Source organism: Aedes aegypti, chromosome 3 (genome assembly GCF_002204515.2).
Source record: "Aedes aegypti strain LVP_AGWG chromosome 3, AaegL5.0 Primary Assembly, whole genome shotgun sequence".
In the NCBI taxonomy this organism is placed as follows: domain Eukaryota; kingdom Metazoa; phylum Arthropoda; class Insecta; order Diptera; family Culicidae; genus Aedes; species Aedes aegypti.
Genome location: NC_035109.1, coordinates 122,288,538 through 122,360,626, shown reverse-complemented (window position 1 = coordinate 122,360,626; position 72,089 = coordinate 122,288,538). Strand labels below are relative to the sequence as shown.

Sequence of the window (72,089 nt, the reverse complement as noted above, 5' to 3'; positions counted from 1 at the left end):
GCTTTGCTTTGTTGCCGCGGACTTTAACCACTCGGCTAAGGAAAGCCCGCGTGGCGTTATAAATGTCAATAATGTTTCAGCAAGAAATACTAGCTACCCAGCATAATCCCCATCATAAAGATGCTAAAAACTGCAAAATGCGCTGCAAATTTGGTATTTATGATATGACATACTTCTGTAAGTAAATGTTTGAAAAATATATCTCCATCGGATCCATCGATCACGGGGCGATTTTGTCGGCGTTTCGCTATAAATGGCACCCGTGCGTAAATCATATGTCCAATATTTGTAATTTATTTAACAAGATCGTTTGCCGTATCCCGTATCGCGAGATGAACGTGCGGCTGTATATCATATCACACCCATTTATGTTTCCAGTAGATAGTGACTGACGGGATGGCTAAATCGCTTCTTATCACAAGGCTGACGTCATCGGTGGTGGTAAGCTTACTTTTCACGCCTACCTGTTTTCCATGTACCTACTTAGGTATGGTGCCATCTAACATAGTCACTCTCTAAGCAATTAGTTGGAACGTCTCTAAGCAGCGCCAAGTCATCTCAAATGTCTAACAAGCGAAGAAAATTATCGCTTTTCAAAAATTTCTCCACCACCAATCGGCAACTGCTCACGTGTAGGGTGAACCGTGAATCTAATTCTTGTTTCCATTGCACCACGTACAATTCATTATTCCAGATATTACAACCTATTAGATACTAAATTCGCCGTAAAGTTCAAAGAGCTTGTCGTCCATACCACGCCTCCACGCATCTTTCCTCAGCATACCACAAAATATGGTCATGAAAACACGACGTTGCACAATCCTACGTATTTGCATCGTCCAAGCCAGTTGCCATGCAATCAAAAACTAATTTCAAGTTTTGTGGTACTTTCGATAATGGGTACGAAAACACATGAAAATCCACAATTAGAATACCTATTGATTGAAATATATTTGACATGATTAGAAAGTGCTTCTGAAGGATGTTGTTGAAATTGCATGCAACAAAATAAAACGTTTTTTAGAAAAAAAAAAGTCTTATGAATGTTTTTTGTTGAAGACGGTTTCATATGGAATAAAAGTTTAAAAGGTAAATCAACTTATTTCTAAGAAAATAAAAAAGAAGAATTGAAGACAATAGTGGAGACTGATTCTCTTTTCTTAATGTGGCTGCAACTCTGCAGGAAAATCATAATTTGACGAGTTTTCTCTCAGGCTCTCGATTAAACATGTTTTGCAGAATCATACAATACGAAATTTTTGTAATTTTCAAAATCTATTTTTTCTTCCAATGGCATGTCTTATGAACACATGTAACATTTAACTCCACTAGAGTTTGCATCCTTTAACAGATACGCGTATTTCAACCTCATTTGTAAGGCCGTCTTTAGTGTTGTGTATACTAGACTCGAAGTCGAGTCCAATTCACAACACTGAAGACGGCCTTTTACTAAATCCTAAAAATTCATAAATCCTTAAAGATGGCGAACTACTTTTTTGCTTTTTTCCATACTCCGTTGTGAGTTACAGGCAAATTTCGAGTTTTATAAGGAGTTTTCGAAGGAAATTTTCTTATTTCAAATAAATGTCCTCGTAATTTTTGACTTTGCGAAGCATTCGAAACAGAAAGAAAACTGTATTGAATATCAAAATATTATATTCTTCACCAAATATTTTCCAATACCTACAACCAGAACCAGATATGAAAGAGCATTCAAAAGAGGTAAAATACCACAAATAATATATCATACAAACCAGGCATTGCAATCTCGTCTGATGAACGAGATCATCTTTGGATAACGGAAAGATATTATCTGTAATCCAACAGCGCTCTGACATGATATGATCTCTCAATCTTTAGCATTCAAAGATAAGCTGACAGCTTTTTGGTGGTTTGGACTGGTTTGGACCAATTTACCTTATTAACTAATTATTGTTATTATGCTTCATTTTTCTATGTTGCTCTACAGAATTAAATACAATGTATGGTTGGAAAGCAATTTACTACCGCATTTTTGGAAACAAAAGAAGCGAAAATTAATTTTGGAATATTGGTTAACTGTGGTCAGCCTTTAAACTTTCCAGCAATCAATACTTCTTCTTCTTTCTGGCGTTACGTCCCAACTGGGACAAAGCCTGCTTCTCAGATTAGTGTTCTTATGATCACTTCTACAGCTATTAACTGACTGATTTCTTTACCGATTGGCCATTTTTGCATGTGTATATCGTGTGGCAGGTACGAAGATACTCTATGCCCTGGGAATCGAGAAAATTTCCTTTACGAAAAGATCCTCGACCAGCGGGATTCGAACCCACGACCCTCAGCATGGTCATGCTGAATAGCTGCGCGTTTACCGCTACGGCTATCTGGGCCCCTCGAGCAATCAATACTATTATTGCTGGACAACACGAGCACTTTCCTTGTACCACAATGTCGGATTCATGTCATTTATCTAATAAATATTACGCGTTGCAAGAAAAAAATTGAATCCTGGAAAATTGAAACACTCAGGCTGCTAAATTTTCCAGGCTGAAAACATCAAAGTCAGCCTTGCTCGTCATTGAGTGTGATTGTTTTAATGGATCATTGAAGGTAGTTTTTGCAAGTGCTCACCGCATCAAAACAAAGGCGCCACTGTGACAGCATTGCTGTTCTGTCAAACACACAAGGCTACGGTGGCGCTATCTATGCTTTCCATAGCGGCCGTTTTGGTTATTTTAATGATCCATTGGCGTGACAATCCGGAACAAATTTTAAGATCACCGCTGTGAAGTATGAACACATGATGCATTATTGCAACTTGCAATTTGCAAGTTCACATCCAATCGCCAAACAAAAATGTATTACATTTATCACGAACATCTAAGATCTAAGATTCCGCTGTAAAGTGCAGTTCTGCCAGTATAGATTCACCTACGCTACTCTTTAAAGTTTTTGATTGAATACACAATCGAACCGCGTAGATGGAAATAGGATTTGAACCTATTTGTTCTATGTGTATGTGTGTGTGTGTAAAATGTGACGTACAATTTGATTCGGTATTTATGTTTTACGCACTTTAACAGGAAAGCTGCTATCTATCCCAGGTATCAGGTATCAGGTATCAGAAGGCCGGCTCCAAAGGCACGTTCCCCACCAGTTGGGAGATTTGTGCCATCGCCATATTTGAGCCTATTTCATCATCTACCCGATGAGAGAGGAAAGGGAAGGGAAAGATGGGAGGAAATAGGAGTGGGGTCCCTTGAAGAGGGAAAATCGCATAAGCGAGTTAAGAGCATGTAGCTCCATACCACAATGGGTTCGAACAGCGCCCTAAAAAGGACACTGCAAAACGCAAGAGCGTAAAGAGAGCCTATAGCTCATTACCACAGCGGGTTAGGGATGGTACACAAATTATGTCACGCTAAATTTCAACTTTTTCGACCCCCTCCACCCCCCTTTGTCACACTTTTTGTATCAGTCCTCTGAAAATTTTGTAAGGCTTGTCACGCTTGGCTCGACCCCCCCCCGAGTCACAACTATCACACACAAATGAGTCAGCACGCTGAATATTTGCCATGTGATAGTTGAGTCGGCAGTGGCCTGTCAACGCTCTGACCAAGAGACTGCAATTCTGCTTTGACAGATTTGTTAAATACTTCGCCACCCTTGGAGATGGCTCAGTAATGTACAATTCTGTTTGACGACATGACTCCAAACTATTCCAATATTGCTTGTGCTGAGTTGCCGCCCAAGAATTTATCTGAAGCTTCACCCAGCACTTCGAAATTGGAATAGCCGGCTCAGGGCCAATGAAGTCATGCGATGCTCCATCGCGAGCTAGCTCATCAGCCAATTCATTTCCAACGATGGAAGAATGGCCAAGTACCCATACAAGAGTTACAGAGTTGACTGAATTCAGTTCCTCAATTTGAGTTCGACATGCGATAACAAGCTTCGACCTTGAGTTGGCCGAAGCGAGAGCTTTTATAGCAGCTTGACTATCTGAACAGAAGTATATGTCTTTATCCATTACGCGCTGTTGAAGTGCTGATTGCACTCCACACATAAGGGCAAATATTTCCGCCTGCAAAACGGTGCAGTTTCTACCAAGTGAGTAAAACTGATTCAGCCTTAGCTCACGAGAATATACTCCTGCACCAGCTCTACCTTCAAGAAGGGAGCCATCAGTGTAACATACTATATTGTTTGATATACTTCTTTCCAAATAGCCAGACGTCCACTCTTCCCGTGAAGGGAATTGTGTGATAAATGTCCTGTAAGGAAAGTGACAAGCAATTGTGAGATCACTTGGAGCAAGGACAATTTTGTCCCAATTCACCAAAAGTTTAAACAACGAAGTGTGTGTAGATCTACGATTCACTGGATTTTTCTCCAGTAGATCCAGTACCCATAAACGGTAAGAGCAAGAAAGTGCTTCTTGTTTAAGATATATGTGTAGTGGCGCAACGTCGAAAAGGGCCTCGAGCGCTGCTGTGGGAGTTGTAGAGAACGCACCAGACATCGCCATCAAGCACATCCTTTGGAGATGGCCCAATTTTGATTGGATTGTTCTCACTTCGCCCTTTTGCCACCACACAATCCATATGCCAATATTGGTCGAACAACTGTTGTGTAAATCTATTTGATATATTTGGGTTTGAGGCCCCAAGTTTTACCAAAGGTTCGCCGGCATTGACCGAAGGCCATGCAAGCTTTTTTGACTCTGAAATCAATGTGAGGTGTCCATGAAAGTTTGGAATCTAAAATGACTCCGACATACTTTACTTGATCAGTCACATTAATCTCAGTGCCAAAAAGACGTAAAGGTCGAATTCCATCGCGGTTTCGTCTTTCCGTAAACAGAACAATAGATGTTTTATTCGGGTTAACCGAAAGGCCATATTGGCGACACCAACTCTCGACTACCTGAAGAGCACTTTGAATCAGGTCGAATAGGGTGCTTATGCACATACCAATTATCAGAGCTAGATAGTTGTCGGCAAATCCATATGTTGGAAAACCGCTATTATTGAGTTGCCTCAATAGCGTATCTGCTACGAGATTCCACAAAAGTGGTGACAAGACTCCCCCTTGGGGGCATCCGAAAATAGTCAATTTTCGAATCGCTGCTTGACGCAATGTCGAGAAGAGATGTCGGTTTTTGAGCATTTGATGAATCCAATTGGTAATCATTGTAGGTAGCCCATGGTTTCGTGCTGCTTCCAATATGGCATCGAAAGACACGTTATCAAAGGCACCCTCAATATCCAAGAAAACACCCAAGCAGGATTGCTTCTGAGCGAATGCTTTCTCGATATCGTATACAACTTTGTGTAAAAGAGTCACCGTGGACTTTCCAGATTGGTAAGCATGTTGATTCACATGAAGAGGCATGTTTGCCAAATAAACATCACGAATGTGATGATCGATAATGCGTTCCAGACATTTCAGAAGAAAAGAGGTCAGACTGATTGGTCTAAAACTCTTCACTTCTTCATACGACGCACGTCCTCCTTTCGGGATAAACTTTACAGTAATATCACGCCAGGATTTGGGAATATACCCGGTAGCAAAACTGCTTACAAGTAGCTTTTTCAAAACATGTTTGATAAACTCAAACCCCTTTTGGAGCAGAACAGGATAAATCCCATCCGCTCCTGGAGATTTGAAAGGAGCAAAACTATTAAGTGCCCATTGAATCGATTCAGTAGTTACGATACTGCGAGCCGAGGCCAGAGACTCGTAACTACATGAAAAGACATTTGGTTCATCCGTAGATGCTATGTCCACACATCCGGGGAAGTGTGTATTGAATAAACATTCTAAAACTTCTTCATCGGAAGAAGTAAAATCACCATTAGGTAAGCGAATTTCGTTCACTTGGAAATCCTTAGATTTTGCAAGGATTTTGTTCAGCCGACTGACTTCACTCAAACTGGAAACATTTGTACAAAGGTTTTTCCAGCCGGATCGTTCAGCAGAACGAAGAGCCTTCTTGTAAGCCTTGCGAGCCGACTTGAACGACACTGATCCAGCTGAACGGCGTCTGTTCCAACTCCTTCTACATTGTTTCCTGAGTCTAGTCAGATCGGAATTCCACCATGGGGTCCCTCTTGTAGTCTTTACAGACCGCAGAGGACATGCTTCTTCAAAAGCTTCCATAATGTAGGATGTTGTAGTATCAACGGCATCATCCAGATCACTCGGATTTTCAATGGACGGAGAATATCCATGAAATTTGGTCGCAACCAATTCAATATAGAGTTCCCAGTTTGTTGATCGGGGGTTACTAAAACGCAAAATCTGCGCAGTTACATTTGAATGTTCAAAGAAGATGTAGCGATGATCAGATAATGATTCCTCATCTGATACATGCCAATTCGTCAACTCGTGACTGATTCTATTCGAGCAGAGCGTTATGTCTAACACTTCTTCTCTATTAGAAACCATGAAGGTTGGGCGATTGCCTATGTTAAGTAATCCAAGGTCTGTACTACTTAAGTATTCCATCAGACTGGAGCCTCTCAAATTGATATCCGAGCTGCCCCAGACGATGTGATGAGCATTGGCATCACTGCCTACAATCAGCGGAAGGCCTTTTGTTACGCAGTGTACGACAATCAGTGTGTTTGAAGTCATCCGTTGGGGATGGTTCATCATGTGGTAAATATACCGAACAATAGACGTATTTCCTGTTGAGGTCACCAACAGAAACATCAATTGTGACAGCACATACATCTCTGGTCGTCAACTCAGAAATGAGTGTAGCAACGATTGCTTTATTTACGATCACGCATGCGCGGGGCATGGAGCGCGAGTTTGCCATTTCAAGTTTGCTGAAAGTAGCAAAAACTGGGTCCACAAGGTTACCTAGATAGAAGTTTCCTCTACGAAAGTAGGGTTCTTGAACTAGCGCCACTTGGGCTGCACCATTTTGCATGAGTCTGCAAAGATTGATCATTGCTGTTCTTTTATGCTGAAGATTGATCTGAGCTAACCTAACCGTAGCCACTACCCAAACTAGGCAGGATTAAGCTTTTTGCAATCTCAGCACGAAAAAGACCAGCAACGAAAAAACCAGATCGGTATCTATTTAAAGTTGCCAAAGGCGAAAGAGCACAGAATACACTGTGTAAAACGCATAATGCGAATCCATATAGGTGATAATTTAAATTAAATGTCAACATATTCATAATCCCACCCTTATTAAGCCTCAGGATAGAGACTGAAGAAGGGCAGCCGATTATCTCGGAGAAACACAAGGTCACCTGCACCATTGCTCCGGGTAGCACAGGAAGGACTCAATACTGTGGAGGGCGCCCTGGTACCCCACAGGCTCCGTTTGCGGTTAGGTTTTATTTAGACCCCCCTAACCATTCATTCCTAGGCACGGTACGCATCACACCATAAATTAGGGGTCACCTGTGAGGTGGACTTTTACCACCGGAACAGGCAGTCCGTAGTGTTAATTCTTAGCCAGTTGAAACAACCGCTACCGACACTACGCGGCTATCTAGGCTGCTCGGGAAAAGAAGTTAATATTGATGATTAACTCCTGACGCAGCCTAAGCAGCCATTACGCGATTCCAATTAGCATTCTCATGGAGGGATTGGTGTCTAAGAGCATTGGAATTAATTATAAAGTTCAAATTTCAAGTTTTCTCCTAGGACATGATAGGTAAACCAACGATGTGAAAAGTAGTGATTGATTGATGTTTTTTTTCAATCAGCCTTCAACGCACACTATGTGATTTTTGTTCTGTGCGGAGATAGCCCACTGCGCGTTATTTGCGAGAGCCTGTCAAAAATTTTTAATTTTCCCGCAATAACAGTATTTCCAAGAACAAAACGCATAATGTTTTTGACATAAAGTGACCGGGAAGTTACTTTGCGGAGTGCTTTGCGGAGGCCCAAGCAGTTCGATTCATTTTCGCGCGCACGGAGTGTTTTTTTTTTCAGTTAACACTTTATTCGCACGCCATCGGAGTTATTTTATATTCCTACTTATCCCAGACAACCAAAATGTACGCATAACGAAATCACCTGGAGGCTTTGTACGTGCAAAATTTCACTTATAAAATGTCGCGAAAAGGCCTTCTACGTACAAAAGTGGAGGCGATATGCGTGCATATATTATGTGATGATTAATAACATACAATGCGAGTGTATAAATATTCTCCCGAACTAACCTGTTATCTTATGCGACTTAACTTATGATAACAAATGTTGATTTGACAGCTGCTACGAATTGATTCGACTTACTTTGTACAAGTGTACGTTACGAAACAAAATGTACAAATGAACTCAGAAAAAAAGTGTTTCATGCGAGGAAACTCATCAATTTGACGAGTTTATCCACGGTGCTTTGCGGGTTTGATGTAATTAGTATGAATAAACGAGTTTTAACGTGAACTTTCATGCGATTTCTGGTTGTCTGGGATACGTGTTGACGCTGCGATTGTAACTGTTCAGTCGAGGATGGATTACCAATTGGTGAGCTCGTTTCATGCTTGTAATAACACATTTGTATCATAACATGTATTTTTTTATGAATTTGTTGAACAAACTATGAATGGTTCGTCACTTTAAGTGTTGACATAAGCGCTTATTCATGTTTTACAAAATTTCGAAAATCAAACCTTTAGTTCGATGTTTAAGATGTCGACGCATTGATAGATAACTTTTTAAACAGAGGTTACATGAATCGCATCACTTACCAAGGTGAATCCTGATCATGTAGCTTTGAAGCCCTCCCACTAACAAACATTTTTTGAATTATTGAAAATCTCTCAATTTGCGAAAAATTGGATAATTTTATTTTGAAAATATTTTGAAAACAATCAGTTTTACCGAAAAATGATGTTCTGTAAACTTGTGTGTCTTATCAAATTGCATTTTTTTTGCGAAAGGACATATTGCTCTAAATATTTTAATTTAAAAATTCTTTCTAATAATTTGGTCATTTTAATCAAAATTTGAGATTTGCTATAACTTAAAAGTTTGTTAATGAAAAACTATGAATTTCTAGCCTAGCAAATTTGAGGTTACTAGCTGCGGTGACAATTTCAGGTCAATCGGACATCTAGAAATCGAGATACAGGTCGGACTCGATTATCCGGAGTATCGATTTTTTTTTCACTCCGGTTAATCGAATCCTCCGGATAATCGAATCACTAAGAAAAAAATTAAAACCTTCGATAAAAGAATATAATAACATCCTTTTTTTGTTATTTTATTTATATGACGCGGTGGCGTAGCCAGAAATTATTTCTAGGAACAGTTGGGGTCTTTACAAGAAAAAAAAATTTTGACCTGCATTCAAAAAAAAACACTTTTTTAAACCCTCCTTTTCTCAAATGAGGGATTCCACAGAGGCATGCAAGTCGATTCTGATCGACCATTTCAAAAATATCTGAAACTTTGCACAGTTTTTCAGTTCCATCTAAATCGTCATTTTCCGATATCAAATCTTCAAGTTGAGTCACGACTAACTTTTCAAAAGGGTGTATGTGAAAATGGTTCAAAAATATTCAAAAAGCTGCACAGCAAAAACGGTTCGTTCGATTGTTAAACAACTAAAGAAACAAAGTTAGACAACTAAATAAAGATTCCAAAAAAAATACACACAGTAAAAAAAATTTTTTTTTGCTTTAAAAAACATCATTTTTGTCACAAAAACTCAAATATCTCAAAACCCTATCGGAATACCAACGTAATTTTTTGAGGGAAAACGGTCCATTATATTAGCTATCTACCATAAAAATTTGGTGATGGTAAGCCAATAAACAAAAAAGTTATGACATTTCAAATATTTCACAAATTTGACACTTAGTGAAAAAAAAATTTTTTTTTCATTGTTAATTTTTTTTAGGACCGCAGTTTGTTGCTGAATTTTTTGTTAAGGGTACCACATGAGGTTAACAAGTTGTTTTCATGATATTTTATTTAATTATTCATAACTATTATACTGCCCATAACTGCATAACAGTCACATTCGACATTTTTGACAAATTGGAGTTAATAGCATGGAGAGTCATCAAATGATAAATACTTTCGATCAACTTACTAAAATCTGTGAGATTGTTCTAGAAAACTCGTAAAAAATACCAAGTTGTTTTGTCACATTGGCAATTGTAACCGCATAACAGTCACATTGAGATTATACATGAGCCTCATAATGTAGTAGCAACGAAATTTCTATCAGAATTATTTTCTGACTATTCACCCAATATGCGATATGAGTTGTACAAAATTTCAGCCTCGAATAAGCTCTTTTGAATTCTTAATGATTTTTTGAAATTGTAGTTTCCTCCCGTACTGCAGTAAAATGCAAACTTGGTATCCCATTTACTCAATGCCTACTTTTGTCGAATGTTACAAATATGCAGTTATGGGCAGTATAGCATCTATTAGAAAGTTAGACGCGATCCAGTGTTGTGATCTAAAGTCTTGATAGTGTCATATTTTTTATTGTACGTAACTGAAGAAAAATTCTCTCAATAGTGTTGAAACCTTTTTATAAAAGAAAACTATAAGAAATCTAATATTGAAGACAAAAGCTACAAAAAAAGTTTTCTATACAGGTATACGACTAGTTTACCTGCAAAAAGTTTACCTCGTAGAGAACAAGGCGGGTCTATACCCAGGTGATCTAGCAGGTCGGTTTTCTCGGCGCTGGTTTCCTCCACAAAGTTAAAATCTGATTACACCTGGGTATAGACCCGCCTTGGTAGAGAATAGACTTTGTTAATCATATTTGAGAGAAAGCAAGTAACTTCAACAACATCAAAAACATGATAGGTACATACCATGAACATACTCACGAAAAAGCTAAAAATATAATACCACTATGGTTATAAAAGATTTAATTGTAAAATTTTTCTTCAGTCAAGCAAACGACACCAAACTAGTCAGTAAAAACTTAAAAGTGATTTTGTTTATTAAAATCTAACGAGCAACATGAGTAGTCGCTTTCTCAACTGTTGCAGGCCGTTTGCAGAAAAAAAGTGTTCGAAAGAGCTACGAAATCTCACCGAAAGCACCATAGATAAACTGAAAGCGGCTGGTTATGCTCCAATGTCTACATTGAATACAAATTTACGCATTTGTACGTCCTGCCGTTTAAACGTTGACAAACGGGCAATCTGTACATCATCGGTGGATCAGGTTACAGGAAGTTCGAAAACAACAACAACTGAGGAATTACTAGATGCACCGACAACAACTGAGGGGTTACCAGAAGTACCAAGTGCAGATAGTCTTGCCACGGTACCATCAGCGACATCTGTTTCAACAAATCAATCAGAAGATGAGTGCATCCAGAAGGTCAACATCGAACGCTTCAACGAAGGGATAGCTGGAATAAAAGTGACTCCGATTAAATGGACGAAGATGGGTTACGTCAATTATCCCGAGAAAAAATACCGTGAAATCAACGAAGCTGTACGAAGAAACCTCTTCATATTAGGACCTGAGGATGTGGAAAATACAGACTACGATGAGGTAATTATGAATATGAAGGAAAGGTTCTCGAATCTAGCCACGACAAGGAAAGAAAAATTATTGATTTTGTCGATGCTGCCAAGCTCGTGGTCTATTCAAAACCAATAGAAATACAGCAAAAGAGGCAAAACAATTCAAAAATAACTGTCTTGCAACCAAAAATGCTAGGTCGAGTCCTTCATTAACAGATGAGACAAAAGAAAAAATAATTCAATATTTTGAAGACGATGAAGTAAGTAGAGCTATGCCTGGCCAAAAAGATTATGTATCTGTAAAAAAAGATGGAAAGCGTCAAGCAATCCAAAAACGATTAATGATGACTACTTTGAAAGAAGCGTATACACGCTTCAAGGAAATTAACGAAAATATTAAGGTAGGTTTTTCCTCATTTGCAAGCCTTCGTCCAAGGCAATGCAAGCTTCTATCCAATTCAGGAACACATAATGTTTGTGTGTGCACAACACACGAAAATATTAACCTAATCTTACATAGTTTGAAAAGAATCAATTTATCAAAGGATATTAAAATGTTAACTGGTAGTCTTTTGTGTGAAAATACAACATCAAATTGCTATCTACGATCTTGTTCGGATTGTCCAGATTCTTCATCATTGGAAAATACTTTATTCGCTGAGTTTGAAGAAAATTATATTGATCAGTTATCATTTGAGCAATGGGTGACCACGGATAGGTGTGACCTAGAAACTATTGTAAAACCTGTAGATGAGTTTGTGTCATTTTTTTGCTTGAAATTAGAAAGTTTAATTCCTCACGACTTTATTAAAACAGAGCAATCCCGCTTTTCATAAAATACGAAAAATACATTACAAGATGCCCAAGTAACAATTTTAGTTTTACGAATTACTTACAGGGTGCTATAAATAAACGCTCATAAAACCACGGTCAAGGCACTGTTGCCTTCATCGCATCCCCCAAAACCTCTTGTAGATAAGAACGTGACCAGTTGGCCCACTCTGAAAGAGGCTATGAAGTGTATATTTATGTCACACAAATAAAGCAAAAGGGCATTAATGGTAGCTATTTTGAGGCCACCTGTTCTAGATGAATGTCACTTCATCTCAAAAATGATTTTATCATAACGTCGATCTTGCTGGATTTATTCCAACGTAAACGAAACAAAATAAAGTTGAAAAACACGTTTGTGATAATTTATATAGTAGTGCTTGTAATAATAAGTGTAGTGATTTATTATTATATTGTGCTCAAATCTTTAGTGCCGAGTGAAATTTACTGTGAAATGTGACGAAAAAGAAGTAAAATTGAGTGTGCCCCCTCTGTAAATGATGTATATCTAGTTATTTAGCATTTGCTAAAATAAATCACCAGGTGAAGAATAAAACATATTCAACATGTATGGGTTTGATTGCGCGGTAATAGTGCTTTAAATAATATTTATTCAGATTAATTATCATTCCTCTGCATCCTATGAGCGAATTCATGGAGACAACATGATTCGAAAAAAGTGAAATTGTGGAAACCGGAGAGAAATTTATATGGCGGAACCATAATTGGTAGAGTGTAATCGACAAATGCTGTTTTGTTATCATAAATACACAAGTGAGAGCACACTGCTATGATTCGGCATTTGTGGATGAAAAATTGCCTCAATGAATGCTGATTGAAGATGATTCAGCTTTTTTTCGCCTTTTATGATAAATAAGCAGCATTTAACGAAGTTTGACAGATTGAATGTGCTGTTTTAAAATATAGACGCAAAAACTATAAAAACAAAAATTAGTTTTGCATTTTCACATTAAAAATGAGTGCTCTTCAGTAATAAAGCAATTTTTGTGATGTTGTATTGGTGCGGAGAATAATTAATTTGCAATGTTTTCGCATCTTAGGAGCCCAAATACTGATTTGAGAGGTATAAATAAGGTAAGTTAGCAAAAACCGAGTGAAAATCATGTAGTTTAAAAGCAGCTTTTATGACAACAAGGTGTATTATATGAGTCTTTTATCAGAGCCGTAACAAATAAGAGTCGTTCGGCCACGGCAAGCATTTTAAATAAGGTATTGTATGCTGCAATAAAGCAGGTTTTGTAGCCACAAAATTTTGACTTTGTATTTTGCCTCTTAAAGGTTTTAAAAACAGCTATGAGTCGAATTACAAAGAATCATCTTTTGGCACTGTCAAATGTCGCCTCTAACTATTATAGCATTCACGTAACTGTCATAAAACATTCATAAATCCACACGAATACTGAATTGCTGTTGAATTGTTACTTGGGTGGTGAATTTTTAGTCATTTGTGATTTTTCTGAAAACTATAGCTTTGTATTGCAAGATGAAGTGCAGTCCCATCACTGGAACGTACAACAAGCTACAATTCATCCATTCGTTATTTATTTCAATGGAAGTACGCAAATTGAACATTTTAGTTTTATTGTAATTTCCGAAGATTTAAGACACGACTCAGTATCTGTAAATTTGTTCATTGCCAAAATGATTAACTTTTTACGCGTTGATAAGGATAAAGAAATCAGAGAGATATATTTCATGTCTGATGGAGCAGCATCGCAGTACAAAAACCGTAAGAATTTTTCGAGCCTATGTCAATTTAAATCAAAGTACGGAATTGATGCAGAATGGTATTTCTTTGCTACGTCACATGGCAAAGGTCCTTGTGATGCTATTGGAGGAACCATACAGCGCATGGCCACAAGAGCAAGTTTAGCCAAAGAACGTGAGCATCCAATTAAAACTGCAAAAGAACTATTTGATTGGGCGAATCGCAGAAAAGAAGAAGATTTAACAAAATTATCATTTTGTTTTACTACTACTGAAGAGTACGAATTAACAGCATCAGAGCTCAGCGAGCAATATAATAACGCGAAAACGATCCAAGGAACCCAAAAATTTCACTGTTTCATTCCATTGTCAGAAAATAAAATTAAAGCAAAACTATACTCGAACTGTACTGATAATGATGCAAAAGTGTTCGATATTGTAAAAAAAATTGAATGAAAATAAATAAATAAATTAGTATTGATATAATGTTTTCATGATCTCATAACGCATACCCAATTCCAAAACTTTTAAAGTTTATATATAACATTTAGAAACTCATCGATCATACTCTAAAAAAAATATCCTGGTAAAAAAAAATTTTATTTTTGTGTAATCTGTTAATTCATTTTAATTTATACATATATACATATACATATAATATTTATACATATACATAATATTTATACATATAATAAACATAATACTAATGAATACATGAAAACGACTTGTTTAATTCACGCAAGGCCCTTAACAATAAAATCTGCAACAAACTGCGGTTCCCGTAATAATTCACACCAAAAAAAAAATTTTTTTTTCTACTAAATGTGAAAATTGTGACATGTTTGAAATGTCATAACTTTTTTGTTTATTGGTTTACCAAATTTTTATGGTAGATAGCTAATATAATGGACCGTTTTCCCTCAAAAAATTACGTTGGTATTCCGATAGGGTTTTGAGATATTTGAGTTTTTGTGTCAAAAATTATGTTTTTTAATGCAAAAAAAATTTTTTTTTACTGTGTGTATTTTTTTGGAATCTTTATTTAGTTGTCTAACTTTGTTTCTTTAGTTGTCTAACAATCGAACGAACCGTTTTTGCTGTGCAGCTTTTTGAATATTTTTGAACCATTTTCACATACACCCTTTTGAAAAGTTAGTCGTGACTCAACTTGAAGATTTGATATCGGAAAATGACGATTTAGATGGAACTGGAAAACTGTGCAAAGTTTCAGCTCAATAGAAAAAAATGAATTAAAAAATTTACCAAATTTTGGTGCTGTTGCTTGGAATCACTCAAATACGTTCAAAACTGCAAAACCATTCATGTTGTATAGTTCAATACCAAATTATCTCAGATTTATGCTTAAAAATTGAAAAACAAGAACATCAAAAAATAAATTCCGGATAATCGAGTCTAAAATTCCGGATAATCGAATCCCGGATAATCGTGTCCCCGGATAATCGAGTCTCCGGATAATCGAGTCCGACCTGTATAAGCTTCCAAACTTGACCATTTTGTATGGAAAAACGGCAAATGCGTACTTTATTCTGTTCAGTACTACTACTATTACGAACAATTTCCCTTAAAACATCATACATCTAAAATTAACGAAAACAGAGAAAAAAAAAACAAATTTCTAAATTGTCGACTCGGTCCATGCGATTACACATTATTTCAATTCCTCCTCGTTGCTAACGGATAATCTCCGAAATGTACCTACTTGTAGCAACATGTATGTCTCTGATTTTGATTTAGAGCAAACGGTTGATATAATTTTGAAAACTACAATTATGGCTCAAAGAGTACATATTGGTGTAAAATTTAAAAACATATTTGTAATTCTATTACGTTTCGTTGACGGATCCAATGAAATTTTTGAACATTTTGAATTGGAATGCTCGTTCTCTAAATAGTAAGAGGACAAGCTGCTTAATTTTGAAACAATCAATAACTTATATATTGCAGTTCCAAATCAACAAAGATTCAAACTTTTTTGTTTATCGTAGCAAGATCAAGCCGAGGGTCGTGAGTTCGAATCGAATCTTTTCGTAAAGGAAATTTTCTTCGATTCCCAAGGTATAGAGTATCTTCGTATCTGCCACACGTCACACACACATGCAAAAATGATTGATTGGCTAAGAAAACTCTCAGTTAATAACTGTGGTTGTGATTAAGTAGCTGTCATAATTCATGAGCGTTAAGTGTTTACTTCATTTTAAAATAAAGTTTCTTATATCTTAGACCACGCGTTTTCATCCTTTAAGGCTCGCGGAGCTCTTTTTGAAATGAAATTGTTGCGTGGAGCATGTGTTCTTCATCACAACTCCATTTGAAATTCGAAATTGTTCAACACTTCTAAATTGACCCTATATTTCTAACAAGAATGGTGAAAGTTAGATTTATGTTGGTGACTTTCGCCATGGTGTTCATGAATTCGTTGTTACACCAAATTTATGATAAAATGCTCTTCCGTTGCTTCCCAATAGCAAAGAGAGAAGAGAGTGGGTGATACATTATCAATCTGACAAGATATTCCTTCTTTCTCAAACACATAATACGTGGCTCATAACGGCTTCTGATGATATTGTTGCTATTCTTTTTCTTTCCTCTTGCCTCTTATTAGAATAGAATGAGGAGACAGCAAGCTGGGCATATATGTAATGCACTTCACAAAAATACAATCTCCAACTTTAAAACAAACAATTGTTATATTAAACCGAGCATTAGGTCATCATAATTTGTTTTTCATAATTAGAACGAACGTTGGAACACAATGTATGAAAACTTTATAAAATAGTACACATTTTGAGAGCTTAACCTAACCATACGACAAAAAGGATTCGTGCATTCAAAGATAGACACGATAGGTTAAAAATAAAAACAAGATTTTATATGAATTGACTCTACGAAACCATTTCTTAGTAAAAAACAATAATATCTTCAATATGTTAAAAGTATACAGAGTTTTTACTGGAATTGCAGTTGAAGTTTCAGCCAGTATTTTTCAACATGAAACGAGCTCAGCATTCCATAAACAAAAAAACCAAACAAACTAACTTACAAAGCACTGGTAGGGTAAACAGGTATAATACGCCCCCCTCAATCCCTTGAAAATGAAGTGGGCGTATTGCCCGGTTGGGGCGCATTATACCAATTTACCCTACTGGCCCTAGTTCAGCTAAAAACTTCACATAAGATCAATCCCATAATCACAATACTTGAATCACCCTATTCCACCACCCACAAACAAGGTGCGAGAATGTGCGCGATCTGAGAGCACCACCTACGCCTCCTCTCGGGAACCTCGGGCAACATCCCCAACAACAACAACATCATCAACGCCAAAGGGGTAACTCTAGAGAGCTTTTGTTTGGCTTCAATTTACACCCCTTGGATATCGCCGCCCGGCAGCTACGATGATGACCGGAGAACCTATATAATGAAGTAGCCGCAAATGGCACTTTTCACAGTTGATCGGTTGGGCGAGCGCGTGTAACAATTGTCCTGCGGTTGCGGGATCCGAGATTTATACGATTGCGGACAAAGTGGGCTGCCTCAGTGATTGGCTAAAAGCGCGTCGGGAAATTGTAAGTCGGCGAGTTGCGTCTAGTCGATCGTTTATAAGAAGATATTCAGTTAAGTGACCGCAACGGGACGTTTAACACGAACCTGATTATTTCCTAAAGTGTTCTAAGGTGAAGAAAGCAACCCTGAGAAAAACTATTGTGTGAAAAGTGAAACGAGTGTGTGACTTATTTGGGGCTTCGTGGGAAAGTTATGCGTAGTGAATTGGAAAATTTTACGCATTCCAATCATATTCCACAGCAAATTTGGACGTTCAGATCTTAGTGTGAGTAAAATCGACAGCATGTTGACAGTGGACAAGAAGATGAGTGATGTGATTGCGGAAAAATATATATAAATGAAAAATAAATATCTTAGAAGGAGTAGAAGGACTCATACTTTTTGATGTCTGTATAGCTGAAGTGTGAAAGCAGAAATATCGGAAAAGGTTGGCTGGTTTGAGAGTTAATTTAAAATGATCGCAGTGCAGGAGTTTAGATGTTCAACATGCGTATGAGAGGAATATCTGGACAGTGCTTAATGATATGGTTTTCCACCAAAATACTGCTATCCGCATTTACTTCCTAGATATCGTTTCAATCAATTAGTCAATTTCTGTACGCAATATAATATTGGAGTTGATATATATTGCACAGCTGTTATTATGGATCAGTTAGTGAAAAAAGGAGTAAAAAATCAGTGCGCATCGTACTCTCGTGCACAAATTCTTTCTGCTCTCTGAAGTTTTTAAAACTACCCAAAGCGATGAAACAGTACTTCTCAGTACCAAAAAACAGTACTTTTCAGTGTTACTAAAACAGAAATTTTCAGTACTTTTATTTCTACTATTGATCACATTTCAAACCGTGTTTGGACTCGTGCCTTCGATTTTTCGTTGGACCCGTTAGCGAAAGCTAGCGGTGGTAATCCTTCTTGGACACCGTCTTGGGAAAAACAACTCTTAGAAGGTCACTTCTTCTTTGGTTTATTCACTAAACATGGCTGCAACTACAGACCAAAGGAGGGGGGATCTCTGAATACACAACTTCCATCCAAAAAAGTGGGGTTTAAATTTGTCACTAAACGGGACAAGAATGGAAGAAAGGATGTTTCTCCGGAATGCGCGCTTTCTTTCGGGTGAAATGGATAATGTTGATAATTGCATCGAAATGAGCAATAAGGTACCCCGGGGCAAGTGAGAATTCGGGGTAAGTGGGGCGTTTCGTCAAAGCTCAACTAGAAAAAGTTTTTCATGCTGGTATTCTTCTAGAAAGTTGAAGATACAATGACAAGGAATGTATTTAGTACTAAACATATTGTTATTTTTATTACCATGTGGTTCATGTAACAGTTGTCAGTTCAGCGCCATTTTCAACTTGCATGATAAATTGTGACACGTTTCACGTCTTGCATTGACTCGCAAAAAATAAATGTGTTTTAAATAGAATTTCCATCAGTAAGCTATAATTTTAAGTATTATTACAAGCTGCCAACGATAAACCAGTATTTTGTTTTCATTTCATATGAAATTTTCGATGGTCTATCTTACACCAGCAAATATGTTGCCAAAACGTGATTGTGATGTTGGATTTGAAAAATATTGACATTTGGAAATGTTATTGAACAATTTGTTTGAACTATCGTTTTTTTCGTTCCCACTTGCCCCATGGTACCTTAAGTTTGAGGCTCTAGACAAATTTTCCGAACACCAAATCGAAGCCGTCTCTAGCCCAGGCTCTTTGATTCATGTGAGGAAGCAAAGAGTGCCGCCTATCGTGGTCAGTTGTTTCGAATTTGGGGAATTTAGGCAGGATATCTTGAACTATATTAGGGGAATAAAGGTTTCCTTCCAAATCGCAAGGAAAGGAGACTGTCGCGTTTTGCCGGAAACTCTCTCTCTTCTTCTCAAACATCTTGAAGATTAAAGCACAATTTGGTTTCTTATGACAACAAAACTGAATTCAAGTGACTATAAGTCATCTGAAGAGATCAAAAATGGAATAAATGATTTACTTTGATTTTCCCCAGTCCAAGTAATCATTATGAAAAAGAGAACCCAATCTAGCATTGTTCAGAAAGGGCTTTCTCAAGAATATTATTTAGTTCACTTTTACAAAAAAGATCTAAATAATATTGAAGCTTTAGAAAAAGCTAAACTTATGTTCGATGTCCGTGTGACCTGGAGGAAATTACCAGAACCCCACTCAGTGCCGTCGGTGCCAAAAGTGGGGTCATGGTACAAAAAATTGTCGCATGGATGCTAAATGCATGACTTTTGGAGGTTCTTCTCACGCCAAAGACGTCTGTACAGTGAAGGAAGATACCGATAAGTTCAAATGCGCCAATTGGAAGGGCAATCATAAGTCCAATTTTTGGGATTGCCCTTCGCGCAAGAGAGTTGTCGAGGCTCGTGTCAGACAGATAAAAGATAATATCGGTTACGATAACGGTCGTTTCCGGAATTTGCCTGGTAGAGTATCGAATAATATTCGTTTTTCAGTTAACAATCGCTTGATTAGGAATCATACCCATCAGGAAGATCATAATCATGCTCATTCAAAAAACTAATTTTAATCCGACGGGTAGCCATTCGAATCTTTTAATTTCAAATGTATCTACCCACGGAAAATCCTTTGCCGATATCGTGAGCAGGTAATTTGAACTACTCCCCTTTTCGTACTATGAGTACCCATTCTACTTGTTTCAAATCAAATGGAATAAACCCTGCACACTTAGATTAAATTACTGGGGTCGGTAAAATTTTACTGAGTTTTTGCACTACCGAAAAATTCAGTAAAATGAAAACTGTCGCCACGCGTAATTAAAAAACAAATTTCACCATGTTTTATTTCTTATCGATAAATGATATAAAAAGAAAATCTATGTTTTTCGATTTCTGGCATTTTTTTTAGTTTATTGACTTTTTCGGTAGTTTCAAAACCCAGTTATTTTTACCGAACAGATTGAGTGTGTGTCGCAACAGGTAACACTACTCCGCCTCTTCGTCTACCGAAAATTCTAACGAAAAATCATCAAATGTACTCACTTCAAGTGATATGTCTGCCTCTGATTTTAATTTTCTAACTGAACAATAGCATCTAATGATTGATGCAATGTTCAAAGCCACCACTATGACTGAAGCAGTCCAAGTTGGTGTAAAATTTACAAATCAAATTGTTATTGGATTACGTTTTTCTAATGGATCCAAATAATATTTTAAATTGGAATGCTCGTTCTCTGAATGGTAAAGAGGATGAGCTGTTTAATTTTCTTACAGCTAATAACGTGCATATAGTAGTTATTACTGAAACGTATTTGAAACCTGGATCTAAACTCTTGTTTATCGTAATGATCGACTTGGTGGGGCATGTGGGGGAGTTGCAATCATCGTTCATCATCATAGGCGTATAAAACATCAACTGTTTTCGTCATTTGAAACTAAAGTTTTTGAAACTTTAGGTGTTTCAGTTGAAACACAACTTGGTAAATATACTTTCATAGCTGCCTATTTGCCTTTTCAATTCACTGGACAGCAAGTTAATTTGCTCCAAACTGACTTGCGAAAATTGACTCGCAATAAGTCAAAAAATTTTGTCATTGGTGACTTTAATGCCAAACATCGGTCATGGATTAATTCTCAAAGTATACCAACGGCAGAATGTTATTTGATGAGTGCTCTTCAGGATATTTTCAATTCAATACCCTGATAGTCCTACATGTTTTTCCTTTTCTAGAAATACATCTACGATTGACTTGGTCTTAACCGACTCTAGTCATCTTTGTAGCCAATTAGTTACTCATGCTGATTTTGATTCTGATCACGTCCCTGTTACATTTCAAATATCCCATGAAGCGATTCTCAATCCTATCACCTCCACTTTCAATTATTTTCGAGCCGACTGAAACATATATGAAACATACATCGATAGTAATCTTGATGTTAACATTTCTTTACTAACAAAACTTGATATTGACAATGCTCTTAAAACTTTAACAAATTCCATTGTTGAAGCCAAGAGCATTGCAATATCAAAATGTGAAGTAAAATTCGAATCCGTGATTATAGACGATGATCTCAAACTCTTGATCCGTCTTAAAAACGTGAGAAGGCAATTTCAATGCACTCGCGATTCTGCTATGAAAATTATATGACAGGATCTGCAGAAAGAAATTGAAAAATGATTTTCTCAATTTAAAAATAAAAATTTTGAAAACGAAATTTCTCAATTGGACCCAGGCTCTAAGCCCTTTTGGAAATATTTTAAAATTTTGAAACAAACCTCAGAAGCCAATATTGGCATTGAAAGAAGAAAATATTTTTTTACTAACTAATTGCGAAAAAGCTCAAAAACTTACTATGCAGTTTGAAAGCGCGCACAATTTTAGTTTAAGACTTACTAGCCCGATTCAAAATCAAGTTACTCAGGACTTCGAAAATATTCTCAATCAAGAGAACGTTTTCGAAAATTCCTGGGAGACTGATTTGGAAGAAGTGAGAACAATTTTTAAAAATATCAAAAATATGAAAACTCCTGGCGATGATGAAATTTTCTACATTCTCATCAAGAAACTTCCAGAAAGCAGCTTATCATTCTTAGTTGATTAGAGAAGAACTAGCTTATAAGTTAAAATTCTCGTTAATAAAGAAATAAAAAAAAAAAAAATCCTAGTTGATACATTTAACAAATGTTTTCATTTAGCATATTTTCCTGACAAATGGAAAAATGCCAAAGTTGTACCAATTTTAATATCAGACAAAAATCATGCAGAACCTTATAGTTATCGTCCAATCAGTTTGCTTTCCTCCACCGGTAAACTTTTTGCAAAAGGTCATTTTGAACAGAATGATCAACGAAAATTCATTTTTTGCCAATGAACAGTTCGGATTCCGCCATGGACATTCGACCACTCACCAACTTTCACATGTATCCAACAAATCTGAAGGCTATTCTACTGGTCTTGCTCATCTAGACATAGAAAAAGCTTTCGTCAGAGTTTGGCATAAAGACATTGTTAGAATAATCCAAAGTTATCTGTCAAATCGACACGAGTGTGTTTTTCTGGTGTAAAGTGTCGTACATGCACAAGCAATCAATCAATCTTCTAGTTATAGAAAAAGAATACGATTTGTTTGTCATGAAGGCTTGATTATAAAATTAAAAAACTTAAATTTTCCAACATTCTTCTTCTTCTTTACATTGATATCCCCACTGGGACAGAGCCGGCTACTCGGCGTAGTGTTCTAAAAGCACTTCCACAGTTATTAACTGAGAGCTTTCTTTGCCAAAGTTTGCCATTTTTGCATGCGTACATCGTGTGGCAGGTACGATTATAATCTAGGCCCAGGGAAGTCAAGGAAGTTTCCTTTATGAAAAGATCCTGGGCCAACCGGGAATCGAACCCAGATACCTTCGGCATGGTTTTGCTTTGTAGCCACGGAGTCTAACCACTCGGCTTAGGAAGGCAAGACTTGTTCCGAAATGGATTAATAATGCGACTCTCGACTACGTTTCTTTTAAAGTTTTGATCAACAGCAAATGGAAATATAAAGCATTGGAACCATTGACGTGGCCTAAAGGTGTTAAATTCCGCAAATTTATTCGTCGTCAAGTGTCGTGGAAACCATCTATGTAATATATTTAATATGAAAAAAATAGTGTTCTCGAAACTTTTGAAGTTATGATATTGTGATGATGGTTATATTGATTGTTTTGTTCGTGTTTCGATGAATATGTCATGTATTTTGTGAATAGCTTGTTTTGTGATAGTTTATGAGATTGTAAGACTTGCTGTTAGATTTAGATTGCAATTAGAATTAAGTGGTCATCACTGGGGCTCTTGAATGCCTGTTGATGAATAAATTACAAATAAACTTGATGTTAAATTCTGCCTGGAAAAAAATCATCAAAGCATTGTTACGAAAAGGAATCTGTGACTCCCACAAATCGTCTAGAGATAACCTCGAGAAAACTTATGGAGAATTTTAATATTTTTGCTGCTGGATTTTTTAAAAGTTTTCAGGGCAATTTCACTGAACATTTTTACATAGATTCTTGAAAATATGTCATCTAAAAAACAGAAAACACATATTTAATATGTGTCATAACAATCTTGAAGTCCTACTTCAATTTAGGATAACTCATCAATTTGTTAAAGCACTTTGCAATATTACAGAAGAAATTCCAGAAACATCAAGCAAATATTTACAGCAATTTTTCCGAACACGTGTGAAGTGTTTTACACGAATCTTTGAAGAATTTCACAAAGAATTATTATTATTACAAAAAGTTGTCCGAGGATACATTCAAGCATTTTTATAAGCAAGAAGTTTCCATAAGTTCGTAGCAGGATTTTTTAAACCTTTTTCTTGATTTGCTATAAGAACTATTCTTCAATGAAATTCCCTAGAATTTTTTGGGAGTCACCTTATAAGTTTCTCCAGAAATTCTTTATGGTTTTTTTTCACAATGTAGAACTTTTAAAAAGATTCTTATAGAGTATTATTATAATTGTATCAATTTTTCTGAAGTTCTACTAAGGAATCTTCAAAAGTTCAGATGTTTTTTAACGTATTGTTCGAGGAACTTTGGCTTGATTTCCTACAGAATTTAAACAGATATTTTCACATTATTTGTTACAGAAAATTTTTCACGAACATTCCAGCCATTTCACTAGGGATTTATGTTACATATGTTTGACGGTTCCACAAAGAGCTCAACCGAAAATTCTCCTAGAGATACATTAGGATCAATCCAACAGAAGAAGATTTTTGGATTTCACAAAATGTTAGACATTCCGGGGTAATTCTAAAATAAATTCCTTTAGAAACTTCTTGTCAATTTTTCTAGTAGTTTTTTGGACAAAAAATGAAGTAGAAATCTTTTAACTTCCTGGAAGTATACTTAAAAGGATCTCTAAACAAATTTCTGTAAGGATTTTAGATGACTTTCTTAAGCTACATTTAAACAAATTTTTGAACGAACTTTTGGATGAATTTAAGTGATCTGAAAGATGCATCACTAGAATAGTGATTTATGTTAATTCTGAAAGAATTCAAGAAATAAACCCTAAATAAACTCTCAAAGATGTTCTCATAGGTATCATAGAACTAACGCTTGGAAGTTTTCTATAATGCATTTCCATAAGAATCCCCTGAGAAATTTCTAATAAGACTCTTATGGAGTCAAATATTTTAAGGATATCTTGAGACAAGGGATAAATAGATAAGCTCAACTCAAATTTTAGGTAACTTCTAGTATGACAATAGTTGAACAAAAGACATCCCTATTATTCTCCTGACGTGAATATCAAAATAACGATGATGACGACCCTTTGACATAATTATGAAAATGTGTGACGGAAATGCAAGTTACTCAAGTTACTTGAGTATTGTAAATGAAACTTTATTTTGCCAACAGCAAAACTTTCTATTCCATGGCTTTGGTCAGCATATAACTGATATTTCTTCAATATTATTCAAGTTGGAACCCCTGCGCACACACACCGCTTTATTCTAACTGCTTAATTTTTCATGTATGTATGTGTATGTATGTAGGTAGCCACCAATCCTTGCTTGAGTCTTGCTCTGCATGCGGCTCCACTCAACAGTAAGGTCAAATTTTATTACCAATCTGCATTTAACATATCGCTGTATAAAGGGCCAAAAGGGGGGTGGCGGACCCGTAAGTAGAAACACTCACGCGAAACCCGCGGGAAATAGAGAATCTCCTTCCAGCCATTTGATCCAACAGATTGAGTATTAGAATTCGCAATACTTGTCGAGTTTTCCACGGAAAGTTTTGTTAGACGAAGGGCGCGTCACATCTTTTACAACTGTTGGAGAGAAAAGTACTAGACGCGAACGACTAACACTTTTCCTCCAGACTCCGATTGGCACTCCACTTCATTGTCCAGTTGTAAATTCAATGATGCCCTGATGCTCCCTCCCTCCCCAAAACATGATAAATTCAATTATAAAGATATGTTATTTAGTAGAACAGATTATAATATATATAATAATATGATAATAAAATATGAAAATAAAATGGTAGTAACAATAAAATATGACGCAGTGAAACAGCATCTGAATGTATGCAGTATTATATCGGCCGACATATATTTTTCTTTTGAATATTTGTCCTACTGATGATATTAGGTTGGTCGAGGGAAGAATGATAAAAATAAACAAATAATTTGAATAAAAATAAATAAATCAGCGATTTGTTTATAAAGTTTCCGGATACATCAAAAATAAAATTCCAGCTTCCATATGTTTAGGGAGGACAACCAACATAATATTGCATCAGACGCTTCGTTTCATTCGCTGTAGCCTACTGTAGTAAACAAGGACAATTACATTAAGGCCGCACGGGACGTCATCATAATCACCCTATTCATTTCAAGAAGCAAATCCCAAGAATCACTCCATATATCGATGCAAAAATGTATCACTGTGATTCTATATATGTAGTGCACAACCCAATACATTTTCAGCTTCATCGGTTCACTAAAAGTCGAGATTTGCTTCCACAAAGTTTTTATGATTATTGCTAAAGTGAGACGAAAGATAGAGAAAATAACACGGTCTCCCGTGTCGCCTTAAGGTCATTGTAGCAGCATGTAGTGCAAGGATGTTACGGTAAATTCCTCTAGACTCCGACTGACACCCTACTACATCGTCCATCTGTGACTTCTCTGATGCCTTGATGCACCCTCTCAATACCCAGCATATAATAAATGAAATAATTATAATAAAATATATAAAATGGAATTCATAGTTGTATATGATATGAATATAGATGTTTCAGAATTTTCATTCTTTAAATGTGTTGAATTGAACCTCATTAGTCTTTAAAATAAGGACGAATTACAATTTCCGGAATAGAACGACATGCTGAATTATTGATAGCAGTGATTATGTTAGTATCTTCGATGACTCCATGATGCGTCAGGAAATTATGCCAATGAATTAGTATAACAAACCAATTATAAATAAGTAATTCGTGCACCTCCACTGGACTAGTAGCTATAAGGAATGAAAATTATCTGTTATTTTATGAGCCAAAGGAATGTAATGTGTATGTATGTAGGTAGCCACCATCCTAGCTTGAGTCTTGCTCTGCATGTTATTCCACTTAAGGTGAAGATGAATCGAAGCCATGAATCTAACTGCTCAATTTTTCATACTTATTAATTCTATTGGGAAGATATCAATATTGCAACGCACAAGGATCAAACCCATTATATTTGCAGTTGACAAATCCTAGAAGCTATGAAAGGCAACCTTGTAATTAACCTATCCTATGTAAAGATAGTTTCAATGAGCTTTTAGTTTTAACAGGGGAAGTGGCCAATTTGCGCTGTAAGTAAAGCATTACACTAAGGGGCTGTCCATGAACCACGTGGTCATAGAGGAGGGGGGCTGTGGCTAATGATCACAGCCCAAGCAAAATTCCTTTTTTTATATACACACTCAATCTGTTCGGTAAAAATAACTGGGTTTTGGAACTACCGAAAAAGTTAGTAAACTAAAATAAAATGTCAAAAATCGAAAAACAGAGATTTTTTACTGAAATTTTGCAGAGAGCTTTCTTTTTGTATCATATATTGATAAAAAATAAAACATGGTGAAATTTGCTTTTCAATTACGCGTGGTGACAGTTTTCATTTTACTGACTTTTTCGGTAGTTCCAAAACCCAGTAAAATTTTACCGACCCCAGTAATTTAATATAAGTGTGTATATGTGCAAAGGGCCACAAGGACGGAGGGGGGCGGGGGTTCCAAAAAAGTGTGTTTTTATTACTTTAAGCTGTTTGACGCATTTTAATTTTAGATAACACTTGAACTCTAATATAAAATGTTAAGAAAATTTAGGGGCAAATTTGAATAGCATTTCTTAAAGAATCGTTTTGGAATTTTCTTGTATTTTGTTCGATAATAATAAATTTTTCTTCACACATGCAACTTGATTTATAATTTTTCCACATAAGCCAAATGCTCTTGAAACCTTCAAGTAGACATGTCATCACGAAGAGAGGGGTTCCTGAAAATTAGTCAGACAAACTTAAGTATCTAAGACTCAATTTCACTTTCAAATGTCACATTGAGGGCATTCCAGCCAGCTGTAACATGTATATAACATGTTAACATTGTCTCAAGAACAAGCATTTTCATCTAAGTCACGCTGCCACTCACTTAACGCCTACCACAATTTCTCAGCTGTCGTCCATTCGAGTCAGATGAAACTCAGTAGGTAAAAAGTTCAAACTATGTGTCAGCAACAAACAAAAGTTCAGGATCATCCCACTAGAAACAACTTAGAAATTACAATGGGAGGAAAGCGGGTGGCAGCGTCTTATATGAGGCCTGACTGTACAAACGAATTTTCAGATCGGCCATGTTAAGCTCTATACAATTAGTTATTTAAATATATTCCAGGAAGAATTATAGGGCAGAGGGTTTAAAATTACATTTTGAAGATGATTTTGAATGAATTAGATAGATAAAATAGAATAGAAATAGCTTAGATATTTTATATAGTTAGGTGAAGGTTATAAAATCACGTTTTATCATATCATGAGCAAGTGATTTGTATTCGTTTTGTTAACAAAATATCAATAAATTCAACTCTCCCTTACTCAATATTTCGTATTCGAATATCAAGTTAGAGAACCATAGTAAAAGTTGGTTTTCGAAGGATACAAACTCTAGTGGAATTAAATGGTAATAAATTCGTTTTTTTTTTCATTTACTTATAGGTATTCTACTAAACAGCTCGAAGATTTATAATCAGAGTTATGAAGAGTTTACTGTAATAATTTTACCAACTCGTCCGCTAATGACAAATTTTTAAATTTTGTCATTATTTCTACGGTTTCAATCTTTTCACTATTCTTCATTGTTTCATTTGAATATAAATATCGGAGTGTAAAAGCACATGATACTGTTTAGAACGTTCCTTTCTGTAATTCCAAACACTGCCACACTTCAGAACAAATTAATAAATCAACAAACCAATGGAATGCTCATCACTCATCATCTTGTCACCCGGCATTACGTGCAAGAACCGCAGCACGACATGCTTTCTAGAAAACTACTACAGGTATTCCGTTGGAATCTCGTGAACGGCGGAATTGATGACTCTACTTCACGTGTATAATAGTACCATTCCTTCCCTTCACAGTTCAACCCCGGTAGACACCAGTGGGGATGTTGCCTACTTTCTGAAATCGACTCAACGGGTGCATTCGGAGTCGAAATTTATCGTTAACGTTAAAACCCGGCGAGAGTTGACCATTCTAAGGCATCGACGTCATCGAACACAATGAAACTCGATCGTTTCACGATAACTCGCATAAGCAACAGCATTCTGGGAAGATCGAGCAGCAGCAACAAAAATAGCAGCAACAACAACAACAGTAAAAATGCCGGCCAGAACGGTAAAAGTTTCGAACCGACGGCTACTTTCACCATTCACGAGAACGGAACGGGCGCTAACCTGGGCAGTGACTCAAGCACGGTGGTGGACTTCGGCGGTCATACCGTTTCCTCGGTCGCTTCCGAAGGCAGTGAGCGGCGCAGTAGCTTGTATCATCTGACGAGGTAAGTTGCACGATAGGGTGCCCCAGAGAACATTATTTTATTTATTTAGGTACTTGTTGTTACATTAATTAGTTTGATAAAGCATCGTTAACGATGTTACGCCAATTTACTCGGTCCATGGCTGTGTCGAAGTTGGGATTTTGACCCACGATCTTCTGGTCTTGTTGCGCCTAATCGGCCACCTCGCTCGCAGTGTTCCACGCCTTCTTGTACCTACCGTATTCGACGAGGACACCAAAGCTGTTATCCGGTAGTCTTGCAACATGCCCTGCCCAACGCATGCTTCCGGTTTTCGCCACCTTCTGAGTACAGGGTTCGCCGTAAGCACCCGTTGTTCAAACACTCCACGTGCTGGCAGGTCCTTTTCCAGCATGTTAACCAAAATTTAATAAAAAAGCATATCTTTGATTCTTTAGTTGATGCCTTTTCGAACATTGATTTTTCCTGGAACACCCTATCGCACAGGTGAAACACATGCTTCGGACGGTTGCCGTTGGCTCAGATAGATGTTCATCTGCGCACACCGAGCGATCTGAATTAATAAAAGATTGCGATCTACAAGATTATCGTGGGTGAAAATGCAGCTCGGGGTGTGTGCCGATCTCGGCTATGAGACAATTATGGAAACATTTACACGATGAGCACATTGTTACGATCCAATTTTTCAACTACGTCGCAACTGTATCAATGGATTTACGCCATCGATTGATAACAATGGGGGGGTCCTACGATGATAAAGATCATCCGAAGGAGGGGAAGGTTGATTGACACGATTCGATGCAAACTTCTATTGTTTAGCGCACCTACACAGAACCAACTAAGTGGGAAAGAAAGGATATGGTAATATGGGATAGTGAATTTTCCATACGGTTATTTTCCATATAGTATATGTAATATATGTATTCTGGGTAACATTAAGCAATTATCCTAACTTGGACCCTGCTTTACATGTGGAAACGCAAGGCCTAGCAGAACCAAACTAAACGTTGTGAGCGTAAATTTAGAGAATACGAATGTCGTTTTTTTAATATTTTAATTTATATCATTCCCAACATTACATTCATTTCTTTGTTCTGTGTTATTAGACAACACTATCATCCTATTTTGGTAAAACAAATTTAAGATTTTATTAACATTTTGTTAACAACATATTACATTTCATTTGCCTTAGCAGTTCAGATTTTTTACAGGTGAGTTGATTTCACCTGTTAATAGGAGAAAAAAAACACGTTTTCAGTTTACTTAACCCAACTTAACCTAAATATATAAAGCATTAATCGTGGCAATAGAAGATTGTAACAATTTTTGCCTGAAATTATGTATTATTTTATTTGACATTTGTTCCAATTTTTCAACATTGGATATTCTATGTAACTCATTGGTACTATACTAGGGAGGAAGCTTCAGAATCATTTTCAAAATTTTATTTTGAATCCTCAGCAGAGCTTTTTTCCTGGTATTACAACAGCTAGTCCATATTGGTACAGCATACAACATGGCTGGCCTGAAAATTTGTTTGAATATCAAAAGCTTGTTCTTATGACAAAGTTTTGATTTTCTATCAATAAGGCGATAGAGACATTTTACATATTTATTACATTTGGCTTGAATGCCCTCAATGTGATTTTTGAAAGATAAATTCTTATTCAGTATGAGCCCTAGATACTTAACTTCATCTGACCAATTTATTGGAACCCCTCGCATCATGACAACATGTCTACTTGAAGGTTTCAAATAAAAAGCTTTTGGTTTATGTGGGAATATTATTAGTTGAGCTTTGGAAGCATTAGGAGAAATCTTCCATTTTTGCAAGTATGAAGAAAAAATATCCAAACTTTTTAGCAATCGACTACAGATGACACGCAGGCTTCGTCCTTTGGCGGAGAGGCCTGCACAGCTAAAAATATGTTGTGAATTTAAGTTTATTTCCATGCACATATTTGGAGCATCAAAATAAACCTAATTTTTAACGATCAATCCATTATTTTTTAATCGAATTCACTTTAAATTTACACGATCATATGATATTGAAGCACTTTTAGTTAAAAACTGAATGTATATTGATGTAAGTTTACGTGATGCTGTAACAACACACAAATTTGATGTATTTTTACAGTAGACTGCAGTTTACATCACATTACGCAGTTTGTTGAAGGCTCGTCAACGCGAAAAAATCGTACAGAATGATTTGTTTTATACGCTTTTTGATGAGTTACACTTCACTGAGGCCTTAAGTTTCCGTAATATGAATCAAAACGGTAGTTTGATGATCATCTCAACATGATTTGGACTTTGTTATCAATAATAAGAAATTATTTTTACGTCCCATCAAAATGTGATCTTCTGCAAAGTTGCAAATGACGAGCAGTTAGAGGACTGCACACAATCCATATAAAACTTCAAATGGCGTGTGCACAACCAAATTTCTGACAAATCAGGGGCGCAGAAACTTCAAAATTTGCATCTGTCCACTCTGCACCCATGAAACGTTAAACAAAAGACATCCATCCTCCTATTTCGTTCACAGTATGGTCCAAAACACATTGGAAAACAAAGGAAAACGGTTTAAAAAATTACAGATTGATAAAGTTAAAAAAAATATGGATAAAGATTTTATTAATCAGCAATTTTCAAAGAAGGGACATTTACGGTTTCGACACAATTCAACTATTATCGGCAACCAAATTCCAAATGCCAAATACACAGTATTTTTCTATCAAAACACGCAAATAAAAACATCCAGACGATTCTTAGTTCTGTCAGCTTCTCACTGACGAGATTTCCGGAAGTGAAGACAATTTCGCCAAAGATGTCATCAATTCAAATGAATACGCTTTAAAATGCGGCTGATTTGGAGCTGCTGAAGGAAAGCTGCCAAAAAAGGAGACTGCTGAATAGTCACACTGATAAGAGACATTCGGATTTGTTTCTGGGATACTACCAATGTGTTTCAGAAATCAATTCAGAATTGTTACAAGACTTTTAGTGTTGTTATTAGAGATATCTATAAATAAGTTATAGATAGAAGCATCGGATTAGGTCCTGATTAATCTCTGAACAATTTTCTAATGTATTCTTGGAATGATTCCTGATTCAATATTCGTAGGAATTTCTCTCAGGGGCCTTCCTTAGCCGAGTGGTTAGAGTCCGCGGCTACAAAGCAACGTCATGCTGAAGGTGTCTGGGTTCGATTCTCGGTCGGTACAGGATCTTTTCGTTAAGGCTAAGCAGCCACTCTTTAGTTTTGGCAGCCATATTTACTTTGCAGCTCGCAATTTCAAAGTGTTAAAACTCAGTCATCAAAGCTCGTATTGATTCAGGAAGGTATCACTATGTGCACTTATATGCAGAAAGTATGCTGATACTTTTTCAGCTATGTCGTTGTAAACTCAGCTGATTTTTATTGATTTGCAATTGCTGGATGAATTAGCCACAATCATTGACGACGGGTACAAATTTCAATGACGGCCTACTTCGCTTTAAGGGAATTTCCTTGACTTTCCTGGGCATAGAGTATCATTGTACCTGCCACACGATATACGAATGCGAAAATGGCAACTTTGGCAATAAAAGCTCTCAATTAATAACTGTGGAAGTGCTCATAAGAACATTAAGCTAAGAAGCAGGCTCTGTCCCAGAGAGGATGTTAATGCCAAGAAAAAGAAGAAGAAGGAATTCTGAAAACAAATATTAGGGTACTGGGGAAATCACAAGATTAGTTAGTGGAGAAATCAATGTAAGATATTTTTTATAAACTTTGTTGTAATACCTGGAAAATATTCAAAACATTCCACTTTATGTATTTCCGGTTAAATCCCTTGAACGTATTCAAAATTACCATATTTCCCAAATCTGAATATGATTTTGTGATGATTTGTTTCAAACATCCTTATAACAATTTTAGGGAGAAATTCTGATTTTTTTTAGATCTGAAAAAACCTGTTTATTTTTCTAAAGAATAAATGAAAAAAAAATCTATAGCAGTTCATAAACAAATCTGATTTCTAAAACGTGTTTATATGTGTAATTTCCTATCAAGTTCGAGATGACTAAATTTCTTAAAAATCTATAGAAGGTGTCATCGTACACTTCTTTTAGGAATCCCTAAAAATTGCCCAGTATGTAACTTCATGATACAATTCCACGTAGTTTGAAATTTGATTGTCTGAATTCCATAGATAAGTTCTTGGAGGTGTCTTGTGATAAATTCTCTGATAAATCTAAGATAAACTTATTAGAAAAAATCTGAGATGCAATCATATCTTATGATGGTGCTAAGGACTGGGTGCAAAAATTCCAGCTACTCCCAGGAACATTTTCTAAAATAAACTATTAGATTCGGGTAACAATCGTATTTTGGACCCCCTAAGGAAGTGGTTTTAGTTTTGTGTTCCAATTAATTAATTGCACAGCGTAACCAAGTTAAATAACATGCCAAATTGTAGAGTAAAACTTCCCCTACGAGACAAAAATGCTCATACGGTCATAGGATCCAATAAACGTCGAAAATAATTTGATTGTGAATCATTGTTTTTCATTATTTTGGACACATCAATACATTTTGGACCCTCAAAGTATATATTTTGGACACCCGGCATTTTTTATCGTTTGGCGATAAAGTCCACGACACTGGTTGTATAATATGCTTGCCCATAGTCTAATCATTCGATTGACAATGGAAAACCGAAGAAATTCTACGAAATTTGAAAAGAAAATTTGTTTACATTTGAAAAATTTCTGATGGCTTCAATTTCTGCGTGTAACGCGTTGTAACGGTTGCATGGATGAACCGATTAAATAATATTAATTTCAGATAAAATAGACACATTTTCAATGTACAAACGTTTGATGCAAGTGCGGAATAGTCCTATGTTTCCAAATGGCATGCGAATTGAGTTGGTCTTTCATTTTAAACTGGGAAATTTGCAGGAAAATTGCCCAGGGGATCCAAAATATATAGGGGTCCAAAATATATTGGTTACCCTAATTATTGAAGGAACTTCTTGAAGAATATAAAGAAAAAAATCTATTGGAAAATAATAGGAACCAAAAGAAATTTGTGTAGGTATCCCTTGTCGTATTACATGACGAACTATTGATATAATTCCTGGTTAAAATCATTTTAAGATAACCTAACAAATGCTTGGAAAAAACCTTATGAGTTTCAGACTCTTTTAAGTAACAGATTCTTGGTAGATTCCGTGCAAGATCAATTGCGAGCTGTTGATACAACTTTCGGATGATTTCTGGTAAGATCTTTGGTGAAAGTCTGATTTTTAGTTTGACTCCAAGAACTATTCAAAAAGTTATCGTGACGCAATTTAACATACACATGAGTACTAGTGTGGGACAAAATTTATATTCTCGCTCCAGTCCACTTTTCAGATTGCATTTAGGTCCCATAACAACTGTACAAAATTTCAGCTAGATCGGAGAAACTATATTTTAGCGCCAGCCGTTCAAAGTTTGTATGGGATTAACTATGGGAAAACTTACTTTTGCAAAGAAAAATCGCCAGAAGTCGCCCATTGACCTCTATAAAAATTCTGAACACAGAACTCGATAGGTATTTTTACGATCAAGAATATTGCCGAAGACCGCGAAACAATCCGACACTTGTGAAAAAAGTTATTCAATGAAAACCTATTGGCAAGGCAACGTTCCCGAGCAAAGTCGAATAACAACCGCATAACATAGTGATAACAAGATGTACATCATGATTTCATTTAGTTATTTTTTGTTATCAGTACGAAGACTCTTGTTATCAACGAGTTTTGAGCTGTCAGATCGAGGATGCCACCGACGGGTGAATGACGTCAAATGTTTGTTATCATAATTCGATCTTTATAACTAATTGATAACATAATGAGTTATCAATTAGGAAAACTGGCCGGATAACAAAACTTGTTATCAATGTGTTTTGAATGACAACACAATGAGATATTTATATGATATCTTTAGTATAAACTTTTGTTATCGCGTTTGTTATGTTGCCTGCTTATTCAACCAAAATGAAAACAAACTTTGTTATCAAATGCTTGTTATCGGATAACACAACTTATTATCTTTTTGTTACCCAACTTTGCTCGGGTTGATTAACACGTAAAGGAATAACAATAATAACAAAATCGGACAAAATTTCCGAATAGTCTATGCTTAATAACTTTTTTCACAAGCAACGGATTGCTTTGAGGTCTTCGACAATGTTGTTCATCGTAGAAATACCTATCGAGATCTGTGTTCAGAATTTTTATAGAGGTCAATGGGCGTCCTATGGAGATTTTTCTTTGCAAAAGTAAGTTTTCCCATAGTAAATCCCATACAAACTTTGAACGGCTGGCGCTAAAATATAGTTTCTCCGAACGAGCTGAAATTTTGCACAGTTGTTATGGGACCTAAATGCAATCCAAAAAGTGGACTGGAGCAAGAATCTAAATTTTTCATATAACCGTGTCTCAGGCTAATGAGTACATGAAGATCATCTTTTTAAAAATTCAAACATAATATTACTCTTACCATCTGTAGCAAACCATTCGATACCCTATCACCCCCAACCCCCCGCCCACCGCTGTAGCAACGCCAATGATGCAAGGAGCTATTCATCTTGGTAAGATTTGTAAATATTGTAAGAAATGTTTTATACCGCTCGAAAACTTTCGTTCTAAATATAAAAACTATAAAATTTATGTAAAAATATCAATTTGATTATTTCATTTAAAAAAATAACACGATTCGTATGTATTATATACACAGCCAAACAGACGCTATGAATAAATTGCTTTGAAAACCAGTGTTTGTCTTTCTTGCACACTAGCACCCTCTAGAGGGTATATACAGGTCAAAGTATTTGAAGGTGATGTAGCCCTAGGCTTCCCATGTTTGCATGATCGACGTAACTACCAGCACTATCATTGCTGGGAAAAAGCGTTTTTGTGTTCCTGGCTACATTTTTGCATCTGTTAACAAGTTCAGTCATATAATCTGTGCATTTGCTGTGAAGTGAAATTGAAATGTTGACTTTGAGAGATTTTTGTTTGATGTCATGCTTTTATCGGGTACAAACGTATACATTATTTTATCCGTCAGTTTGATGAACGATTATATGCATGAATTGACGTAAACATCAGGCCACTGTCATAGCGACCTGTATTATACGTTGAATTATCCGAACAAATAGTGGACTAAACGTATGTTTGTTTGGATAAGTTAGTGTATATGCTCATGTCAATCTGTTTTCCTCTAATAATTTAAAATATTTTCGAACAAAGAACTGTTCGCATGTCCAGCAACCCGAGTAAAGTTGAATAGCAAAATGATAATAAATATTGTTACCTGGTTATCATCATTTGATAACTGATTTTGTTATCGTCTTGGCTGAATTAGCAGGCAACAAAACAAAAATGAGAATTCAAATTTGTTTGTCGAACAGCAAAGTAATAGTAAATTATGTTAATACTGAGTTCAAGTTGATAACTGAATTCACAACACCATATTTTTTTGTGGTAATAAATCACGTAAAAAAATTGAGGAATGAGTGTTTTGGATTAAACTTACGCTTCAAATAAATTTACGAAATTTTGTATGACGAAAAGTCAATTTTGTTTATTAACACACACTTTGTAAAAATGGTTGATATTTTGTAATCAACCTGTTATCAATAATGTCTGTCACGGATACAATGATAACCAATTTTGTTATCATTCGGTTATCATTGATAACAGAATATCAAGTTGATAACAGTGATAATGAAAGTTGTTATCATTTTGATATCATCCAGTTATCCGCCTTTGCCCGGGAAGTGTATCATCAGCACAGAGTAAGGAATGGTAATAGTAGTAGGCTTGAGATTTTTCGAAAATCACGTGGCTCTTCTAATACAGTAGTTTAAAATTGTGAATCTCATCAAGTAGCCTATGTTGGGCACATGAATTTTCTAAATTAGTAGTGTCATTGAAGGCTGTAAATGCGGGAAATAAAACATTTTTCTACAGTAGTTTTAAGTTGCCCTTAGCAACGGGTGTTTTGCTATTTTCAAGGCATTTTGCCTACAGCATCAATAGGCGTGAGTGTCACTGGCTCCGCTGACTGTGATTTGTTTCGCTTGCCCACTGTAGTGTGAATTTCAGAACTTTTCCCAACTCTGCATCAGCTAAAAAATGCATAGCAATGAAACATGTATTTTGGTCAGATTGACGCTAACGTCGACAATGCGAACATGGGCAGTAGAGTCACATGCAAAAATACTAGTGACATTTACTTGTATTGTCATCCGTTTATTGAAAATGAATCAATATTCACGTATGCAGCGTTGCCAACCTTCCAGATTTGTCTGGAATATTCCAGATTTTTGAAGCCCCATTTTACAAAAATCTGGAAGATCCAGATTAACCTTTCAGTCGTCGCGCGGTTTGCCACCGTCAGAACCACCACGCTGCTGTTGTGAACGAAAAGCGAGGTTTTTTCAGCAGTGTTGTACAAAATACAACAGCGCGACGACTGAAGTGTTAAATTATAAATGAATTTGTAAGGTTTTGTAAATAATTTGTAAGGTTCTCCATGTACAACTTAAACGATCCAGACTTTTCCAGACAAATTTCCAAAATTTTCCAGATTTTTGAAAAAATGACTTGGCATCGCTGATTGAATGTAAACATAGCTCAACGTCGCGTTTTTTACTCTCCGACAAGTGAGAACAGAGTCGCAACTACGCTATATTTTCAATATGACCGTTGAAGCGTGTTATGGATGCGAATAAGAGAGTTGTGTCTGTTTGTCTGTGTATTTTAAAGCACATGGTACTTATACCAATCATCTTCCCATTTCTCTACCAACCTTTCTGCATGGATTTCATATTCAGTTCTCAATCGCATACCAATTATGGCAATAGTGGGAACAAAAAGGGCAATAGTGGGAACAAAAAGAGATTTTTCTTATTGTTTCACTAGACTATAATGGCTTATATTCACAGGAATGATTAAACTATTTGTTTTTGATGGTAACTAAACCTTGAAAAGAACATTCGTGCAATAAGCTTCAAAAAATGAACATTTGAAAATTTTGCCTCACATATATGTCACCTTCTTAGCAGTTGGCTAAGGGACCTCCGTTACGAAATGTATGTTTTTACCGGATAAACTGTTTCAACCGATGAATGTATGTTACCTAATGAGAACAAATGAATAAATTTAGCTGGTATGCAATCAATTCTACTGTTTTAAGTTGGAAATCGTGTTATTTCCACTATGTCGATAACTGGTACAAAGAGTGTATGAGAGCCCAATTATGGCAATACTCTGAAGGCGGTTTGTTTACATTTTTTGATCAGTAAAAAAAAAGAAGTAAAGCTATTTTACGGGTGACTTCCACGACGGGACGGTTCGGTAAGGCATTATCTTCATGTTTTGTACTCAATTACTAAGATTTTTCAATCACACGTTCGAAAACGTTCGTGAGCGGAAGATGCTAATTTCATGATAGAGAGGGGTTTTCAGCGACACTCGATTTTTGAATTTTTCCTCTTTTTTCGTTAAAAATTGGCACTGGAAAGGTAATGTGAGATCATTAATGCTGTTTTGTATCATAATTTGCATTTACACTACATTTTGACTTCTTTTTCGAAAATAAATTTTCTCCCATGAACCCATTGCAAAAAATTGATTTAACATCTATTTAACCCAAAATATTTGGAAAATTTTATGAGCGATATCTTCATTACATATTAGCGTTGCATTATCATTCGCTCTTTATGGCGTTTGAGTTCATTTCGTGCAAATATTCGATAGTCCATAATTGGTACACTTTTATGTCGAATGCTAGGAACGCTATTGCCATAATTGGTACAAAGACATCGCTTTTTAAAATCCATTTTTAGAAGCTTAAAGTCAATTTAGTACTAAAACTGTTTAAATCAACAGATTCGCAAGGCTTTAAACTAGTAATTGACACCAACAAGTCATGCTTGCGTTTTAGAAACGCGGTTACAACTTGATTTTTATTACTACTGTTGACATATTGCATCCATAATTGGTACACCTACCCTATGCAAAATTTTCGCACAATCTTTGTAGCAGCTTTATTGCGGTATATTTAGCGATCAATCTTGCGATAAGAGAGAGACTAGTTATCAGCTACAGTCAACGTTATGCGTTAAGTGATTTGTTTAAGCGATCATCAAGTAGATGTGAGTGTGTGCCTCAAACACACGATAGTTTAATTTACAACTTCCGCAAACCTGTGAAACTATACCTACATTCTTCCCGCCTTAACATTTCTGCAAACATTGTTTCATTTGGGTCGCGCCTTCCTTACTTCTGCAAACCGGTAGAACTAGATTGATGATTTCGCTGTTATTTCGATGCCATACATGAGAACATTACTCTCGTAAAACGAGATGAATTTCGGAAGTAAGACACAGGGCCTTTATATATTCGAAAACGTAGAAGAGAATTTTTATTATATTCCACCTCTCATTACGGGGTAAACTTTACTGTTTTAATGCTGAAATTATATTCAAAATAAACAAATCGATAGATCGAATATCGAGGTGAAATCGATCATATGTTGACCGTTTGTTCTAAAAACAAGTCTATATACTAAATTTGATGTCTCTGAATTCGAAAATGCCTGTCAAACTCTTACCAAATCAACATTTATGGATATAATATGTTATTAATTAAATTTTGAGAATACTGCGTTAAATGCGTTAATGTAAGCAATTTCCAAATGAAATTCACAATGTTTAATACAAATTCGAAACGTCCTACTTTTCAATTTTATTCCTCAGCAATTTTTGACCCTCTTAGGGACAGTCCATAAAAAAATCACGTGGTCATTTCTTCGGATTTTCAAACCTTCATCTCATTCGTGGTCTTTTGTCCACACAAAAAATAAAAAAGCTGTATAAACCATGATCTTTGGTCAAACTAACCTATTTCTCTCCCACCCTTTAAATAATAATTTTATGCATTTTTGCCTCCCTACAGTAGCGTAGCTAGGAGGTGCGGTAAGTGCGATCCGCACCGGGCCCCGCGCTCTTAGGGGCCCCAAAATCGTAGTGCGAATGTCTCATAGTAGGTATTGAAAGTTCTACATAACTTGTTGGAAACTGATATTTTGAAAATGAGCATTGCAAGCATTGGCTTTGGAGAAGACTTGGATCAGCGATGTACAGAGGTCTCTTAATTATCCCTTATTTTCAAAATGCTAAGTTTAGAGTGGGCCGAGAGGACCGTGGCTTTGGGACCCCTCTTTTTAAGGGCATTCACAAATATTTGTTTTGCAAGTTATTTTCATCGTTGTAAGTTCGACAGGTTGCACGCATGAGAGAGCTAAGCCTTATTCTATCTAAACGCGGCTCGGATGTACATACTCATTGAACTTTATTACGGCGCTGAATTCATAAATATTTACTTTATGAATTCAGATTTCCAATCAAATCTGCCCAAATATGCAGGCCTCCGTCATTCATTTTAGAAATAGGGCAGAGTTTCTCTCAATATTATATACAGTTAAAGAAAGGTGTAAACTTTCTTTAGATAGGTATTAACGTTTGAAATATTTTCAAAATCATAAATTTTGTGGAATGAGTAAGTCAAAAATTTCTATTTTTATTTACTATTTTTTTTTATTTTTTTTTTATTTGGCTGTTGAAAATAATAATTTACTTCTATTTCCGAGATCACTCGGGAGGCCCAAGATGGGGAAAAATATTTGAAAATATAACAAAAAAAAAATATTTTACGAATTTTATTTTTATTTTTCTTAACAGTGACAAAAGAGTAATGAAACGCTCTTCTTGTTTTAAGGTTGTCCTTAGGATCGTTGTTCCAGCGTTCTTTTCTTTGAACACGTCAATATCCCACCGGTGGGGCAAGAGTTCGAATCTAGTGTGGGGCAAAAGTTCGCTGACTAAAACACAAAATATCGATCCTTTAATGACAGGCATACCTTACACCAGCCGTAAACTTAAGTTTAACGAAAAATACACAATAAATTTTCATCAAAAAATTGCCCAAAACCGAGTTAATTGTAATATACTCAAAAATAGCAGTTTTTCGCAAAACTAAGAGGAAATGTAAAATTTTGGTGACAGTTTTCACACGATCAGACAAATTTAACTAAATTTGAAGATAATATGTGGATTTTAGGCAATTTGCAAATTTTTCCGTGATTTTATACATGGGTCGAACTTTTGTCCCGCTGATTCGAACTTTTGCCCCCCTATGGGCCAAAAATAGTTTTCAAGCATTTATGCAAAAACTAATACACCTCAAAGCAACCCTATGATAGGCCTAGAAACTCCATTACATAAAATATTGAAAAAGATTTTATCTTCAATTGGTTCCATGCAACGAAAGTTTGACCAAAAATTACAATATTTACGTCGAAAAACAACAAATAGCCATAGCTTTTCCAAATCTCAATCGATTTTTATGATATTTGAAGTGAAAGTGTCTTACTTGAATAGCATTCGAACCACTATGACATTTATAAGATTTGTTTTGAATTGAGCTAGAAATCTTAAAAAGAAACATTTACCCCACTCGAACTTTTGCCCCACTTTACTCTATTTGTATCAGCCTTATATCAAAATCAATCCTTTATAGAAAACTACATTTTTTTCTTCAGCGTCTTTGCTATAGGTAGAGGTATCACTGATTTGCTAAGATTGTTTTAGGAATTTCTCTAAGAAATTCCTTTAGGTATTATTTTTTAAATCATCCTAAAATACTTACCAAAATCATCAACATTTCTTCTCGGGTGCCCTTAAATCATTCATCAGGATTATTTGAACATTTCTCCATATATTTTATATTTAATTATGTATTTTACCAACACTTTTTAATTAAGTATCTTCAGCGATTCCTCAAGATTCCTTTAAAAATTTCTTTAAAAAAACTTCTGAGAATTCGTTTAAAACTCCTTTCTAGAAATGTTCAAGAATATCTGAAAGATTTGCTTCGGGTGTAAAACCGCTATAACATAGTTATTATCAATATAGCTTTCCTATATGGACGCCAATTCACTAGGGGATTTTAAAATTCCGAATATTTCTATCAGATTTTATCTAGGATTCTTCAAGAAATCCTACAGGAATCATTTTAGGAATTTTTCATGGTCAACTAAGAATTCCATTGAGGAGACCTAATGTGGGCTTCGTAGCAGTGCGGTTAGTGTCACCGAGGCATTTAGCCGCATCCTGCTAAGGAGTGTGGGTTCGATTCCCGCCTCAGGCCGAAAAACGTTTCGAGAGGAATGTTTTCCGACTGTGCCACTGGGCGTTGCATGCTAGTCCGTTGTCTAGTGTGGTGCTTCCTTCAAAGGGCAAATAGCCCACTGGAAGCATTAACGTGTAGTGTCTTTAATGACTTTCAAGCTGGTAGTGTTTAAGTGCATTGAATATAGGAACTTCAGAGGCCTCTAGACCAAAAGAGACCAGACAGAAACCAAAAAGAGAGTGAAAATGGACCAAGCATGAAACAAAAAACAACAATCATAACCTATAATGAACCAGAAGATAGAAGTTTATAAACAAGTTTGTTTCTTCTTGGGGACGGACCTGGTGTAGTGGTTAGAACACTCGCCTCTCACGCCGATGACCTGGGATCGAATCCCATCCCCGACATAGTCACTTATGACGTAAAAAGTTATAGTGACGACTTCCTTCGGAAGGGAAGTAAAGCCGTTGGTCCCGAGATGAACTAGCCCAGGGCTAAAAATCTCGTTAATAAAGTCAAACCAAACCAACCAACCTTTGTTTCTTCATCATAGAATCAGCCTAGCAATTGGGTCCTTAAAGCTCTGTCCTAAATTTAGTACCAAACGGTGAAGTTTAGGCCAGAAACACATGTTTACACAATTTTTGAATGCTTTTAGTTGGTTTACGACCAAAAAACATTGTTTTACTTTAAACTCAAATTTTGGGTGTATTTTGTTTTCCGTGTCCCTTCATAAATGTCAAATAGGAACGACCCCAATGTTAAAAAGATGAGCCCCTGTGGCGTTTTTGCCGACTCAGTGAATGTCAAACATGATCTTAAGTGTCAAAATTCAATTTAAACATCTTTTTTAAATTGAATTTTAAATGTGATATAACCGTTATTTGAACAGGAAAAATTGCTAAAGTGATTGTAAGAACATGCTGTTTCGTCTTATTAAATTAATACAAGTTTTCATTTAGAATTTTAGGACCCTGTTCATCTTATTATGTAATTTCTTGTGACATTATGACAATATTGGTCGTATTACTATATACGTATTTTTAGGAATTTCATGAGAAGTTAAGTATTTTCCCAAAGATTCAGAGATTGTTCCGAAGATTTCTACTGAATTAATTAGGTGATTATTTTCCGTGAAATTCCTCCAAGGATTTTCCTAAAGAATTCCTCCAAAAAAAATGTTTCAAGTATCTCAAGATTATAACTTGGAATTTTCCAACAATAACCATAGGAATTACCAAAAAGATTCCATCAGGAATTTCTCCAAAGATTATTTGTGATACTTTTTAAGATTGTCCTAAGTTCTCCAGAATTTTACCCAGAGATTCTTTCAAAGATCTCCTTAGTATATCCTCCAAGATTTACGTTTAGGACATATTCAAAAAATCTGAGTGAGTTCTCCTAAAGTACTGTAGATTCACTGTAGAAATCGGATGAAGGATTAGTAAAAAACATAACTGGAGGAACTCATAGCATAGACTTTAGAAAAAAATCGGGGTCTCTGAAAGTATTCCAGATGAAATCTCTGGACAAGTCACTAAAAGATTCCTTGAAGTTTTCCATTGAGACATGGGAGACGAAATTCTTGAACAATTTGCTTGCGCAGCCTGTTAAAGTCTTCGATTTTTTTTTCTGGAACCTGTAGAATTTTGCATTAGGATTAACTTCAGTCAGAATTTGAAAAAATGGCTCTTGAGACCATTTTGATTAAAATAGAGACTTTTGAGACCTTTGATCAAAAATAGAGACTTTCAATAAAATATACCAATCTAATGAATAATACCAATTTCTTCATGTCAAAACTGTTAAGTAAATCTGTATGTACAACAACTTGAATATGGAAACATGAATAGAATAAGCATAATTTGGACTATGGTACAAATAAAATTATGATCGTCGATGAACAAAAATCATCGGTTACATGTTGAAGGTGTGTGTGAGTTATTTAATAAAAGGCATATTTTGCATATCTTTATTTTAGGGGCCCCCAAATGAACCTCCGTTCCAGGCCCCCAGAACTCTAGCTACGCCACTGCCCTCTATGAATGAAAATCACCATTAGAAGGATGATATTGCCCATTCTGGTAGGATAATTTATAGACTACTATTTTGAGAATAATATAATTCAAGAAACACGATTTTTCCTTAATGCAGATAACTTTTTAGATCAAATTTGATTGCCTGTCCAGTTTTCGTGAAAGTTTTAAGGCATAACATTGCAAATATTACATTTTTCAGTATTTTAAATTACTAAAAGCCTGAATTTAAGATACTCTCCTTCAGAAACTTAAAACCACTACGGAAATGGTGACTGGTTTGACTATAATTCTGACCAAAGCTCAAAAATTGCACGCTGATTTCAGGGTTCCAATGATTTTTTTCATAAATTTCCCATTCAACTAAAAAGTTATTATTTTTTTAGTTAAATATCCCATTTAAATAAAAAAAAATATGTTTTTACAGACAAAACTTACCTTCATGTTGATATTTTTCCTTTTTCTTATTATTTTTTAGGCGAAGATAAATCGAAGCCAAACATCTGTTTTAGCTGAAAACTTGATCGATCGATTAGTCACTTTCTGGCGGTAACCGATCGATCAAGTTTCCAGCTCCAACACGATTTGTGCTCTTGAAAATTTGAGGTTCTGTTTCGATTTATCTTCGCCTACTCTAAACGAATTAAACTTTTTCTTTTTTGTTTATATCTTATGTGCTTTTTATCAGTTTTCCATAATTTCTGATATGTCTCAGAATGATGAATGAAAAAAGTAAGGCAAGGAAACACATTTTCATGAAATCATGATTTAGTATATCATACAAACGATGTTTTCAACCGTGATATAATCGAGAAACTACTGTATTCGATGCTCATAATCTTGAAATAGGTAGATATGATATGAATTATTAATTACGAATCAATGATGATTTACAATAATTACTCATGCTAGTGAGGCTCTGCTAATTTATTGATATCAAACTTCTGGAACATGCATCTGTATATGACGACCTTCATCTTGTGCTAAATATTCCCCCCAAATTCGATTTTCAGCAGCATGATAAGACCAAACAGATGCTGATGCTGAAGAATTGTGATGAAGATGATGAGAATTGGCAGTTGCATCAATCTGGTTCCGCAAGTTTGCGGAAATTGCCATCTCCACATACGCAGCGAACCCAACCAGTCGAAAACTCCATATGATAGCTTACGCACACGCAGCTGAGCATGACGAGTGCATAAACGTATATCACTTAGCGCATAATATTTGCTGAAGCCCCTTGCGCTGATAACAGAGCATCACCATCAGCCCTGTCTCTCTAATCGGGATTGATCGCTATCCCACATTAAAGCTGTTACAAATCTAATTGCAATCATCGGTCAACGCTTTCCGAATCGCGCGCGCGTGAAACTTCGTGTAAACTTTTCGCGCGCGCTATGACAGGCTATTGCTCATCGAGCAGCATCTGAGTCGTTGGGAAACTATCTAAGGGAGACAAGCCTGTCTGTGACCAGAGGTATTTAATCGGAGTGAATATTAAGTAGCGTCTGATATTGCAAATCGAACGTCTCGCGCATCTGATCTCGTGTAATTGTGCTCCAGGAGAGGAAAAAAATGAAGCTTTTCCAGTCGTATGGACTGTTTCAAAGTGATAGATCCATTGGTAAAAAACAGCGACAAAAACGAGGATCTGTGATTCTAGACATCGGAGCGTTTGTGTGCAATGTTACCAGGTGCTTAATCGGGATCGTTAACTAGTGCTTGTTTAAGACGTTTATCTCATATGTTCTGTATTATTGTCTGTTCACAGGGAACCATTGCCGCGATTAGAATACTATCGAACATCGAAAAGAGGACTTAAAAGACCATCTATTGGTGAACTGCATGGCGATAAGGACAGGAAACCAGTAAGTATAGTTTATGATACTAAAAATGTATTAGAATATGTGGAGAATACTCAAAACTAGTTTGATTACATTTTTTTTTAATTTAACAAGAATTACTTGGAATCTTAGGCAGAAAGTTGTGAACGAAAACATGTATTTAGAAAAAGTAGTATTTTATCTACAGTTGTGTTCAGAATAATCATAGCCGCATCTTCGACGGGCGAGGGGACCATGGCCCCCAGATCCCCCACATTTTAGGGGCCCCCACAAATCACGACGAATATTTAGCATCAATCAAAAAGAATCAATCAACGCAATCAGTACGTTTACACTATTTAAAATTGCATACGATTGAATGTGATTCCGTAAATCCAAAATAATGCAAATGAACTCAAATATAAATAATTAAACAACGTATTAGAATACTCAGAATGGAATTTTGTTGACTCCTGAGAAACAAGAAGATTAAGAATCATTCAAAAACGATTTGGATAAACAAGTAAAGTGACATACTTTTGCTAAAATTCCTAACGATTTTCTAATGTGACTTTTCCAACAGTAACGAAACAATAAGAGACCGAATATAAACCAAACAGGAAACAGAAAAACAAAACGTAACCTTATAGGCACCAACATTCAACATAGAATCAGGTAAAAATTTTCTAGTTGTTTTGTAACTTTTCTTAACATTATGACAGTATTACTGCTTTTATGTATTTTTCATAGTTTTCTCTAGGAATTTCATTATTCCTAAGATTTTCATAGTTAGGAGTTCATAAAGTAATTATTTTCCCGTGGAATTCCTCCACGAATATTGTCTTTTATGTCCCAAAAATATAACCTTGATTTTTCCAAGGATGACTATAAAAAATACACAAAGAAATTCCATCAGAATTTATCCAAAATGCTTTTAAATATTTTCAAAGGAAGTCCTAAGTCCTTCAGATTTCATCTGGTTATTCTTCTATCGAATTTCATAGTTTATACTCCAAGATTTCCGTTTGGAACATCTTTGAAAAACCTTCGTAAGATCTCTTAGGGCCGATTTCTTCACCTTCGCTTAAGCCGTAAACCACGTTTACCCATACGATTAAACCAGGTTTAAGGCCTAAACGTTGGTGAAGAAACCGACCGAATCTGAAGAATTCGGTTGAAGGATTCGTGAAAAATATCTGGAAGAACTCCTAGTATATTCTTTGGGAAAAAATCGAGGTAATTACTGGAGGTAGTATCGTTGGAGTGCTCAAGGATTTCCAAGAAAAATCCTCTAAGCCACATTTGAAAAATCGCTCGAAGATTTTCTCGGAGAATTGGTAGAGGAATCTCAGGAAGAATATCTGGAGAGATCCCCGTAGGAGTCCCTGAAAGTATTCCTGATGAAAAAGTTTTTCCTCGAGGAATGTGAGACGAAATGCTGAATAGCCGCGTTTAATTCTTTGATTTTTTTCTGGATCTTGTAGAGTTTTGCATCATGATTCTTCGAAATGGGATCCTAAATTATCTAATAAAAATTGTTTTTATACAATAACACGACAGAGCGTGTGTAGGAATAATATATTTAGGGACAATGGAAATTCGCGGCAAAATTGTTAAAATTTCGTGGGCGACTAAAGCGAAGAAACCAAAGTTTCGTGGCTTTGTCGTGGTCCCATACTTTTTGTGAAATTTTACACTCAAATGCATGTTTTCAGTTAAAATATATTTTGAATTCGTAAACATACCACTGTTTCAGTAATTAAAATTCTTATTTTACAGATTATGATAGAAAGTTTATGACAAATTCAAATATTACAACGGAACAAGCAAACCAGAAAAAGTTCAAGTAAAAATTGTATAATTCGAAAATGGTTGGTGGACTTTATTTATAAAGAAATGAACAATTTCCTCAGATAAAAATGGAATGCTGGAATTTGCCAAGATTTTTATATAAATTGCCCAGATTTAATCAATTTTGTGGCATTTCGCGGGATTTCCTAAATTTCGTATCGAAGGCCAAATTTCGGCTTCCGCGAAATCGCGAATTTCCATTGTTCCTAAATATATTAATAAAACATTATCTCTGGATTCCGTTGAGATAGAATAGATCTTTTATAGCATAATATAGATTTTTCCATGAGAAAAACGGTAGAAAAGTGCGTGTTTACGGCACGTGAATTTTTCGTATAGCTTAGATCGATTCAAGATCATTTTGCTCTATTTTAATGGGTATGATATATGCAAAGATCAATATATATGGATTCCTCTGAGATAGAATCAATCTTTTTTCAGCAAAAGATATATTTTTCCATGTGTATCAAGTGCATATTCGCGGCACGTGATTTTTGTACAGTTTTGGCAAAATATAGGTCATTTACCCTATTTTTTTATTGGAAATGATATATTTATGTTTATGGATTCCGCTAGGATAAAATCGATTTGTTTACAGCAAAAGATAGTTTTTTTTTCATAGGCAAATAGTGAGGTACGTATTTACGGCACGTGATTTTTTGTACAGTTTTGACCACTTGAATGTTACTTTACCCTGTTTTTAATACAGTCAACTCTCCATAACTCGATATTGAAGGGACTATCGAGTTATAGAACACAAAATTAGTGAAAATGCGACCCAAGGGACCATCGAGGTAGCCATGATAACTAACTTTTACTATGGTTCTCTAACTCGATATCAAGATACGGAATATCGAGTAAGGGAGAGTTAACTGTATAATGATATAATTATAAATTAATATCTCCGGTTTTTACTTAGCTAGAATCGATCTGTTGGCAGCAAAAGTATAGTGAGGTGCATATTTAAATGTCAAGAATAAGGTGATTCTTAATAGAGATTATGTAGACATTCATAGATCAATATCTTTGAATTTCGCTGAGATAAAATAGAAATTTCATATTACCCTATTTTTTAATAAGCATGAGATACTCATACATCATTATATCTGGATTCCGCTGAGGAAGGAATTATCTTTTTACCTCAAATCGAAGTTTTTTCCGTAACCAAAGTAATAATGATACATCCAACATCCGATATTTTCGTACGTTCGGCAAATTATGTTGAAATAAAGGAAGGTCATTTAATGCTATTTTGAATTGGAATTATATTTTACAAATCAATATCTCTGGACTCCGATAGAAACGATCTTTTACCCTAAAATAAAGATGTTTCCATGAATATATCGATAGTATGTTAAGTATTCACAGCGCGCTACCTGATCGCACGAGTTTATCCGTCCAAAGTCATTTTTCCCTGTTTTTTGCTAGAAATGAGTAGGGACAATGGAAATTCACGGCAAAATTCTGTAAATTTCGTAGGCGACCAAGGTGATAAAACCAAAATTTCGAGGCTCTCTCACGGTCCCATATTTTTGATCATATTTTTATGTGAACATATCTTGTATACGAGTACATTTAACGGAATTCCATTCAGTATTCTCTTAGGCAGCGTCTACAAATGAAGTAGTATTTTTCGGACAATTTTTGACACCAGCTAGAAAGACGTCCAAGCTTATCAGCAAAATTCTGATATTTACAGCGATTGACATATAATTTGTGATATTTTCTAAAATATCCAAAAATCCTTTTCGAGATTTTTCCGAGAATGCCTCTTGGAACTTCTCGAGGGGTTCATCTCATACTTTTTTCAGTGATTTATCTGCATGAACACATTCAAGATTTCATAGATTCTTTTAGAAATTCTATAAAAATCCTTTATTAATTGCTCTAGGGATTCTTTAGGTTGGTCACTGGTTAGAAATTCTCTAGAGAAAATGCTATCAGCGATTTCCCGAGCAATACGTCTACTAACAATTTCTTCAGAAATGATTCCGGGGATTCCACCAGATATTTTTCCGAATTTTCGAAAAGTGCATCTTTTTTTCTGAGTTTTATCGGCTCTATCAGTTTTTGACAGGGGCCTAAGAGGGCCTTCCTTAGCCGAGTTTGGTTTGAGTCCGCGGCTACTAAGCAAAGCCATGCTGAAGGTGCCTGGGTTCGATTCTGAGGATCTTTTCGTAATGGAAATTTCATTGACTTCCCTGGGCATAGAGTATCGTACCTGCCACACGATATACGAATGCGAAAATGGCAACTTTGGCAAAGAAAGCTCTCAGTTAATAACTGTGGAAGTGCTCATAACAACACTAAGCTGAGAAGCAGGCTCTGTCCCAGTGAGGACGTAATGCCAAGAAGAAGAAGAAGAAGAAGCTGAATGGTTACACTGAATGACAGTTTCTGCTGCTAAAATTAGTTTAAGAGCCATTTGTTCAACTTTTATTTCCGCATAAACATTGTTATGTTATTTTTGCGGGATTTTATTTTTTCCTGAGAGTCACCAGGGTTTTACGCAAAAAAAATCTAAAAAAAAGCTGAACGAAGGGATTTTTCAGAAACTTCGCTAAGGAAACAAACGCATTTTTTCAAAAAAAAAAATCCTTAAAAATTATTTCCAGCAAATCTGCAGCATTTTCTCCAGATATACGTTTCCCTCCCAAATGCAAAAGAAAAATATCGCCTATACAACCCCATATAATACAATCAACTCTCCCTTACTCGATATTCGGTACCTATCTCCATATCGAGTTAGAGAACCATAGTAAAGGTTGATTTTCATGGCTACCTCGATGGTATCTGATGGTAACACATAACACTGATCGCATTTGCACTGGTTTCGTATTCTCTAACTCAATACCTCCATAACTCGATGGTCCCTTCCATATCGTGTTACGAGAGTTGACGGTATACACCAAATAACCTAGATACACTAGAGGACTTCATGAATTACTTGACATTAAATCTTTCAAAGATACCTGAAAGATCTTTTCTAAGTATTTCTATGAAAGTTCCTCCAAGTATTCAAAAAAAAGCATAATAAATCTGATAAGTGGTTATTTTTAGAATTTCTACCAAGTTTACTTCAAGAGGCACTCCAGCGATTTCTAGAGCAAATTCTCCATGGATGTTTCCAGGAATTTTCAGGGGTTACTAGTGCAATTTCGCTTTGCGTTTGTCGAGCAATTCTTACAAAAAATTCTCATGGAATTCCTCTCATGTATGTACTAAGGAATAATCCTAGATTTTTCAGTAATACTCACAAGAGTTTTCCAGGGATTTCTTCTGAAATTTTTCCAAGATTCCTTTTCAAAAGATTTTTCCAGAGAATCTTCTCCATATATTCCTGCTATAGCATAGAATTTTCTAATATTTTTTAATTTCGAAAATATATGAAGCTTTTCTGCGAGGAGCTTCTTCACAAAATCCTGCCGTTTTTTATATTTTCCCAGCTATTCCTTAAAGAACATCTTCTGTAAATTCTCTCTAAGTCCACAGTAAAATTATTCAAAATGTATCAGTGAAGATTTCTTCAGATTCATCCATGATTTTTCACGAATCTTCTAATTTTTTAGATTTAGTAGGAGATATTGAAAAAAATCAAAGGATTTCCCAAGACATTTCCCTAATTATAACTTTAAAATTCCTCACAGGATTTCTGCATGAAACCTTCAAAGAAGGTTACTTCAAGAGTTCCCCTAGGGATTTTGCCATGTTCATATCCTGGATTGTGAATGTCCAAACATTTTTTCAATCTATTACAGATGACACGCAGGCTTTGACCTTTGGCGGAGAGGCCTGTGCCATCTAAAAACCAAGATTTTGGATATCCCTGAGGAACACCAGCTCTCACAGGAAGTTTTTCAGACTTGGAGTTCTGAGCTCTGAACTGGATTAACAATGTATGTTGGAAAATTGAAGTTTTTTAATTTTACAATCCAAGCCTTAATGCTAAACACTGTCGAATGGTTTTTATATGTATGTCTAGCAAATCAATACCAGTTTAATAGCCGTCAGATTTTTTGAAACGAATCAAATTTCTTACACGTAAAATTTGCTGAGTGGTCCATGTCGGAATCCGAACTGTTCATTGGCAAAAATTGCATTTTCGTTGATGTGGACCACCATACTGTTCACAACGACCTTTTCAAAAAGTTTACTGATAAAGGAAAGCAAGTAGATTGGACGATAGCTGGAAGCTTATGCAGGATTTTTGTCCGGTTTCAAAACTGATACAAGTTTGGCATTTTTCCATTTGTCAGGAAAATATACCAACTGAAAACATTTGTTAAACATATCAACCAAGTATAATAAGCTGCTCTCTGGAAGTTTCTCGAAAGGGATGTAAAAAATTTCAAATCAGTTTCCAAAGAATTTGCCAAAATGTTCCTTTGATTGAGAATTCTTTCGAAATCCTGAGTAAGATTGGATTAATGAGTGCTAATTTGAAATTGTGCGCGCTTAGAAACTGCACAGCAAGTTGAGCTTTTTCGCATTTAGTTAGTAATAATTTGTTTTCCTCTTTCAATGCTGGAATTGGCTTCCGGATTTTTTTAAATTTTCAAAAGATTTTAGAGCCAGAGAATTGAGAAATTTTGTTTTCAATATCTTTGTTTCTTAATTGCGTATTTTTTTTAAATTCCCTTTTGTAGATACTGCCATATAATTCTCACAGCAGGATCGCGAGTGCGTTGAAACTGCCTTCTCCTCACGTTTCTAAGACGAATCAAAAGTTTATGATCATCATCTATAATTAGGAATTCGAATTTAACACATTTAATACACCTTTTTAGTAGCTTTAACATATTTAATACACCCTTTTAGTATTGCAATACTCATTGCTTCAACAATGGAATAAGTTGAAGTTTCAAGAGTATTGTCAATATCAAGTTATGTTTGCAGAGGAATGTGAAAAAATTTCTGTATATCCAAGGCTATCAAAATATGACATTGTGATTTTGGTCAATACATTTTTCTTGAATTCGTTACACAATATCGTACATGTTTAGTCAATTTTTTCAAAAATATTCTCAAATTAATTTGCATGCTCTATTGGAGCAATAAAAGTGCACTTCCTTGGTAAATCTGAACGTTTCAAGATGATGCATCATGCTAACCGCCAAATGTAGTAACAATGCATAACTTATCATGTAGTTCAACAGGTCCGCAATCAACGCGGAAACCAATCCAAATGCATCTACTTGGAACCTATCATGTCCACTCGAGTGGCTAATCTATCTGAAGTACTTACGCTCTTTAAGTACTTATGTTCATGACCTTCGTTCTAGATTAAAGATTAAAGATTAAAGCAAACTAATCCAACACTTTCCCCCTTTCAGGAAGCCAGCCAGGAAGACGACAAGCCAGAAGCGCATGGCCACGGTATCAAACTAGGATGGATCGAGGGCGTGCTGATTCCCTGCCTGCTCAACATCTGGGGCGTGATGTTGTTCTTGCGTCTCAGCTGGGTGGTTTCACAGGCTGGCATCATCCAAACGTTGATCATCATTGCGATATCGTATTTGGTGTGTGTAATTACTGCTCTGTCCCTATCTGCCATCTGCACCAACGGTCAGGTGAAAGGCGGTGGGATATACTATTTGATATCGAGATCGCTGGGACCGGAGTTCGGTGCTTCCGTCGGAATAGTGTTCGCTTTTGCGAATTCAGTCCAGGCATCCCTGAACACGATCGGTTTCTGCAGCTCGTTGAATGATTTGCTAAGTACGACTTTGGCGTAAATGGGGACAGTTGCAAATATTAAGTAGTTGTATTTCATTTCTAGAATCGTTCGGAACAAAAATCGTGGATGGTGGAGTTAACGATGTGCGAATCGTTGGCACCATTGCAATCATCGTAATGGTGATTATCTGCGCAGTCGGCATGGAGTGGGAAGCAAAGGCCCAAAACTTCCTGATCGTAACCATTCTTATAGCGATATTCAACTTTTTGATTGGGGTCATCGTTGGGCCGACGAATGACGATCAAATTGCGAAAGGGTTTACTGGGTTTTCCTCGGAGGTATTTCAAGAGAACCTTAAGCCAGATTACCGGTTCAGCGAGAATACAGAGCAGACCTTCTTCACCGTTTTCGCGATCTTCTTCCCCAGCGTTACTGGTGTACAGGCTGGTGCGAACATTTGCGGTGATTTGAAGGATCCTGCCACGGCTATTCCAAAGGGCACATTGCTGGCGTTGGTAATTTCTGCTATTTCGTATATTACGTTTGTATTCTTTGCTGGAGCAGCGTCGTTGCGTGATGCTTCCGGAAACTTGACAGATCTTGTGAATGGAACATTTGCCGCATGTGCTAACGGAAGTGTAAGTATGATCTAAAAACCTGGACTAAGTTAGATAAAGTTTAACATGATTCTGTTTTCAGTGCGACTATGGCATTCATAACGACTACACATCGATGCAACTGATGTCCCTTTCAAGTGCCATCATCTACGCTGGGTGCTTTGCCGCCACGTTGAGTACGGCGCTGACTAACCTGTTATCCGTGCCGAAGATCATCCAAGCCTTGGGCATTGATCGTATTTATCCTGGATTGATCTTCTTCTCGAAGGGCTATGGCAAACATGGTGAACCTTACCGTGGATACGTACTCGTCTTCATTGTATCTGTGTTGTTCGTCCTCATCGCGGACATCAACGCCATTGCCCCGCTAATCTCGAATTTCTATCTGGCGTCTTATGCACTCATCAACTTCTGTACGTTCCACGCGGCCACTGTGAAAGCACTTGGATGGCGTCCAACCTTTAGGTTCTACCATCCTTGGCTAAGTCTCGTCGGATCCATACTGTGCATAGTTATCATGTTCCAGCTAGATTACACGTTCACCATAGTCACAATCGTGATCATTTTCGTGCTCTATCTGGTAGTCGTCTACAGAAGACCAGACGTCAATTGGGGCTCCAGTACGCAACAGCAGACGTACAAGAATGCCCTCTCGGCTACCCAGAAACTTCAGAACATTGGTGACCACGTCAAAAACTACCACCCTTCGGTTCTTGTCCTCGCTGGGAACCCCATGAATCGGCCACCACTCATCGACTTGGCCAACCTAATCACCAAGAGCCACTCTCTCATGATCGTCGGTGACATCATCCACGACCGACTGTCCCATAGAAAACGAATGGAAATGAATTCGGAATGCAACAAGTTCTTGGAGATTCGTAAAATTCGTGGATTCTATCAACCGATTGACGGTTTATCGTTCGAAGAAGGCGTCCATGCTTTGATCCAAACTTCTGGTGTTGGTAAACTCTCACCCAATATTGTCCTCATGGGATACAAATCCGATTGGATGACTTGTCCCGTCAAAGATCTGCTAACCTATTACAACGTGTTACAGTAAGTTCCGAATCTTACACTCAACAACACTCAAGAGCTAATGTAATCCATTTTGTCCACAGCGATTCCTTCGACTGTCGTATGGCGCTGGCGATTCTGCGGCTACCCAACGGGTTGGACTTCTCCGACCTGACCACCGAGATTGTGACCCGAACGGTACCGATACCCAGCACCCTCAAGGACAGAAGTGACAATGCCATTTCGACGATCTCCTCCGATGGAATGCGAACGCCGCGGAATCTGATGCATGTCGACTCCAACCTCAACTTGGATAGCTTGGGAGGAAGCGCCAACCAGTTGCCGGGAACTCCTCAGATGGGTAAGTTTTTGATCATTTGCGTAGTTCGAGACATTTTGTAATCATTTTGAGAGTTCAGCCTTAGGAAAACGTTCTAAATGTTCAAGCAAAGCATCCAGACTCTACCTTTTTCATCAAGCCTCTTCGGCTCAATCGGAGGCCTCCAACCCTTCATCCTCGTTCAGATTCTGCTTTCTCATGGTCCCTCACTGAATCGGCTTCAGCAGTTCATCAAGAGCGTTCCTGGGCCCATACGTACTTCGATACTTTGATGGCTACATCGTAGCATTACGCCATTACCGAGAATAGACCCAAGCAACCAATAGTACTGTCCGCAGCACTCTACGCTCGAAAACCCGAAGGCTTTCCAATTTCTCTTTTTAAACGTCCACGCTTCTTGCGCGTAGATAGCCACCTGATGAATCAATGCATTACCTACCTTGACAGCTTTCAGGTCTGCCTCTTCAACGTCCACGCTTCGTGCCTATAGAGAGCCACCGGAAGAATCAATGATTTACACAGGGCTGGTTACGTAGTCCGTAAAATACCGTAATCGCAGGTGCAGTTCGTATTTTCACTCCGCGGGAAATGTCATTGCCACATGTCACAATTGTGTTACTAGTTAAACAAACCTTCAATAACTTCTAAACACTTCCCCCATCAAACACTACCTCAGCACCAACATCAATAGGCCCACCTTTATTTTTAGCAGCAACCATGTACTTCGGGCTGGTAGAATTAATGGTCAGGCCTATCATCACTGTCTCTCTCTTCAGAAGTACGCAGACCTCCTCCTCTGATCTGCGATCGATTCCAAGAAAGTCGATATCACCAAGGAGCATGTGCACGCCAGATCTCCTATTAGCACCCTCGAATGCAATGTTGAACAGCAAATTCGAAAGTGCGTCTCCTTTCTTCTAATGTTTCAAACGAGGTTGACACCTTATCTGCAATCCGAACACATGATATCGAACCACGTATCAGCCTAATTAGTTTCGCTGGAAAACCATGTTCAGACATTATCTGACACAGCTCATTTCTTTTCACCGAATCGTACGTTGCCTTGAATCCTATAAACCGATAGTGAGTCTGCAAGTTATACTTCCGGAATTCATCTAAGATCATTCACCAGGTAAACATCTGGTCCGTTGTCGATAGGCCCTCGTGAAAACCAGCCTGGTATTCGCCGACGAAGGACTCTCCGAGCGGGTTTCGCGGTTGGAACAACGAAGCTCTCTCACCATTCCAGCGGGTAGGAGTCATCAGTCCACAGTTGATTTATCAGCTCAAGTAGGAGCTTACCATGACCTTCAAAAATTTGCAATAATGGATAACCAACATCGTCTGAGACTGCGACTCGAAGCATACTGCAACTCCCTAAATGGGATAGGTTGATCAATGTCATGCTGCACATTATCCTCGGGTACAGTGAAACTGTTTATATCGTTGGCAGTCGCACCGGTTTGGCGGACGAAGACCGGATCATAGGTCCCAAAGACTGCGAGTTTGGCGAAATATTTTCCCAGACCATCGGCAATGATTTCTGGATCCGCAGTACAGTTCCCATCAATATCGAGGGTGGGTGGGGTGACGACTCTTTTTCTGTTGAAGGCGTTGATCTTGGCCCATATGTCAGCGGTTGATTGGGTTGCGTTGATACTATCCAAGAGCTCTTCTAACAGGCTCGTTTGGCGTCTCGGATGGCTTGCCGACAAGTGTTGCGTTCGATGTAATACCAATCAACGATTACATCTCGGTTTGGATGGTCAGGTGCCATTTTCTCTTTACGGCGCTAAGAGCCTTTCTACGTGGCTTCATCACTTTTTTGATCTCTGGAGACGACCAACGAAGAGCTTTTCGACCAGGCTTGCTGCTTGTTTCCGGGATCGAAATGGCAGCCACTTGCGTGAGAACGGCAGTGAATTCTGCCATGTTACTCGGGTGGGGAGAGCGGAGTGATGCACTGACGCTTTTATTATAAACAGTCTAATCTGCCTGATCATACAGCCAGCGGAGACGCCTGGTTGTGACGGGAGCCATGTGGATCCGAAATGACGCATTAGCTGAACCGTTCGCTCTCCGACTGTGTGAGGTCCGTAACATCGATTGAAGGATGTCGGGGAGCCATCGTTTAGGATTGTAAGATCACTATCATCAAAGAGATCTAGTAGGGTATTGCCCCTAGAGTCTGACCGGGATCCACCCCAGACCGGATGGTGAGCGTTCAAACGCTTCAAGTTGAATGAAGTAGCTTCCGCGCTTAAAGTTCCATACATATCTACCGCCGAATGAGCGGTTTAGCTGTTCGAGTGTGGGCTACTTGTGAAGATCTCAAGGTCCGCAAGATTGTTAATGATCCCATTTATGTTCCACTGCAGGCAAAAACTATCTGTTTCCGCTAAAGCTAAAGTGAGATGACTTCTGCTTGCGCTTGGAGTTTGATTGCGAGTGGTGTTATTGCAAGGATGGACCAAATTCCTATCAGCGTTAGATTCTGAGGGTGAACTAACAATGAGCGGCGGAGATCTTATGGCAGTTAAATGAAGATCGGATGGTATTTCGGTATCACTATAAGTGTACGAACAAGACAGAGCTCTACGGATAGGCTCGAAAGATAGGCCCACCAAATGCAGGGATGTCCCGATGGCCGGAATAAAGGGGGTTGCAAGGGGCGATAATCGGTGGGTTGGGTTGCTGGAACAAAGAGCTTGGATGATTCTGTGTTTGAAGGTAGCTTCACTTCCCGCGTTACCCTTCGGAGAAGCGGGTAGAGCCCGATGTGTCCCGAGAGCTTGACTTCCCACGAGTGAAAGCGACCACTTTCGAGAGGAGTGCTAAGACAGCATCAGAAGAGTTTACGACGATGTGGAGCTTACCGCCCGGGTTGGGGTGCTCAGGAACATTTACGACCGTGTGATAATAGTACCGTTTCTCTGCACACCAGATCTCACCCTCGTGTGCAATATTGAACAGCAAATTCGAAAGTGCGTCTCCTTCCTTCTAACGGCACAAACGAGGTTGATATCGAACCATCCATCGTTGCACTTATCAGCCTAATTAGTTTCGCCGGAAAACCATGTTCAGATATTGTGGAGTTCAGAATTGAAGTGGACAAACGGGAGCCCACGAAGAACTTGACATTCCACTCTGACATTACTATAGGAGTGAGGCGTCGAAGTTGTTCCATGCCTACTAGATCGTTTGATTTGCGATCCAATGCTACATTCTTCTAATAGCCTTTTGATTGTCGCCCATCATAACAGGGTTAGAAGCCAAGATCCATAGCAATGTTTATTCAGTGCCACACAAATATTATCTGCCACAGCTCATTTGTTTTTGATTTCCTTGAAATCAATAAACAGATGGTGGATCTGCAAGTTAAACTTCCGGAATTTATCTAAGATCATTCACTAGGTGAACATCTGGTCCGTTTTCGAGCGGTTCTTATGAAAAGCATTTGTAATGGCAATTGCCGACAAAGATCTGCCCTAACGGTCTCAGTCAGTTAAACAGAATTTGCGACAGTACTTTGTACGCCAAGTTCAGCATGATCATCCCTCTGTAATTGGCGCAGTACATTGTGTGTCCTTTCTTGTAAATTGGGCATATACGGCAATCCAACTGTCCTTCAGAAGTATTCGATGAGTTGATTCAAGAAGCTGCTCACTTCTGTGCTAGTAATGCTCGACTGAGATCTTGTCCTTTCCCATTCCTCAGCTCGAGTGATGAGCGGTGAGTACAATCTCAACTGTCATCTTCTAAGTTCACCCTGTTTCTCGCTACATTTCCATTTTCGCCGTTTAACAACTGCTGAAAGTGCTTCTTCTATCTGGCAGCCACCGCCGTTTTATCGGTTAGCAAGCTCTCCTCTCGATCACTGCAAATGCTTGATAGTACCTATATTGCTTCGCGCGCCGTTGATCGTTGCATAATACAGTACTGACCCGATTTTGTCAGCCCCCGATTTTGTCTGCCCCCGATTTTGTCTACCCCCGATTTTGTCAGCTTTTTGACCCGATTTTGTCAGCCTACTTTAAATTTGTCAAAAAATTGTTATCGCCATGTTTTACTACGTTCACATTAAAATTGATGATGCTGTTTGATGTCATGCACGCATGGGCGTAGCCAGAGGGGGCAATGGCAATGCCTTTTATTTGGTGTTAAGAATCGATATTACCAATATAAGGGAGAGGGGGGCCCTGATAACAAAAACTGGCTACGCCCATGACCATCGCCCTCTTAAAAGTTCATGTAACCATGTAACACGTCAATATTTGAAAAACAGGAACAAAATAAAATGACCCGATTTTGTCAGGTTCCCCATTTTGTCAGCCTAAAATTCATCGAGAGGCTGACAAAATCCGGTCCTTACTGTATCACCATATATCTACCCGGTTCATGCCAATTTGTGCTTAAGCTATCATTTATTTTTTTCGTGCTGGGTTCAATTCACTTTTCTTCAACTCTCGTTGCCCTGTGTCACTCTCTGTTCAGCCTGGTAGCAGCACATGACTCTTAATGTCATTCTCCATGTAGGTATGTCACTCTCTGGCACTCTTTATCAAATTAGTCATTTAGTGTTCGTCGTGAATAGGGTTCCACAAGCTGTTGACTCCACCAGACACGTTGATTCTTTCCAACTAGACTAGTGTTGTTGATAGTATTGTCAGCGTCCCCATCCACTGTAAAGCGTTGGATATTTCAATGTCTGTTATTTTTGGAATCTGTAACGTTGAATGACCGCGCCTGAATATAAGCTACAACAGGATAATGATCAGAGACCTCGTAAGGTCTTGACATCCTGCCACCACGTGGTCTACCACTCTAGCAGCAGTGAAGCCGCAAGTTTCGGTTTGTAATACAATGAATGGCTTCATGTTCCATTGACGGGTCGAATGAAAATGTCTTTCCCAATGTGCGATTTTCGCTTTGTCTCTCATTATCCTAACATCTTGTTTTGAGCAGTCTCCGTAACCTTAGAATTAATTCTTCATGTCATCGGGCTAATCGTTTATTGCCGCATATATGCTGATCAGGCCGTAGCTGACTCTTCATTCGCAACACAGACATTCGTTCACTTACCAGTTTAACTGAAGAACTCGCTTCATCTACTTCTCAATTACTATGAAGGTAACTCCACGATCTACGCTTTCGCTGTCGCTGTCGCTGTAGTTAGTAGAAGTGGTAATTGCACTGCTCGGAATTTACGTTCTCTGGTCTGGAGCTATCGTATTTAATGGATAGCTGCCATATTCGCGCCGTCAACTTTCTTATTTTTGTCCTTCGTTCCTTGCCAAGTCTGTCTATTGTGAATCGCACCTAATAATCATAATTCAATCTCACCATTTTAGCCCCATCGCCCACCGTCGAAACCTCAGACATTGCGGACGACATCATCTACTCAACCCGCGGTGGGTCGTGCGTTCCGAAGGAAATCCTCGACCGAATCGGTGTCTTCCAACGAAAGCAACCCAAGGGAACGATCGACGTTTGGTGGCTGTACGATGACGGTGGCCTGACCATGCTGATCCCGTACATTATCTCAATGCGATCCAAATGGGCCCGGTGCAAGATTAGGGTGTTTGCGCTCACCAATCGCCAACTCGAGCTGGAAGTCGAAGAACGAAAGTGAGTATCCTGGTCGTCTTCATCAACCCCTTTCGAACAATTCACTAATCATTTTCTTCTGCATCCATTACAGCATGGCCAACCTCCTCATGAAACTCCGAATCGAATACTCCTCGCTGACGATGCTTCAGGGGGTAACGGACGCTCCCCGGCAGGAAACCGTTGACATGCACAGCAAATTGCTGCAGCATTTCACCGACAACGACGGTACGCAGATTCCTATAAGCGAGCACGAACGGATGGCACTGCAAGATAAAACCCGTCGGCAGCTGCGGTTGCGCGAGATGCTGCTGGAACACTCGAACGAGGCCAATCTGATAGTGATGTCGATGCCAATGCCCAGATTGGTATGTAACGATTCATGGCCTCCATAAATGATAACCAGAGCCGTAGCGTGGCCTCACGGCGCCCTTGGCAAACCTCCCTTTGGGCGCCCCCAAGCCAATTTTGTTTTCATGATGCGAGTTTGTATGTGATTACCGTTTACGTAAAACATTCCAAGTAACCATGCTACTCAAGCTGTAATTTATGCATACAAACATATAAAGCACATAAAGCTAGCACTATACTATATAACTACAGTTATAAGGAATTTAGAGTTTAGACGAAATTTTGAAAGTGGGATTTTCATTCGAAATTTTTCTCAAGAAGGCACAAAACCTCTTCATCTTTTTATATAACGTAACAAAACAAAAGAAAACTCAAAACTAAAGGCTCATATGGCAAAGATATTTGAGTTAATATTATAAATTATAACTTCAATATGACTCTAGAAGGGCCCTTTCCCCCTTTAAATCAACTTTGATTGTATCTATAAAGTAATCCAGTTTTATGTTTACCGTTTATATACCTGAGTTACAGCTTCAGCAGCATGTTTCTCGGGAAACTAGTCAATTGTCATTAAAAATTATTTTTAGAATATTAGAAGGACTACGATATGGAAGTATTATCGAAACCATAAAAAATATTATGCTGAGACTTAAGTATTTACTAAATATTTGATAAATATCAATAGACGATGTACAAGACAGATTTTCTTGAGAACTGTTCAAAATCTGATGTTTTGAAGTAAGTAATTCATAAGAACATTATTGTTCTTGAGACGCATCTGCAGAAAATGCTGAGCTTGGCATTAATGAAATTCTTCTTAAAATAGCGGACACAATGTGCTAACTATATTTTTGTTTGCTTAGAAAAATGCAGAGGTTTCTAGATATTTCATAATAATTTTGCTTAACAACTCCTCCAGAAAACATTGTTTTACTTGTTTCGCCAAGATGTTTCCGAAAAATAGAAACAAATTGTTCAAATCCTTTGAAAATATTCAATTAAAAAACTTTTTCAATTTTATTTGATGAAATTTATAATTTTAATTCCCAAATAGTAACACGAAAAATAGAAAATTGTTTAATTATTGATAAAAGGTACTATGGAACAAGCGCAGAATTCATTACGATTTTTTTTTGCATTTCAGAAATTATATTGTAATGTGATCTAAAATTGGTTAGTGCTTAATCTTCTCCAGTAAAAAAAACTTGATTCATACTAGGGAAAACAAATTTCATTCTTTTCAACTCATGTGTGTTTTTCACTGACACAAAATTCTCTGAAAATGTTGTTCAGGATTATGGGGTTTCCAGGTTGTGATTTTTTTTAATATTTTGCCCAACTGTAAAGAAGTTTACAAAAGAAATCCGTCAGAAACTCACCTTGCGTCATGTGAAATGTTCAGGATTTACTGTTACAATTATGTACCGTACTCTGATAATCCTGTGAAAGATTCCATGAGTTTTCCTCAGGTTTTTAAGAGAATTTAATTTGTGATACAGTGAGATTGTCTTCAAAAAAATCACGCTCGATAGAATGTTTGTTTTTTTTATGTGTTTAATTTGAATCAAGTGTATTTGGATACTTCATTATTTCTTCTCAAGATCACTTAGAGATTTATCAAATAATTATAATGTTAACTTTAGAAATAAATGTATAGAAATCATTCAAAATATAAAAAAGTCTATGGAAGCAATTCAGGCACTGTTTAACTTTTCCGTTATTACGTTAAGGAGTTTCTTTTCAAATTGTGGCGTAAGAGGCGCCCTTATTTAATAAATCTCTTTCAAAATATGCTTGACGCATTTTGGCGCCCCCCACAGGCTGGCGCCCTTGGCGGGTGCCAACCTGGCCAACCGCACGCTACGGCACTGATGATAACCTCCAAGTTGTAATTGTTTTCCCTCTACTTTTTAGGGTACCGTGTCGGCACCACTCTACATGTCCTGGTTGGAGATGCTAACAAAAGGAATGCCTCCATTTTTGCTAGTGCGAGGAAATCAAACATCGGTACTAACATTCTATTCGTAGGACGTATAATGGTAGGAAACAGTCGTTTACCTTAACAGTATTATCTCAGTGTAGATATAGTGAAAATGTTAGAAAACTAGTGATATGCAAAAGATTTCATTGGTATATTATCATGCCATGTTCATTATAGTGAATACAAACACTTTGACTTTGAACGGTAGTTTTATTTAACAGAGAAAATCAAAAGAACTTGGCTGGTTTCTGCATTTTGCAGTTTCTACGGATAAACGTAAGAGGAAAGGATGAAAAGAGTACTACGACGAAACATCTGAATACTTTGACACAACGAACAGGTGTATCGAAGGTCTAGTCTATACGAAGGGGTCTGTTCCCCCTGTGTAGTGATTTAACCCTCTTCCATGGTAGCTAAGTTTTTTTTTTTTTTTTTTTTTTTTTTTTTTTTTTTTTTTTTTTTTTTTTTTTTTTTTTTTTTAATTTCTTTATTAGTATCATTCCAAACATTACATTCATTTCTTATATCTAGGTGTTCTGTGTTATTTGACAACACTATCATCCTAATTTGGTAAAACAAATTTAAGATTTAATTAACATTTTGTTAACAACATATTACATTTCATTTGCCGTAGCAGTTCAGTTTTTTTACAGGTGAGTTGATTTCACCTGCTTATAGGAGAAAAAAAAAACGTTTTTAATATACTTAACCTAACTTAACCTAAACATATAACGCATTAATCGTGGCAATAGAAGATTGTAACGATTTTTGCCTGAAATTATTGATTATTTTATTTGAGATTTGTTCCAATGTTTCAACATTGGATATTCTATGTAACTCATTGGTACTATACCAGGGAGGAAGCCTCAGAATCATTTTCAAAATTTTATTTTGAATTCTCTGCAGAGCTTTCTTCCTGGTATTACAACAGCTAGTCCATATTGGTACAGCATACAACATGGCTGGCCTGAAAATTTGTTTGAATATCAAAAGCTTGTTCTTAAGACAAAGTTTTGATTTTCTATTAATAAGGGGATAGAGACATTTTACATATTTATTACATTTGGCTTGAATGCCCTCAATGTGATTTTTGAAAGTTAAATTCTTATCTAGCATGAGCCCTAGATACTTAACTTCATCTGACCAATTTATTGGAACCCCTCTCATCGTGACAACATGTCTACTTGAAGGTTTCAAATAAAGAGCTTTTGGTTTATGTGGGAATATTATTAGTTGAGTTTTGGAAGCATTAGGAGAAATCTTCCATTTTTGCAAGTATGAAGAAAAAATATCCAAACTTTTTTGCAATCGACTACAGATGACACGCAGGCTTCGTCCTTTGGCGGAGAGGCCTGTGTCATCCGCAAACAAAGATTTTTGACATCCCTGGGGTAGCTCAGGTAAGTCAGATGTGAAAATATTGTATAATATTGGTCCCAAAATGCTGCCTTGAGGAACACCAGCTCTTACAGGAAGTCTTTCAGATCTGGAGTTCTGATAATTAACCTGAAGTGTACGATTTGACAGATAACTTTGAATTATTCTAACAATGTATGTTGGAAAATTAAAGTTTTTTAATTTTACAATCAAACCTTCATGCCAAACATTGTCGAATGCTTTTTCTATGTCTAGAAGAGCAAGACCAGTAGAATAGCCTTCAGATTTGTAGGAACGGATCAAATTTGTTACACGTAAAAGTTGATGAGTGGTCGAATGTCCATGGCGGAATCCGAACTGTTCATTGGCAAAAATTGAATTTTCGTTGATGTGGGCCATCATTCTGTTCAAAATAACCTTTTCAAAAAGTTTACTGATGGAGGAAAGCAAACTGATTGGACGATAGCTTGAAGCTTCTGCAGGATTTTTGTCTGGTTTTAAAATTGGAACAACCTTAGCATTTTTCCATTTGTCAGGAAAATATGCTAATTGAAAACATTTGTTAAATATATCAACTAGAAATGATAAGCTACTTTCTGGAAGTTTCTTGATGAGGATGTAGAAAATTCCATCATCGCCAGGAGCTTTCATATTTTTGATTTTTTTAATAATAGTTCTCACTTCTTCCAAATCAGTCTCCCAGTCATTTTCGAAAACGTTCTCTTGATTGAGAATATTTTCGAACTCCTGAGTAACTTCATTTTCAATTGGACTAGTAAGTCCTAAATTAAAATTGTGCGCACTTTCAAACTGCATAGCAAGTTTTTGAGCTTTTTCGCAATTAGTTAGTAATAATTTGTTTTCCTCTTTCAATGCCGGTATTGGCTTCTGAGGTTTTTTCAAGATTTTAGATAATTTCCAAAAGGGCTTAGAGCCAGGGTCCAATTGAGAAATTTTATTTTCAAAATTTTTGTTTCTTAATTGAGCAAAACGTTTCTTGATTTCTTTCTGCAAATCCTGCCATATAATTTTCATAGCAGGATCGCGAGTGCGTTGAAATTGCCTTCTCCTCACGTTTTTAAGACGGATCAAGAGTTTAAGATCATCGTCTATAATCACGGATTCAAATTTTACTTCACATTTTGGAATTGCAATGCTCCGGGCTTCAACAATGGAATTTGTTAAAGTTTCAAGAGCATTGTCAATATCAAGTTTAGATTCTAAAGAAATGTTAACATCAAGATTGGAGTCAACATACGTTTTATATATATTCCAGTCGGCTCGTAAATAATTGAAAGTGGAGCTGATAGGATTGAGAATCGCTTCTTGGGATATTTGAAATGTAACAGGGACATGATCAGAATCAAAATCAGCATGAGTAATCAGTTGGCTACAAAGATGACTAGAGTCGGTTAAGACCAAATCAATCGTAGATGGATTTCTAGAAGAGGAAAAACATGTGGGGCTATCAGGGTATTGAATTGAGAAATATCCTGAAGAGCACTCATCAAATAAAATTCTGCCGTTGGAATTACTTTGAGAATTATTCCATGACCGATGTTTGGCATTAAAGTCACCAATGACAAAAAATTTTGACTTATTGCGAGTCAATTTACGCAAGTCAGTTTGGAGCAAATTAACTTGCTGCCCAGAGCATTGAAAAGGCAAATAGGCAGCTATGAAAGTATATTTACCAAACTGTGTTTCAACAGAAACACCTAAAGTTTCAAAAACTTTAGTTTCAAATGATGAAAACAGTTGATGTTTTATACGTCTATGAATGATGATTGCAACTCCCCCACATGCCCCATCAAGTCGATCATTACGATAAACAAAAAAGTTAGGATCTCTTTTGAGTTTAGATCCAGGTTTTAAATACGTTTCGGTAATAATTGCTATATGCACGTTATTAACCGTAAGAAAATTAAACAGCTCGTCCTCTTTACCATTCAGAGAACGAGCATTCCAATTTAAAATATTTAAATTATTATTTGGATCCATTAGAAAAACGTAATCCAATAACAATTTGATTAGTAAATTTTACACCTACTTGGACTGCTTCAGTCATAGTGGTGGCTTTGAACATTGCATCAATCATTAGATTCAATTGTTCAGTTAGAAAATTAAAATCAGAGGCAGACATGTCATGTGATTTCCCATTGGAATTTCCGGTAGAGGAAGAAGCGGAGTTACCTGTGGCGGTAGGGTTTTTTCCATTTGATTTGAAACAAGTAGAATGGGTACCCATGGATCGAACAGGGGAGGAATTCGAATTTCCTGCTACGATATCGGCAAAGGATTTACCGTGGGTAGATACATTCGAAATAGAAAGATTCGAACGGCTACCCGACGGATTAAAATTAGTTTGTGAATGAGCATGATTATGATCTTCCTGATGGGTATGATTCATGATCAAGCGATCGTTAACTGAAAAATGAGCATTGTTCGATACTCTACCAGGCAAATTCCGGAAACGACCGTTATCGTAACGGATATTATCTTTCATCTGCCTGGCACGAGCCTCAATGACCTTTTTGCGTGAAGGACAATTCCAAAAGTTGGACTTATGGTTAGCCCCGCAATTACAACATATGAATTTGGTGGTATCTTCCTTCACTGGACAGACGTCTTTGGCGTGAGAAGAACCTCCGCAAATCATGCATTTAGCATCCATGCGACAATTTTTTGTACCATGACCCCACTTTTGGCACCGACGGCACTGAGTGGGGTTCTGGTAATTTCCTCCAGGTTTCTGGAAATGTTCCCATGTCACACGGACATCAAACAAAAGTTTTGCTTTTTCTAAAGCTTTAATATTATTTAGTTCTTTTTTGTTAAAGTGAACTAAATAAAATTCTTGAGAAAGCCCTTTCCGAACAATGCCAGATTGGGTTCTCTTTTTCATAATGATTACTTGGACTGGGGAAAATCCAAGTAAATCATTTATTCCATTTTTGATCTCTTCAGGTGACTTATAGTCACTTGAGAGACCTTTCAAGACAACTTTGAACAAACGTTCAGTTTTGTCGTCATAAGTAAAAAATTTGTGCTTCTTCTCTTCAAGATGTTTGAGAAGAAGCTCACGATCTTTAAGAGTATCCGGCAAAACGCGACAGTCTCCTTTCTTTGCGATTTGGAAGGAAACCTTGATTCCCCTAATGGAGTTCAAGATCTCCTGCCTAAATCCCCCAAATTCGGAACAACTGACCACGATAGGCGGCACTCTTTGCTTCCTCACTTGAATCAAAGAGCCTGGGCTAGAGGCTGCTTCGATTTGGTTTTCGGAAAATTTGTCTAGAGCATCGAACTGATTGCTCATTTCGATACAATTATTCATTTCACCCTTGGAAGAAACTTCGCATTCCGGGGAAGCGTCCTTTCTTCCATTCTTGCCACGTGTAGTGACAGTTTTAAAACCCACTTTTTTGGAAGGAAGTAGTGAATTCAGAGATTCACCCTTCCTTTTGTTTGTTGTTGATACCATGTTTAATTAATAAACGAAAGAAGACGTGACCTTCGAAAGGTTTTTTCCCAAGACGGTGTCCAAGAAGGATTACCACCGCTAGCTTTCGCCAACGGGTCCAACGAAAAATCGAAGGCACGGGTCCAAACAAGGATCGTAAAGGGATCAATAGTAGAAAAAATAGTACTGAAAAGTACTGTTTTAGTAGCACTGAAAAGAACCGTTTTTAATTTTAGCACTGAAAAGTACTGTTTTTGTAGCACTGAAAAGTACTGTTTTATTGCTTTAGGTAGTTTTAAGAAAACTTCCAAGAGCAGAGAGAATTCGTGTACGCACAGCACGAAGGTACGATGCGCACTGATGGTAGCTAAGTTGATCCACCGATTACGTCTCATACAACCAGAGGACTGACACGACTGTCATCCTGCATATATTTCGGCTCTTCCTCACATCGTTTTTGGTACTTCGCGTTTTGGTACCCACTTTCTGGTCGGTTTGCCCTAGAAATCCTTTATAAGAGAGATTCGCGGAAGCTGACATTTCTGTCAAAGTGTGAGCCAATCGAGCAGCGAGAGCTGTCAAAGTGTGAGCCAAACGAACATGCGTTATGTTTGTTTTGAACTTTTCTTGAGGAGTAATGTTATCCACTTGAAATTATTTCGGTAAAAGTAATTTTGCATGAAGCAAAATAAATGAAATATTTTTTTTCAATGCGATTTTTAGTTGTTGATTTTTTGGGCTGTTTATTAGTTTGAATGTGTAGCTCAAAGATCTATAACGAAAAAAAATAATATTTTTAGCGATGAGGAAGTCATGTCCGTGTTACAATATTGTTCTCGACGCCGAGCAAAATCAGCACTGCTGGTCTGTTGCCAAATATTTCCATTTTACTTCCGCGTATCTCTCTATATAGGATCACTAGTTTGCCCTAACTTGCTCCTGATTTTCGAGTATACGACACATGCGCTGCTAGTGCTAGTTTCTGGCAATTAAATATATTGCGTTGAATCGTCGTATTTGATGACGCTTTTCCTCTTTTTAACATTTTGTTGAATGTTTTACGCATCAGTGAGGTATCCTTGATGTCTCATATGCAAAAAATCATATGTTTTATCAGTACCAAAAGAATCAAAACAAAGACACTGGACGCCTTGTTGAATCAATGTTGGGTAGCAAATTATGGGCTCATTTCACCCCCTGCATACAACATCTTTCTCCCCGAGCATTACAGATAATTATACACTCAAAAAAATCCAAACGTCATTGCTACGTGAAAAATCACGTAGATCATTCCAAATTCATTTTACCTCCACTTCACCTGACTAAGATAAAGATCACTAAACCATTCATAACCACAAAATAATGACTCGGTAATGTTTACTGAGGTTACCTATCGCACTTACGTGGAATTCACGTAGGTGCCTACACGGAGAAAATGAAGTACTCAAAAGTGAGTTCATTTCACTCAATTCCGGGGGTTCGTGCGTTAACCTAATTTTAGGTTGACGGGGTAGAAGTTGTTTTCATTTGCAGCCGTGCGAACTAATACTTACTGGCTAAGTTTTTTTCACTCAACCGGCAGATCAAATAACTCAACTTCCAGTACTGTGCCACTTACTCAAATTTGAGGTAACGCACTAAGGTTCGATTTTTGGGTTGTTTTGCGCTTCGCTCTCTGACAACAATAGAAGGAGCGAATGAAATGGGGAGAGAAAAATAACTCAAAAGTAAGTTAAAAAATACTCAAATATGGGTTTTCCGTTTTCTCCGTGTAAGTTCATTTTGACATCTGCATAGTGTACGTACATTCGGTGTTGAGCTCAAATCCTAAGATGGCGCCCGCTTGATTTTCGAAGAACTTCAGAAGCTGCTGTTGCTTTAAACATTGTGTAAGATTGATTTCATGGTAAATATGCTTTGAATACCGAGGAATTCCTGCATTACTTCATATTTTATACCTGATTTATAACCTCTATCAATTATAGCACGCGAAGGCTACAACAAGACAGACCAAACTCACAAAATTGGGGAAACAGGATTCAAAATGCTCAGATTGACAATAAAAATATCTCAATCTTTTAAGTTTGTTTACATTTTCGAATTGGGAATTAATTTTCTTCCAAAGCCTATTAGAAATAAAATTGGTGTTTATTACAGTTAAATTTAATGCAAAACCATCTAGGTCCTATTGAAACGCTTCGTAAAGGCTACCGGAAAATCCACGTAGCTCTTACGTTTAGCGACGGTGGAATGGACGAACTTCCAAAGTTCATGCGTTCATTCGGGGCTACCTACGATTTACGTAAAAGCTACGTGGAAAGTGCGATGGAAAAAAATCACGTATGTTTTCACGTAACAATGACGTTTGTATTATTTTGAGTGTACAGAAAACCAAAAGACGCTATTCAGGATCAGTTTCACCTTAAAGTGTAAGTACTGGTGATCCCATTAGTATACACTCAAAAAAATCCAAACGTCATTGCTACGTGAAAAATCACGTAGATCATTCCAAATTCATTTTGCCTTCACTTCACCTGACTAAGATAAAGATCACTAACCCGAGCAGAAGAAAATAACTACTGAATACCAAACTGAGGTATTCCATACCAGATAATTTCCAATACATACAACCTCAATGAGGTATGAATGAGCCCTGCATAAGAGGTAAAATACCTCAAATAATACCTTCTGCATATTCAACAAATACCAAACTGATAATTAGATCAGGTATTGTAATACCTAAATAATACTTGAGGGATTTTCATAAAAAAGTGAAATTTTTCAATAGTAGTTCAATACCTCCAGCAGACCTCAATAGCTGTTTAATACCTGAATGAAGTATTTTTAATTGTTTAAAAGATTTTTTTCAATACCATTATAATACCAAATTGAACAATACCTAATTTTGGTATGATACCAAAATATGGTATGCATTAGTTATTGGGGAGTTATTTGTTCCTCCTCGGGTAAGCCATTCATAACCATCAAATAGTGAATCGGTAATTGTTACTGAGGTTACCTATCGCACTTACGTGAAATTCACGTAGGTGCCTAAGTTCATTTTGACATCTGCATATTGTACGTACATTCGGTGTTGAGCGCAAATCCTAAGATGGCGCCCGCTTGATTTTTGCAGAACTTCAGAAGCTGCTGAGCTTTAAACCCTGTGTTAGATTGATTTTAAGGTAAATATGCTTTGAATACCGAAGAATCCCTGCATTACTTCATATTTTACACCTGATTTATAACATCTATCAATTATACCACGCAAAGGCTGCAACAAAACAGAACATACTCACAACATTTGGGAAACAAGATTTACAATGCTCAGATTGAATATAAAAATATCACAATCTTTTAGATTTGTTTACATTTTCCAATTGGGAATTAGTTTTCTTCCAAAGCCTATTAGAAATAAGATTGGCCTTTATTAAAATTAAATTTAATGCAAAACCATCTACACGGAGAGAACGAAGTACTCAAATTTGAGTTCTTTCTACCCAACTTGGCACCTTCGTGCGTTACCCCAAATTTGAGTAAATAGCCTAGTACTC

The 72,089-nt window shown here is 37.0% G+C and overlaps 1 protein-coding gene across 3 annotated transcripts; it reads left to right on the top strand.

Moving 5' to 3' along the window:
* Nucleotides 1–17,474: 17,474 nt before the first annotated feature.
* LOC5572566 (bumetanide-sensitive sodium-(potassium)-chloride cotransporter) lies at nt 17,475–63,897 on the top strand. 3 transcript variants are annotated; one of them, XM_001654032.2, is made up of 10 exons: nt 17,475–17,865; nt 28,763–29,181; nt 46,206–46,302; nt 53,442–53,826; nt 53,888–54,423; nt 54,485–55,458; nt 55,521–55,777; nt 61,108–61,384; nt 61,458–61,731; nt 63,629–63,897. In XM_001654032.2, exons 2-10 carry the CDS (start codon nt 28,904–28,906, stop codon nt 63,740–63,742), a joined length of 3,192 nt encoding a protein of 1,063 aa, XP_001654082.2. In that variant the 5' UTR covers nt 17,475–17,865; nt 28,763–28,903; the 3' UTR covers nt 63,743–63,897. The 3 variants fall into 3 exon arrangements, with proteins under 3 accessions (XP_001654082.2, XP_021704557.1, XP_021704558.1); XM_021848865.1 differs by having other exon boundaries at nt 17,476–17,602; XM_021848866.1 differs by lacking the exons at nt 17,475–17,865; nt 28,763–29,181 and adding an exon at nt 45,879–46,128.
* Nucleotides 63,898–72,089: the final 8,192 nt, after the last annotated feature.

Coding starts and splice junctions, on each gene's coding strand:
- LOC5572566 (XM_001654032.2), top strand. CDS start 28,904: ATGAAACTCGATCGTTTCACGATAACTCGCATAAGCAACAGCATTCTG. Junction 54,424..54,484: donor CCGCATGTGCTAACGGAAGT/GTAAGTATGATC, acceptor TTCTGTTTTCAG/TGCGACTATGGCATTCATAA. Junction 61,732..63,628: donor CGATGCCAATGCCCAGATTG/GTATGTAACGAT, acceptor TCTACTTTTTAG/GGTACCGTGTCGGCACCACT.